Below are 72,089 nucleotides of genomic sequence, written 5' to 3' on the forward strand. Positions count from 1 at the left end.
AAAAAACCCACAAACCACCAGAAAAAATAACCCTCAGCAAAAAGCCCACAAGGCTAGAAAAGTATGTGTGCCCTTATATGAATTCTCTCTTACATAAGAGCTTTTCTGAAAGAAACTTCCATTAAAGGGTTAACTGTTAAAGAAAATGTTTGGATCTTTTTTTGTTGGTTTGTTTCTTTATGATGGCTTATGCAGCAGAGATATAAAAGTCTGCATAGATAGTCATTTTGATTTTAAATGGCATGGTTCAGATAACCTTAACTGCATGTCAAAGATTAGCTGAAGCAATGCTGAAATAATCAGGATCTGCACCACCAAACAACTGTTTCTGTGTGCAGTCAACTCCTGTTAAGAATTATGTAGGATTTTCTGTAGAAATTGTGTTCTTGAGGTACTTCTCTTTGTGAAAATTTTTTAACACTACAATAAGGACTGGAATAAATTTGCTGTAAGAAAGATTCCTTTCTTTCCAAGACAAAATCAGGCTCTGTCTACTGAAGGAAATAATTTACTCTTCTAGTGACAATCTTCTTGCACCCCATCGGTTTTTTAACATGCCTATATTACTGAATAATTTCCCTAATTTTTCTTCTGCAAACCCAGATATCTCTCGCTTTTTTCTTTTTTCCTTTTTTAATATAAACAGAATACAAAACCTTTTCCTGTTTTTTCCCCCTAATGTATAGCCCTGCTATAGTAATTTCAAGTCTTCTCTATGCAAGATTGCAAAACGTAAAGAGTTACAGACTCCTCCTGCAATTCACAACCCCTGTGCTGTTGTGGAGGGATTGATTTATATTTTTCTGACAAGCCATTATTAATCATTCAGTGTGGTTTTTCTATAACTGCAGGGATATGAACCTATCTGCTGCAGAATGTGTGTCACATTGCAGCCCACACCTGCATGGACTGGCAAAAAGTGTGCAGCTACACTCTCACCCAGGTCAAGCCCTTTGTTGCAAATATGTAGTTATTTTGAAACTAACACCAAATCTTAAAAGTATTTAGCAGCCTGAAGTTGTAAATTGGACATCCTTTTGGATTTTTCAAAAGAACACAGGCATAAATCTCCCACTAGATTCTTATCTGCATCATTAAGCCCTTAAATTACATTATAAACTTGTTGCTTATGCTTTTTTTTCCCTCAGCAAATTACTTAGAAACCAGATGTGCCTTTCCCCAAATGTATTATTTGCAAGTATATACCAAATACCTTGGCAGAATTATGTTCATGCTTCGAGCTATTTGGAAATGTTAATTTAATTTGCTCTCTTTTTGTTATTCATGTGGGCAGCCAGTCACCTAAATCACATGTTATCGTTTCTGCCTTCTTACTGGCTGCCTAAATGTTTTTACTAGGAGAATTATGAGTATCAAAGGCATTAAGAAGCAAAGCCCAGGTGATTTGCAGCTGATAGGAATTTGAGGATAATAGTTATTCCTGTTTAAATTCACTAAACTTGTAGGTGATCTAGGCATATTTGTGGCTTCCATCTCTTTACATCTAATATAAACTCTGTCACCACAAATCACAGTAACCACATGCTTATCCACAGGAGTGTTTGCCAGACACTTTTCTTTTACTGTTGGTTGCTTCATCTGACTGATGGTCCAATAAAGTCTGCATTGACAAATCTGGACTCTAAAAATTAGTGCCTTATCCTGTGCTTTGGAATTTAAAGAAATATTTAGATGTGATACCTACACTTAGGGGCTTAATGACAGACTTATGAGTGTACTAAGTAACTCAGTGTTGAAGACTAGTGTGAGCTGCCTGGACATATATGCCCATTAATTCATTTTTATTACCAAATTTAATTTGAAATTGTGGTCATTTCTTACTTTTTGAAATTGATCAAGATAATAAAAATGAACTACATTCCAGGTAACAGTTAGGCCCAAAGCAGTGTTGACACTTTGTGGTAAGAAAGGTAAATATTTACTTCATGAAAGACCTGCCAAGCCCACAAATTCTGTGAAAACATGAGATTTTAGTTAAGTAAGCAACAGGCTTTCTTTCACAAAAATAGCATTCTGGTAGAGTTGGTCTTTATGGGGACTTTTCACCAGAATTGCAGCATTCTATTTTATAGAGAAAAAGAATACTTTTAAAGAAGTGCTTGGAATGACTTGTCTCTTTTGACCAGATTGGAAGATAAGCACATATATTTTTGTCTGTTCTGTGGTTTTTCCAAAGATTACATCTATTTTTTAAATGTTCCAGGCTTGGTGCATCATTAAGATAACGAGTACTCAGCTTCCCCAGCATCACTCCCTGCCTCCTCTGGCCCATTTCCCTGTAAATGCATCTGTAGCCTTGTTTCTCTGGATAAAAAGGCTGGGACAAAGAGAGGTACTGCTCTCTTTACACGTGTCTGCTGTAAACAGTTGTGTATCATTCTGCTTTGTTTGTTCTTCACAGTAATAGGGGATGTGAATTCTCTGGGGACTTCTATGTTTTATGACTTTTACCTGCCAGATACAGAATGACTGAACTCCCTTACACCAGAGAATGGCCATATTTGAGCAGATGGGCTCAAGAAAGTGAAAAAAAAAACAAACCAGAATTCTGTTTTCTTGTTCATTTGTGGTTGCCTGGGGTAACATGCCATCTTTTTTTCTGACAGAATAACACCACTTGTAGAGAAAGCCAAGAGTGGTCATACAGAGGTAAAACAGAGCCATTAAGGCAACTCAAGGGAGCAGAGGGGAATTTCAGTTGCGCACATTCCTAATTTCCTGTTTCAAATATTTTTTAGTCCTTTAAAATTACCAGGCAGACCTGCTCTGCAGACTGGTCATTCCAGAGCCTCTCTGTAAATCAGTGCCTTTGCAACTACAGCATAAAAACCTCACTTCATCTTAATACAACAGAAGAAGGTTTGGCAAGTGCAGGTGCAGGCCCTTTGCCAAGGGTCTGTGGTCTTCATCAAATCAATCACTACCACTGCTGGAAATGCGAAGACACTCCTGCTTAAAAGAGGCTGTGTCTGAGTAATGCAAAATCTGGGCTGTATATTTAACCCCAACCAAGACTGGTCAGGAGGGAAGTGGAGTAGAAGAGCAGTGTGGCTTTCCACTGGTCCTTCTGCTGTGGTTTGGGGATTTAAAGAGGACTTTGATTTCTCACCCTTCCTGCCCCACATCACAAACTCTTATGTTACCACTAGGTAAGGAGAGGAAACATTTTATGATGGTGGAGAGAGAGCAGAAAGGGAAAAAGAAAGGCTGTAACCTTGTGTCTGTGCAAAATAGAGTATCTCTCAGTACTGGTACAAACCATGGTTATCTTCACCATCCCCACCAGCCCTGAGGAAGAAGACCTTCTTGTCTCTGTACAGTGGTGCTCTTGCCAGAGCAGCTAGGCACATGAAAAAGCTATATTCAGGCAAGCAGAAGTGCAAACTTTATGCTGCGCCAGCTGCTCCATGGTACTTTAGTAAAGGCTTACCAACTTGCCAGCCCCGTGGTAAATGTGAGGAACACAATCCCTTTTTGCCTGAGGAGTATAACACCCCAAATCACAGAGAGGTTAAACAGGTAGGAGGGCACTCAGTAGGCAGCTGTATTCATAAGCCTGAAAACTTGGCTGTATTTATCTGCTAATATTAGACCTCTTCAATGTGGCTGCACACTGCACTGTGAGACACAACGCAGCAGAAAAACTGAGCACTAGCAATGCATATAGAAAAGGTTTGGTTTGGTTTAATTTCCCTGTCTTTTCTTTACTTACCTAAATTCAAATTATATGATCTCTACAGCTATTGGCTTCATTCCATACCATACTACTGACCTGCTCCCTAGAGATATTTGCTTCCAAACCTCAAGTTATTTCCTTTAAATTTAACCTGAATTAAAGAGCCAGAAGAGGGGTGAGTGAGTGGCAGTCTCTTAGCAAAAAATCTGTCCATGTTCCAAATTTCCAAAGAGGCCATTTTTCAATTAAAGGACTGCAGTGCTGTAGAGGAGAGCAGAGATACATGATGAAAGGCCTTCCCAAAGCTGGTACCTTGTTTCTTTTTGCCACTTTATGCATCTGCAATTCTAGAAAAGCCTCTCTTGCATGCTAATTGTCTTGGCTGTAACATCTGCATAGTTAGGTTAATTTTTTTTCCCTAAAGCCTGACTTTTGCAAGTGACCAGGCCAGCTAAAAAGGACAAAGCAACACAGGAATACAATTTCACAGAAATCTTGGCAAAAAGGTAAGCACATTCCTGCCGGATTCCTCAAAGCTGGATGCTTGCAACAGATGCAGGGGTAGGCTGGAAAGACAGCCAACTCCCTCCTTTCAGCCCCTGGAGCTCTTCCCAGGCTTTCTGCCTACAGCCCTCACCCCATGGGAGGCCTTGAGAGTGGTCAGTGAAAGATGCACATCTTCCCTGCTGAAGGCCTGAGCAGCACCAATGTGGAGGCAACTGGAGCTGCCTAGCTCCTTCCTGCCATCACCATGCCAGGCAGGTCTCTGGCATCCCTTCCAGGGTGGGAGGAAGGAAGGCTCTTCCTTCCTTCCTTGCTCCCTGTGCTGTTGTTAAAGGACTGCTAAGCAGACAACTTCAGTGCCATTTTTTAGTTGCCCACTGAAGACTTTCCCCCATGCTTCTCACTAGCTTGTTTTGCCATCTGTAAATAAATACAGGCCTCAGAAGAAGGACAGCTTGCCAGGTACATGTATTTTAACTGCTGTTGTCATCTACAGAGCCCTTCCCCTGGTTTCATGTATTTCCATATTTCAGCCATTTAGTGACTACAGCCTTTATTTTCACTATGTTTCAATTCCACCCCATAGTACAAACATTTGAATACATGTAAATGTATCCCAACCACAATTTCCACTGCCCAATGCATACTGTGTAAATTTCCCCCTCCCCAGTATGTTTTAAGGTCACTTCCATCAGTTCAAATACTGATTATTCATTATATCAAGTATCCAAGCTGATAGTTGATGACAGCTAGGAAACCATAAGCTGCCTTGAGGCTTGTCTTCCTATCAGCCCCCATAGCTGGGCGATGAGGGACTTTTTTTCCTGCCATTGAAACTATTAGGTTGCTGCAGTTTGTTTGGTTTCAGCTTACCATAATTGCTGCCATTTCCACGGTTGATTTGGGCTGTGTTTGAAGTTGATGTACAACACAAAGTGTGCTGCACGTGTAGCTGCTCTCCATGTGCCAAGACATTAGAAAGAGAGAGAGTGTGTGTATATGTGCATGTGTGCATATATATAAACATCTGCCATGTAGCTGTCTTCTATTTACACATGTCTCTGAGGGGTTTACTCTACCCAGGGCAACTGAGTGTCTTAACTGCCCTCACAGTGATAATCATTCAGCTTCCTGCTACTGGGGAGATTAGTTTTGCTTGGGTGGGAGCAGCCACCACAAGAAGGGGAGAAGTGGTATGACTAGCAGAAAGTAATGCATATAGAGTTCCAGACCACAAATCTCATGAGCAGGGAGGTGTATGAGGATGTGAAGCCATCAGGATGGTGTTTTTTCATGGTCCTGGGACTGTTGTCTCTCTTTGAGGAACTGTAATTCAGTGCAGCCACAGAGCTCCTCTTATCGCAGGCAGCAAGACCAACACATATTTATGGCCCACAGACCGGGAGGGAACACTAGCCCAGGAAAGGACTGGCAACAGCTGGCATGGGAAGATAGGGCAGTCCTTCCTTGGAGCTGCTGACACAGGACCTCAGGACAATGAGGTAAAAACACTTTCTTGGGTGACTCTTGCTGTGTCTCAGGTTCTCATTTGTAGCTAAAGGATAACAAAGGTGCTGCCCACCACCTTCTCACACATTAGTGGTTCAAGCTCCTTCAACCTCAGCCTCCTGTCTCCTTCAGGACAGAATCATCTTCTAATAGATGTTGAAATATTATCCAGTCTGATGGCAAAAAGGCAGTGATCAAAAGTGTGTTACACAGGAACCTGAAGAGTATTACTGTCCCTGTCCTGGCTCTGCAGGGTCCCGTGTGCCCGCACAGAAGCACGGGTGGGTTCAGTATTACAGTCGGTAGCAAGGAGTCGAGAAGGGCATTTGTGTGCGTTCTGGCAGGAGCATTTATTGCTGCTGCACTGTCAAAGGTTGCAGAGGCAAATAAAAGCACAATGATGAAACTCGCAGTTTTATGCGGGGGCGGGGAAAAGGGGAGCAGGGACCAATGGGGAACTCTGGGGGAGTGACAAGGGGTAGAGGCTGACAGCCAACCAGGGAATTCAAACTGGGACAGATTAACATAACAGAACAAGCATCCTGAGAGAAGCCTCTTTCTCTCACCCTGACTCTAAGTCTCTGGCACCAGAGACTGTCTTAAGAAGAGCTCTCTCTGTCCCTTGTGCCACAGGCCAATCGGCCATCACAGAAGAGTACGTGATGAAGAGGAGAATAGTGAAACATATTAATGTACATTTTCATTACTAGAAATGAGACAAATAATTGCAAGGTGGATTAGGATTTTTATTATCCCTTAATAAAAATATATGCAGTCTTTCTGTGAGTCTTACGTGCCTTGTGCTGACCTATGCTGACAATCATCACTTTGTCTCTTTGAATTTCCAGGAAGTAATTCTATAAGGTAAAGAGGATGGAGGAAGCCACCACTGGAGGAGCTTTTTTGAAGCCATATGAGAACCCAAGGAGAAAGAAAGAGTGCTCATGGGTAGGAGGAAAACTCTTCACTGAATCTCATTCCTTTTTACATTGTTTGCAGCTTCCAGCACAGCTGGGAGACACAGCAGCATATCATCAGGCAAAGATAAATACAACTAGATCGGCGATAGAAGAGAGGTATACACACATGATAATGTTGAACTAGCTGTAGTGGGTGGACTAGAGGTGGTTTTTATGTGTGTCTGAAAGCCCTGCCCATGACAGTTAATGGGATGGAGGCTCCCATGTTTTGCTTCACACCTTGGTTTTCCTTGATGGTGTGGAGAAATACATATAGTGGAGATAGATCCATGTGCAGCTGCAGCACAAAGCTGCAGGTTGAGCCTGAGGCAAAAGCACTGAACTGCTGATGACTCTTTGTATATCCAAGGGCACAGGGACCCGTGGCACCCATCAGGTGACCAGACAGAAACACAGCAGGAGCTGAAGACTCAGGAGGAAGAGCTGACACTTTCCCATGCTTGGACTGTGAGGGTATAAAAGATCAGGGTTCCTTTTCTGTGGGTTGTCCTCCGAGGCACCAGCTTGAGCTGTTTCTGTGTTACCACGCTGTGAGTAAATGGCTTTGTGGAATGAGACATCTGAGACTCTGCCATGGGAAACCTGAGCTCAAACAGGTAAGGAAACCTGGTGTGACTGTGTAAGAGTGGGGTGTGCAGGGAGCCATGTGGGGCTCCTGTTGGGTCACTGGAGCTGCCTGCTCTGAATGGGCTCCAATCTCAGTGGTGACAGCCTGTGGTGGGGGGCCTGTGACTGCCAGAGATGCTCCTGGATGGTCAGACTGGTAAGTTCCCTTAACAGAGGGGAAGAAACAGTTACTTCATGGCAAATATCTTCCCAGAGATGGAGATTGCACTGAAAACAGGGGTTCCACTGTCCCAGTGTCACTGGTGGACATGCTGAGTGAGACTCCTTGTGCCTGGCACCCCTCAACCTCATGGAGTGCACCAGGGCAGGACTTTGGGAGATACACATGGCAAGCAGCAGACCTCCTTAAGCTGATGGCAGCTGTGCGTATATCTCCTCTATGACAGTACTGAAATCACTCTGAGTATGAAGACGCAAGGACAGAGCTCCTATCTATGTGCTGAACTAGCCCAACACTCTGCCTCCAGTTCTGTCCAAGAGCAAATGCTAGCAGAGGAGGGGAGGAACAAGAAATAAGTACAAGAATCAAGTGGTTACAGCTGTGAGGGCTGTTCCTGGGGTCCTCAGTGACCATGGCCACAGAGCTGTGCCTAGATGTGGCTCAGGCAGTGGGTGGCTGGAGTTAGCTCTGCTCCGGAGGTGAGCTGTTTAGCCTCCCGTCATCCTTTTTGGGTAATTGGACCTCAGTACCTCGTTCAAGGGCTTGCTTTGAGATCCATAGGTTAAATGCCACATTGGGATTGCAATGAGTGTATAGTATAGTGTAGCATTATACAAGGATGCGGAACTCAGGGCCCGGCTTCAGAACAGTTCAGGTCTCCCAGATGAATCCACATGCTGTGTGCTCTGCCATCCCGCATGTTCAGGCCTGCACCCCTTCTCCCACAGAGGCTGATCCACACCTCCTATCCCCTCTTGACCATCACGCCTCTAGTCCTGTGTCCCTTCCCATCTCCTTCCTGCTTACTGATGTCTGCTCCTCTTGAATGCCCCATCTCCCTCCTACATTAGCCAGCTCTGTCCCTTGCAGCCTGTCTGGTTGTGCTCGCCTGAGACACCCAGGTGAGTGGATTACAACCTGCTTTTTTGTGTGTGAAACCTGAACCATGGCTAAACAGCAGCTAATGTAACTGTGCAAGTTTATATTTGTTCCCACCTGTACTCTTAGGATCACTCTCAGGATCTCCATCACTGATGGAGATCTCTCACCAGAGAGATGTCTTTGGGAGAGCAAGGATTTAGATCCTAAACCCTCTGGGAAGAGACCAGTGCTCCCTTTTCTGCCTTCCCCATTCCCAGGTCTCTGCAGGGGATGAGGACTGGCACATCTACCTGCCTATTCAAAAAGCGCCATGGGAGCAAAATGCTGGAGACCGTTTCAGCTCTGCAAAAAATCCCAGTGGCTGTCTAACTTGAACTCGCCTTGACATCATCATCTTTACCAGAACCTCCTTTTCCCCCCACTCAGTGAATGGTTCATTTCAGCATCTCACAATACACCATCTGTAGCTCTCCTGACTATCACAACTTCAGGAAGCATTTTTGACCCATTAGTCCTCTGTCCAAGCTAACACATTTTTGGAAACTCTACAGACAGGCTGCAGACACTGTATTTGCTGACACTGACCATAATCAGAAACATTTCACATGAAAAACTGCTGGCAGCTGCAATGCTGACTGTGGAAAAGCTGTAAAGAAGTTGCAGTAACAAAAAATAAATTAAAACAACAGCGAACACCCCCCCACACATTTGGAATTGTTTTGCCATTCACAGGAGGCTCTACTTCAAGCAGCTCTTTTTCTCCATCATCCTTGCAGAGGTCCCTCCGAGCTCCCAAGCTTGGGGGTGACACCTCAGCTCAGGACCGGGTGCCCCAGCCAGACCTGCACTCAAATTAAAGAAGGTGAGGAGCGGCTACCAGTCTACCATGCAGATGTCCTGTAACAAGCCATATAACATTCCCCCGCACCACGAAGAAGTGGTGATCTCCAGAAGCCTGTCATGCGAGGTTTCTCTGCTTTTTTTGTTGCTGCTGTTGTTGGTTCTATGCTCATCCTTGTCCTGGTGTGGAGCACGCAGGCCTCATTCCTCTGGCAGAACAGTAGATGGTCCATAGTAGATACAGCAAGTCCAAGCTAAGCAGAGCAGCTACAGGAGTACAGTAATTTTGATTTCCTGTCAAAAACAAAACAAAACAAAGGAAATATTTTCTTTGTTAGGAAGGGAAAAGATACTTTCTTTGCCTTAGCAGGAATGAAGAATCTTCAAATGAAGATTATGGAGATTAAACTGGAGGGGATGTCAAGCCATGAAAAGGTGAAATGATGAAGAATGCCTTTGCAACGCTTTTTTCCAGAGAGAATAGAGGATAAGAAAGTCAGTTCCATGCATAAATTTATTTCACCATTTGTGACTTTAAAGACTCTTTATTCAGGGGACAAAAGAAGAAATAAAGAAGAGAAAACGACTACATAAAGTCCTACATCAGAATAAGCCAATACTGAATGAAGGATAAATCCTTTCTACAGTGATACAGTTGTTTGAGGGAAATCCTATACCTCTTCCTACATGCCCATACTGATAAGAACACTAGAACAGAACAGCATTTTATTCACTTGATAGTGATAGTAGAACAGAACAACATTTTACTCGTATCAAGGACAGTAGAACAGAACAGCACAGCCTTGGAGAAACAGATAAAGGAGGTAACTTAGGGAAACAGAAGTCAGGCGAAAAACAAGAAGGATGCCAGCTCAGCTCTGCAAGGCTGACAAAGCATAAGTTATGCAACGATACTGAGCTTTCTCAAAAGCAGGAACAGGCACCTAAAAAAGGACAGTGGACATTGAAGACAGACCCCAAAGAGCCATATAAGGACTTCCAACAAGGTGTGCAACTATGTCAAATAAAGTGAAGGAAGTGGGGTTAGCTATTGAATATGTAATCAGTGTGTATGATAAAACTCTGTTTATCTGATGCTTGGCACACTCAATTAGAGGAAGGATCCTCTAAGTGACCGGCATGCTGCAATAAAGAATGCCTGCTTTCTAATACTCAAAACTCTGTTAGAAAGTTTCTATCTGACCAATTTCAGTATCAATACATTCACAGATTGTTCTCTCTAACCACCAGAACTGATGCAAAATCCACCCAAGCATTAGGATTTTACAGCAAAAGGATCATTCAAATCAACAGTCCCACTGAGTCACCTCAGAGGTCAACATTTTTTGTTGATGAAGTAATGGGTTTTTTAATGAACATCATGTATTTTTGCATCTACCTTCATTAAGAAATGGGCATAAGAGGCCCAAATGAGTGTAAATATAAAGCAGAGCAGAGTTTCATGTTAGGAGCTAAAATGAAATCCAGGACTTACCTCAACCCAATTTAAACAGCAGTTAAAACTATGACTGCAACATCGATATTGAGATGTCATGCGATACAGGCAGACCAACCTTGAGCAGAGAGCTTTAAACAGAGTATGACAAGGGATAGTGGTGATGACACACAGTCAGCAGCAGAGTTCATAAATTAGGATTAGTCAATAAACCAATGTGTACAATATTCTGGTGATGTTGGCTGCTAACCCCTTGGTAATGAAAAGGCAGATGAGACCTTCTTTTGTCAACTGGAAGAAGCCTCTTGTCCTCAGACAATAATCCTCATGTGCCAGTGTTTGATCACTTAAAAAATTGTCTTGTCCAACCCCCTCTGCTGGCACAGGGGCAGCCTCAGCTTCTCCATGACTTTGTAACACAACTAAGTAAAGCTTTTGCATAGGGAGACAAGATCAGACTTCCTGGAAATCAAAAATTGCCCTAAATGGATCTGACCTAAATCACTTTAAACATAATTTGTTGAAAGAGTACACATGTGCAGTTTTGAAGGAGTGCAGGAATACAATCCTTACTCACTAAAAACCTCTAATGAATTCCCATAAACCAGCATGGAAAATTGCTTCTTAACAATGACAGAACTGTAAATGTCTGAAACAATAAGGTTCTCCTCGAGGTAGAATGGTTAAAAATTACTGATGGAGGGATCCCTTAATGGCTCCACTCCCAACCTCTTCCATTTGTATCAGGTTGCACATTCTCCCTTGAGTAATGTCTACTGGAATAGACTGGGCTGTGGAAAAAATATATATTTTTAGCATGAATGACTCAACATTAATAGAGTTAAGAGTTTCTGAATTCAGCATGAAAACACATTATGTCAGGAGTTAGTGACAAATCCTACTTCTCCAATGTCAGGTGGATTGAGTAATGTCTGGAAAGACTGTGATTCTAAAATAAGCATCTGGACATGTCAAAACAGTTTATATATCCTTTCCAGAGTGTGCAAAAATGAAGCTAACTATTCACTTCATTTAAAATATTCTTCATACCCCCATGAAACTATTACTTGCCATATTGTAAACATGTCCATTTTTTAATATGAATGCTCCCAGCAGCTAAAGCTAGTTTAGTACAACAATAACTTGTGGGAAGAGGTATGAAGTAGCACTTTTTTTTACCTACTTTCTTAGGGGGACAGACATGGGCTTTTAACATTGAAATCAGGACTCTTTCTTGATTTCCATCTGTTATATACTCACAAGAGCATTACTGAATATTGCATGGGTCAATAGAATCTGGACAACAAATATAGTTTGTCTCCCTCAGAGTATCCATACTTGGATGAAAGCAAAGCTGTCTTTGATCAAGTAGAGCCTAAGCTGAAATAAAGGCAATAAAAATGTGTGGAATTTTACTTCACACAAGTACAAACATGGAGAAAACCAGTTACAGGCTTCTAAAAGTGCAATTCAATTTCCAGATTTTAAATGTCCTTGTTTTTTTATATCAGATGATCAGCACCTTTAGAGATCTCTCTCTCCTGTTTCAAAAAGCAGCGTTGTCATATGCCTAGATGGCTTCACCATGCAGTCCAAGATGCAGCCAGTGCCCTTGGGAGTATGTATCATTCAAATTAACCTTAATAATCAGCAAAGTGTTAACAACAAAATTTTGATAGTTTGACTTCCCAAACATATGCAGATCCAGTCTAAACAGCTTGAGTTTTACTGAGCTGTTCGCATAACTAGAGAAAAGTATACAATAATTGACATGATTTCAAGAAAAATGTCAGATTAAAAAAAAAACTTATCTAATTTTTTATTTATTCTGTTCTGTCTTGTTGACTGCTTTTGTTTTGTTACTTTTCCTAGTTTCTCTGTTCTTCTCTTCACTGTTAAGGCATCCTGCCAAAAATAAAAATCTCCATCCTTCCTTCCTTCCTTCCCTCCCCCAGAAACAACAAAAACACATTTTCAAACCACAGGAGTTGTAAGCATTATAATTTAACTGTACGTGGCAGTGAGAATTCCTCCTACAGCTGTATTTTAAACATCTGGATGCTCTAGAAATAATCTGTAAGTATATCAAGAACACTTCTGCTATGTGAAAACTTCTACACCCATCTCATTCTTGCTTTGCTCTTTACCATTTCCTAAGCCATTTGGCTAAGACAGATTAAGCGACCTCCAAGTACATAAAAAGTATATGCACTGATTTTGCCTACCCCTCCTAAACTATTTTTTTGTTGTGAAAAAATGTGGAAGACCCAATACTAATATTCCTTTTAACAAAATATCAAACATCCTGGTCTGCAGCAGCTCTTCTCCCCTCCAAAATCAAATACTCTTCCATTTTTTACATATAAAGCAAGGCTGAAACAAAACATTATTGCTATCAAGTTTCAATCAACAAGATGTTTACTGCATTGTCAGATTCTCAAAAGGAAAAAAAATTCCAAGCCAAATGTGCATAATTTTATAAACTGCTACTGAGCAAAGACTCACAATTTTGTACTTCACTTTTACAGATTTAAGTTTTATTCTAAAAGAATACTTAAATACTTGTCTGCTTCAAATAGTTCAACCCAGTAAAAATATGAGCAATTTTTCCCTCCTGAATCTTTTTTTTTCTCTTCTAGTTTTAAGGTTCAGCATTTTCATCTCATAGCTGTGACAAAAAGCAGGGCAGTATAAAATGCACATAGAGCACTGGCTTGTAGGAAGAAATTATGTGAAGAGCTTCTGTTCTTTATCTTCCCTCACAAGAAGGTTTATATGAAACAGAATAATCAGAATTGTACAGAAAAAATGTTTCATGCAAGATGGAATTAAACTTGGGATTTGTTCCCATAGGCAGACTCTAAGGTCACCAGAAAAGGCTAGATGCTTGTGTAAACCTTGAAAATATCAAGGACAAGCATTTTGGAAGAGGTATTAAAACATAGCTTTAGCAAAACTGTAACTATCAGTAATCAAGACAATCCCACGTCTGCAAGTTTCTTCACTTTTGTCTGAGGCATCTGGCACTGACAGCTCTCAGATGTGGGATGCTAGACTAGATGGATGACGGATATAATCCAGTTTAACAGTCTCTACATTCCAGTTTCACTGTATAGAGGTTTTTCAAGTTTTTTTCTCCACCCTGTAGAACACAAGATTTTCCCTTACAACCTTCTGCACTGCCTTGTCCCAGAACAGATACAATACAAAGCAGATTTTTACAAGCATAATGTCAGGAAAGACAAAGGTGCTAGGCTATTTCTTAAGTCAGATATTTTGCCCTTTACACCCTTTTCTTCTTCAAAAGAGATTCTCATTACGAAGAGCAATTGTGAAAAGCAAATGATAATTAATCAAGTATTTTTGACTAATACTGTGTTAATAGAAAAATGAAACTATTTTCTAGAGATCTTACTCCTGGAATCTATGCATGAAGCAAAAGTTCTTTCACAAGCAATCTTTTTCTTCTATTCTCCTTTTTTTTTTTTTTTTCTAGTACCAAACATTTTAGAACATCATTTTAACCCAGTACCAATTTTTAAACTGTGGGCTCGGATTTTAACTGATGTGACTCAATGTGTCTGTATTTACCTCACTAGAGCCATCACAAACTCAAAGAGATAGTAGGAAACTCCAAGGTGACTGGACTCCCTGTCCCACTTGAATGGTAAGACTCACTAAGGACATAATTCCCAACATATGCTTGTCTACATTCTTTTTAAAGGTGAAATGCCAGCCTGCCATTTCACCCTTGCACTCCAGCTGTCATGGTGACTCTTCCATTGACAACTCCCCAAGTTACAGAAAAGGAGTGTCTTGGGCAGACCAAAAGTGGGTTTATCTGGGGCTGCAATGCTTTTTGACAGCCTAATAAATGTTTCCTTGCCTGTTTTAATGATGCCAATATTTTTTAATCCCTTAATAGAGCTCTGTAAAAAAACCCCAAACCCTTAAGTATTCAATTTGCTGAAGCACATCTGGTATGATCCTAAAACTGAAACACACACTTGGTGAACTTAATTGAAAGGCTTGCCTTCTCCAGCAATATGCACTTTCTGTTCTCACTATGCAGGAGAAGAAAAGGTGGAAGTCTCTCACAATGCAGTATTATACAGAGACATACAGATCTGACTTATCCTGTCCTCAGTAATATTAGACACATCAGGATGCAGACAGACTATAAAGCATTCCTTAGGACAATTGCTGAGACCAGCAGCTGCTTTTCAGATAGAATATTAAGGTTGTTCCAGACTTTCCCTCAGACATACAGTAACTAGTGGCTTAGCACTGCATGGCAGGGAGGCACAGAGTTATGTGAGATGCCTGGGAGAGCAATTGAGCAGGGTACAATGCTGGGAATTTAAAAAATGCCTCAGAGATAAGGAGGAGGCTGCACACATATAGAAACAGGCAGTTGTGAAATAAATGTCACTATTTTTTACCAGGGGCAAAACAGTTACCCACAGGGCTATGGGGATGGGCTCCGCAATATGTGAATGGTAGGATCTGATGGGGGACGGTGGTGCAGGGATTGCTGTGAGGCAGGGACCCCTCTGCCCTTGGAACCATATGCTCAACTCCCATCAAGCTGAACATTTTGGTGTCTTTTCCATCAGTGCTTTGGTTAAGGTCAGGAGAGCACTGCCACTTTCCACCTATTGATTCACCATGGCAAGAGCAGTCCCAGAGGTCACCAAGTGGTTCCTCCCAGCCACACAGTAAGTGGGCCTCTGCATCACCACTTTCACTATGCTGCTCTGCTCTTCCTATGTTGCACTACTTGCAGCTGCTGGAAGCTTGTCTCCCTCCAACAGCCCAGGAAGGTAACATGAATTTACAGACTTTGGGGGACAAAAGGCTAGTCCTCATTCACCATTATCAGCTCTAATTGCTACATTTTCAGTAGCATCAGTAACTGAGACACAAAAAATACGAGCAATGACTTATTTTTCCTAGTTATGCGTGGTCCATACCTGCCCACTGACTGACCTCCAAGGGAGGTTTGTGCTGCTTCACAGCCTGCAGTGCTGTGCTCTCAAAACCACTTTTAAGCCATCACCTTAAAATGCACCCTTTAGTTCTTGGAAATGAACAGTGCAATTGAAGCAGATGAATGTGGTGAGGACTGCTTTGAGCAGAGACTGTATTGTGTGATAACCTACAGTCTCTTTCCCCCTTCTGCAGGACAGTGTAGACAGTAAGTTTTACTTCTGTGTCTCCCCAGCATCATTTAAGTCTTGTGCAACAGCATGATATACTTGTTTTTCAAATTGCAGGGAGATGTTTCAATTTTAAAACCATGTGGTCACTTATGAAAAAACAATTCCTTTTATATTATGACACAGTATCTTTCACATTTTCTTTGACACATATGTTGCTTCAAAAACAGCTCAGTACCCAAGCATAAATCAACTGTCAGTATCCACTTAAAGATATCCTACTTGAGAATATCAGGATGTCTGTGGTGCAATATATTTAGACAAAAAATATTTCTATCCTTTAACAATAATCATTTTTGGTCCCTCTTTTTTTTTGCCTTTTCCTCTTCAATCACACAATATGGACCATGAGGTGCTTATCTTGTTACTCAGTGCTACATAAAGGTAAATTCTGCATTTCCTCTCCAAGCACCTGGAAGCTGGCTAGCCCAACCAGGGCTTCAGTTGAAATCAACTACGGAAAACCTGAATGAACTAATTACAGCAGAAAATAACAAAGAGGAAGACCACATCAGTGTTACTTGTACAGAGGCTATTTTAGGAGAGGAAGCTGATGAGCTGAATGAGGAGCAGCATGGCAGTGCAGGCAGCTGCCAAGGGCCTGGCCAGCAGCTGGCAAAGCCCTACAATGGGAAACAAAATACGAGGAAGGACAGGGATTCTGACTCCAGGTGCACACAATGCAGTGACTGATGGTGACACGCCTATCCTTTCCTGACTGTTAACACTGCAGCTCACCACCATCACTATATCCCCGTGGTTGGCATGTATACTCCTGGCTTTTATCAGTAAGGTGCCAACACACATCCTCCCTTCCAAGGTCTCCCCACTGAAGCAGAAAGAGTGCAGAAAGACCAGAAATAATCTCTTCCACACTTGAACTGATTTATATCTATCCTTTTCAAACTCGCAGTGATCCACAGGCATAGAGAGAGCCTTCTATAATGTTGTACTCTGCATCCTTCAGGAAACAGTGCCACAAGAGCCTGCACCAGTCCCGGTCTTGCTGCAAGATGGTCAGTCACCCAGCTTGCACAGGGCCACTGCCTGGCATGAGATGAGGGCAGCAGCAGGTCCATGGGACACCAAGGAAGTGGGCAGAGAGAAGCTATTCCAATACCAGCTGACCCAAGGCTGGCTGAAAAAGGACTATAATGAAAATGGGTTGAGACCCAGCCCAAATCACTGTCAGGGACAAACACAGACTAGATGGCACATCTTGCTGGGGCAGGACCCTAATGCTGCGCCATGTCTTCAGCAACGTGAAACCATTAAACCCAAAATAAGAAGAATCTTTACCCTGCTTTAATATGGCTGTGTTTCCATGGTTGCATCTTTTTAACCATAAACATTTCATACTTTAAAGACTCAAGGAATGATCGTGTTACACAGACAGTCTTCTTTTATGGAAAACCCATAAAATACCAATATGTTTAATTCTGCCTAGCTGTCCAGTTGCTACTTTGAAATACCCAGTAATCTCTACTAAACAGTCATCTTCTCCCCCACAGGGCCTAACATAAAAATGGGCTCATCAGAAAAATAAATTATATATTATCTTTGCAGAAAAAAAAAAGTTATGTTAGTTATGTACCCTTGCAATTGGCTCCATTAGGTTTTCATACTCCCTCTACCCCTTGCTTTCTCCCTGCCTCCCTCTCTCTTTTCAACAGCAATTTTTAAAGCAGAAATGGCAGGGTTCCAGGAGTTATGTTACTGCCAAAAAAATAATTTAAAAAACAAGTGGGAGGCTGTGAGCTGAAAAAAAGAAAATTAGTGGGAAATGCATTCCCTATGCATCTGGGACCTTAGATCTAGACAGTATAACTGATGGCATTTTACCTTGAAAATAGCTCCTCATCCTCTGTCTCTCCTGTCCACCAGACATGGCTGACTACACTGAGCTTTTCCTTTTTTTTTGCTACAAGAATAGATAAAACTTCACTTCTGCAACTGCAGCTTGCTGGTTTGTATGGAAGTGAGTACTCCTAGGTTTACATGTTCCCTGTTTATGGTTGTGAAATTGTGGCTGAGAAGTGATGTGGAAAACTAGATTTTAAGAAAAAGACTTGGAAAAAGAAAAGTGACTGGATGTGTTTACAGAAGGGTTGATTCTGCCACTATGTAGTGGAGCGGACACTTTCAACAAAATTACTTCTGTTTATTTTTACAGCCTTTTCCTCACATCCACTAAAAATTAGTGCCTTTTACAGCAGCTCTCTGGGACAAGTCTAAAACAAATAGACAGAAGTTATCCCAGCCATAGCCTCAGCTGAGCCTGGGAAAGACTCAGCACACCAGGGCAGATGCACTCCACTGACCTCACAGGGTGTCCCTGACATCGTTAGTGACAACTCATTAGGAAGACACTCTATACCCTTTCTGACCTCTTCTGTCTCTTTTCAGTTCTAAAACAATTAATTTCCAACTAAAACAACTGACAGATTTATGGATTTAAGTGAATGGAAAAATGATGCACTCTGGTTTTTTCTCCCACAATACCATACCATTTCATATGCTTCCTCAACCTGTCTTGAGCTGGTATCTTCTTGGATCTGTTGGTGTACCCACGATCTTAATCCTGAACTGTAATGGTTAGCTCAGAAACTGCCATCTAACAGGTTAATCTAAGACCATTTCCCCCCTATGATTATCATGTTATTTTTATCTACCTGGAATGATATCCAATAGGTCCTTCTACAACTCTTCACAGATGTCCCTCATCTTTTCTGGTTTCAGTAATTCAGTTTCATCAGCAATTTTTTTTATGTTGCTGCTCACTGAACATAATAGGTCCCACCACAGATCACCACTTAATCCACCTGCTGACATCACCCTGCTCCAAGAATTGATTTACTCATACATCCCATTTCTTACCCTTCATCAATTATTTATCCACTTAAGGATCTTCTCTCTCATGTTATGTTCCTTAAAGATTTTGGCAAAAAAAGTCTGTCAAAAATCTCTGGGAAAATTAGCAGTAATTGGCCAGTGAAACACCTTTTATCCATGTGCCTTCATGCCTCTTTCAAAAGTGCTATCATGTTTGTGTGGATGTGCTTCCTTTTACAAAGGCCATGTTGACTCTTCCTAGATTGAAGATTACTTAAAAATCTACCTGTTTTATTGAGGGTGCCCCACTGACAAATCTCTCTATGCTTTTGAAAGGCTAAGAAATCAAAAGGCCTTTGAACGCATTTAGGTTCAATAAATTAGTCTTTCAAATCCAGAGTTCAGTACAAGGACAAAGACTGGTATCCACATGGCAAGGTACTCTTCGTTTAACCTCTTTTGTACTTCCAGATAAGTCTTCAAATCCTTCCTACCTCTGCCATGGCATTCCAGCACAGAAAGAAGCAGTGGCTGGCCAAGAGACACAGGTCCCAGGCTGTCTAAAGGAAAACTCTATCCAGCAACCTAAAGTATGAACAGCAGTATTTACATCATGGGTTCCTTGAGAAATGTGTCCTGGAAAGAAAACCAAAACCAAGTTGCCAAATTCTCCATTGGTATTTTACAGATAAATCTAATATGCAGCCTCATATTGCATTACTGAAATAGTATTGCAACAGTCTAATCCCCAGTGACTCTTGCAAATCTTGCAGCACAATGCACCCATTGTAACTCCTTAGCAGTAATTAAACGCAGAACAGGGGACCTGGCTTTCCACTTGATCTTCTTGGAGCACAACCAGATGTCTAGATTGACCACAGATGGCCAGCAAACCTTCTCAGAAGTCAAATTTCTGTGTAATAGTTCTTCACATAGCAACAAGCAAATATTTTTCTGTCAATAGAAGAAAGATGAATACAAGATGCATACAAAATGAATGAAAGCTGAATCCTGAGTCCACCAACATTAGGATTTCTTCCATGAATCTACCTACTAACAAAAAAGTACCAGAGTAGTTTGCTGCCTACAAGGAGACAAATGGCCTCAAAAAATGTATTTGACACTGGCTGAGCTACAGAATTAGAGTAAGATTGAGGTTTTCCAAAGGGTGTGCCTGATGTTCAGTTTTTAATGTCTGAGGTCACTGTAGTGACGCAGACCTTTTAGCACTTCTGAAAAACAGATGCTTTTGTAGATAAGAAATACAGAGAAGGAACATAAATAGTAAACACCCATCTTCATAAACATTTAAATTCTCTCTATTTTCATGAATTCTCTATGCAACACTTCCTTTCACTTCTGTATCTCTCAGGCTGCTTCCCCTTCCCTTGGTCAGCTGAGTCTGTGAGCAAGGGATCTGTGCTACAGACTCCAAGGTCCTAGCATTTCCAACCTTCCCACCAGAGATCGAGGACATCTCAAAAGTTACAAAGGCCCCCCTCTTCAATTTATTTTCACCCTCAGACTCAAAAGTGACATCTTCATAGTTTCTGGGGAAAGCAGCTGTTGCAGGACATCATTCCCATGAGAGAGACACTGCCTTATCTGACTCTGCCAAGTCCTTTGAGGATTCTGGAGATTACCACCGAGACATTCAATACATATTCATATTTCACAAGGAGCCAACATAATGAGTAACAAATCACGATGACACTTACTTGGCAACCAGTGTCGCCCAAATGGAGGGCTGCTCCACACAGAGGCTTCCTCCATGCAGCAACACTTATTTCTAGGCATAATTCATATAGCTACCTATGGGCACAGCTGATGTACAGCACTGATCTCTGGGTAAAAGTGGGCACCAGCAAGCACAACTGGAGGACATCTTGGAGAATGTTCCTGCTGTTGCTGTCCTGAGTCGCTTAGTAGGAGATTTCTGGAGGTGACTGTGTCCCAAAGGCAGAAACTGAGGAAAAAAAAAGGAAATAAGGTCATAGCATCTAGGACGTCTTCACAGCATTCTCCTTTTTCCATCTGTATTAGCTTCCTTTCTTGCCCATTACTAACAGCCAGGTGCCAGTTCCAATTGTGTGAGAGGATCTGGTAGGAAGTAATGTGTCCTCTATTTTAAGAACATGGTTGGCTAGATACGGCAAAGCATCTTCCTAAATGGAGAACACTGGGGTTTAGCTAATTCCCCATTTGCTTTTGAGGAGCATTTGGGCTACATTCTGTGCTCCAACTACTGATTACTCAGTATTTTAAGGGGCAGTGATTACATTACACAGTCTGTTCTGTACACATGCCCAGACTGACAGTGAAAGGACCCTTTAAAATTACTTTCCTTACCACCCACCCCCTGAATTCTGCATCATTCTTCTTTAAAACAAGTCTATTTATCCATGGTCACACTAACACAGTGAGGATGGAAATTGGCTACAGCATAGCTGGTTTTCTTTGAAATTTATTTCAATGATACTTACAGTACTTGTACATCAGAAAGCTGGAAAATAGGGGATTCACAGGATCCCTAAAAAAATATTTCTAGTATATATCAAACTAGTATTGTGGGATGCTTACACTATTTTCTTTTAAGCCACAAGCCACCAAAAAAAAAAGTTACCCCTTGTAAATTAACAAAGGTAGGATGGATAACTATACAAAAAGGTGACAAAGAACATATGCAAATAATGATGTGACCCACATCCATGACACAAAAAATGCTGTCTGTAGCCCTGAAGAACAAATGCCAAGACTTTTGTTTTCAGAGCTGGTCTATTCCTGTATAGAGTGTGCAGAATCCTCGGAAACACAGAACCTAGAAGAAAAAGAGAGAGAAGACAGCCTAACAGTCCAAAAAAGCTGCAGCAGGACTAGCTCTCTATCCCAAGCACCATAAGACTGAAAGGGAGAAGTGAGTCGTCCTAAAGAGAAGATGACTTGGGATGACTCAAGTTTCATGTTATATGCCTTATTCCCCAGGCAGTTCAACTCAGGCACTGCCACCAGCATGTCTTTAATACTGTCAGCAATAGTTTTGCCTGCTTACTATTTGCTTTCATAGAAAATGAAGCATGTTAAAAATGCTCCTCTCCACTTTCACTCCCGTGAGTTTCATTTTTAATGCCGTAAGTGCCTCCTGCAGATCCATAGCATAAGATAGATAAGATTATTATCCATAGATAAGATTATTGCTATAAGGTGTGGTGTAAGTGCCTTAAAAGTGCTTTCTGTTTATACAGCTTTTTATTTTCCTCTGATATTTCCAACCAAGGATCAAAGACCAGAGAGAAAAACCTCTACTCCTTGAATTCCCAGCATATTCTTCCCTGCCTCATTACAGACACTGTTGAAGGACATGATAAAGCTGAGCTGACCTCCTTCAATCTCATCCATCAGCATAGGCACAACTGGAAACAAGCCCTCCTGGAGTAATGTCAGCACTTCCATTGACAGCAAACCTTAACTACACAAGGGCAGAAGGCAAAACACCAGAAAGCCCTATATGGTGTCCAAGAAACCCTATTGGTATCTAACAAACCCCTTTGTCTCTCTCTTTCTGCCCCCTTTACCACATGTGATGCAGTTGTTAGTAGCGACCACTGAAATCTCAGTACGCTCTGAAAACTGGGCGTATGACTTGCCCACACACCCATCACATTTCTGACATTGCAGGAAAGTTACTTTATGCACTGGTGGTGGAAACATGCAAAAGGTTTGAGAGCTGGGCTAGATCCTCAGGTGGCATTAGTGTTTGAGGGCACTGGGAAGGCACTGCTGAGCATCAGTTGAGCGCATGACACTGCAATACTTCTCAAACAAGAGATGCAAAGACCACTGATCTCTTTCCTACACACATGCAAACATACAGAAGCACTCATGCCTTTCATTTTCACCAGTTTAATACTCCTTCTTAAGAGCCATAGCATTCACAGCTTGGCTTCACAGCAAGCCAAGTCCCCAGGGAGGAAGGTCTATAGCAGCAGTTTTGACACCCCGCACAGGCTTTTCCAAGGTACAGAAAACCATGCAAAGACACAGAAGCTGGGATCCCAGAGGCATGGATCTGTAGACCAGCAATGAGGAGTAAGGCAGGAAGAAAGCAAAACTGAAGGATGCATTTGAGGCTTTGGAGGTTCAGGCCAGGTTTTGTCCCTGTAACCCATGGATCCTGGTACAGGATCAAACTCATAACAATTTCACTGCCCTTGCCCAGAAGAATTTGTGAGGGATCCAGGTGTGTAAGGGGTAGATAATGGTCTTTTCACCTATGCAGGCTTACTCCCCAGGTTAGCTGGGAACGCCATAGCACCAGAGTCAACCCTGTACCCAGATGAGGAAGAGGACACCACCATCCCATCAGACCCTCCTATGGAATGAGGCAGAAAACTACCGACTGTGAGGCAGATTTTCTTTGGTGTAAAATCTTGACTATGTTTTTCTTAATAGACACTATTTCATTACAGATGAGTTTTCCCCCTTTAGGCTTAATTGAGGTGATATGGTATGATCAACAGAAAGCAGCTGCCTAGATCTTCTTAGAACTCACCACCAGCACACACAATAATCAGCTAGGGCAAAGCTAGGTTGTTTTCACCTGATACTAACTGATAATTCTGCAAGTTTTTAGCATCAGCTTTGAGAGCCCGTAGAGAGCCTTGGTCAGATTTCCAAACACTATCATTTGGAAGCACACAGTGCATTTTACAGCTGGGTGAGGCCAACACTAATGCAAACGTAAGCAGAAATTATGACATGTTCATTTGCAACTGTGGCTGTGCTGAATAGTATCTGTATGTTGCAGCCAGGAAAATACATATAAAACCAGCATGCAAACACACAGAAAGTAAGTGAAAATGTCAAGGGTACATTTCAAAAGAGCATGCTCTTGGTAGGGAACCAGTGTAACCAATAACTGACTACTGTATTTGGTAAACAAAATGAACCACAAGTAATAAATGGGGAGAAATCTATAATGTTATTGAATCACACTCAAAAGTACTCAGTTTGCTAGTGTAATGCCATCCCTTTAAATTCTGATAGCCATGTTTTGTTTATTATAGGCACTGACTGCAAATCTGAGTCAGGGATTCCATTATGACAAATTATTTCTGACTTTGGGAGATCTAATGAGCTGCAACTGCTTCACTAAAGTCATAGCCACTTGTATGGCAATTCTAAGTCTAGGGAGAGTGGAGTACTTAAACCAGCATGTGCATACTTGTAAACAACCAATCCAGTGCAAATTATACAGTGAAGTTTGCAGACAGACATAATTTATTTCACAAGTCAACAAACAACATTTTGTTCTCTCTGTGGCTATCAGAGTTATTATGTAAGTCCAAAACCAATGGTAATGATTTTTATCATAAAATTACAAAGCAAGAAAAAGGGTTTAGAAACAGTATGGGTCTTAATGGTACAATCCTACAAGGAAGCTTTTCTTCATCTATAGCTTTAGTTTAAATATCACAGCTCGTACAAAGCCCATATTCTCTTTTCCCTTGTCTCCTTCCATTCCTCTGAAAGAGACATACCATCAGATAATGCTGTGCTTTCCAGAAGGGCTGAAACACATAGCAAAGTCTTATAAAAGCCATCACTCCACACTGAATTTCAACACTTGGATCATTTACTAGGATGATAATGTGTCAAATTGTCATGTCTATATCTGTCACAGCAATACTCCAGCACTGTCCTCATACAGTAATGAGATTTACAATCGTAGAGTTTCCTCAAACTTCTCTCTTAAGAAGGAGCATTAAAAAAGAGATATTGAAGGAGGTAATTTGGGTCAATAAAACAATGTATTGTAAATTCCACCTCATATATGGAAGTAATTTCTTCTAAAGATGTTTCTGCAATTGTTCATCTGTGGGTAACCCAATAGGTCTTCTTCACATTCTCAAGGCCACGCTGTCAGTTCAAAGGAAGATAAAACCTGTCTGGATCATTAAAAAAAAAAGGATCAAAAATTCCTTCTATTTGGCAGCTTGTATAAATATTATCAGTCCCTGTTCTCCGTTAACCTGCATTTCAGCTTGAGAAAACCTTCAATTTCTTTAAAACTTAAAATTTTATTTGTTTCAAATCCAACTTTAATGAACATCAGAAACTTCAGTGGACCCAGAAGTTGACCACCAATTGCTGAGTGTGCATGCTTATCTTCCATGTGTTTGCTGCACTGCAGCTAGATATTACAGGATATTTCCCTTGTAACACTTTTCAACTACATGGATTTTCATAAATCAAGCACCAAGACATTGGAGAGAGCAGTGACTAATGACAAATGAAAACATCTCTGCATGTGACCAGACTACAGGTGGTAGAAAATTGATGCTAGTTGATATTGGATGTCAATGTTTAGTTTGATTCAGGTTGTCTTCCAACATTCAGGTGAAAACAGGTAATATCAAATTTAGGAAAGTTCCACAACAGCAGCTTAGCAGAGATAAACATTTTTTCAATCTGCATGCTAAAAAAAAAATGAGGAAGAAAAAATAATTACTACACGTCATGGGGAAAAAGTAAGAGAGGAAAAATCAGAAGTGGGAATGGAAGACTCATCTTCACAGACAGATTAAATATCAGATCATGGCAGGAATTCTCTTATCCCATCAGGCATCACAAGTGTCTTTTTCTATAAACTAGGGGATGGTAAAGCTTCAAAGATTTGACAATGAGTCCCATATGTTTCTAGAAGGCTCATGTATATATTCTCAAGTAATATAGGAGAGTGACCAAAGTCATCACTGCAAGTCCACTCTAAGAGAAGTGACTATTCCTCACCTTAAGAGCAATGGCTCCTCAAGCAAAGTTTCTGGTTGGTATCCAGAATACTATGGTTTTTCTGCATGGTTGCAAAATGCTCTTTCAGAGCTTCCTGTCCTAGAAAGACTGGGAGATTCTCCTGAAAGTAAATGTCTTGCAACATAGGGTTAGTGAGCTTAAAAGTAAGCTACACGTGCAAATTTCATAGTCAAAGTATACTTCGAATTTGCATCAGTCTATAGGAATAGCCTGTCCCACCCATCTATAACTCTGAAATCTACCACTATCTCAGTGCCGCTCCTGGCTGCTCCCCATCTTGGTGTGAGGGAAGAACCAGCTCCTCTCCAATTACTCCTGGGTTTGGATTCAGGCTCCGGGTGCAGCCTTGGAGGGGCAAAGGGGCTGTGAGGGACAGATCTAGATCCAGGTTCTCATCTCACTTTCACAGACATTTATAACTACAAACACACACAGAGATACACATACACTCCCAAAAATCACATGGACAAATACAGTGGCACAACTGCCAAGAGCATCTCCTAATTATCATCTGTCAGTATGGTAGCATGTGCTTTTGTTATCAGTATGCCCAAAGCTTTGACTTAACCACTGGGAAATTTTGGGTCTCCATTCCTACAGGAGAGAAGACCACTTGAGCCAAGGAGGCCTCTGTTGCTAACCTCAGGACAACATTTTAAGCAAAACAAGTCAGTTCTTCACAAGCATAACTTTTTTCCTCCACTTCATGTAACCTCTGACCTCATGTCTGAAGGTGATAGATGAGATGAGACAGAGCCATGGGAGAAGACCTGAGGATAGTTGCCGGCATGCTACAGCTAGCAGTCATTAACAGGCAAGGTTTCCTCAGAGGGAAGTAAGAATTATTTAAAATCAAGAAAAATAAACACCAGAAGAACCAGTTGTGCAGAGTGGCTCACATAAAATATGAATGTGGCCAAGGTTTGCAAGTCCGAAGGGAATCCAATTTTGTGAGCTTACTGCAGAAGAATGCAGGCCCCAGCCCTAAGGTCTTATAAAAGCTCTGAAATGAAAGAGTAGAGCCCTTTCTGAACATACAGAGAGCACTGCATTAAGGACTGCAGCCCATTACCTTTCAGGCAGTCCTCCAGTACTGCAGTGCCCTCTTTATTTGTCCAGCACAGGCAGAAGACAGGAGGAGGAAAATGTTCCCTGGCAAGTGCTAAAGTGAGACTTTGGTAGATGGAAAAGAAATCTCTCCTGGTGTTTATTTTGGCAGGAATAGTTTTAGCAGACACTATTACAGTCCCATCTGCTTGCAGAGCAGGACTGCAGTTCACATATTATTAAAACTCCAGGGCTGATCGCTTTCCACAGAGCAGTGTTACTAGAGCTAGCAGAACACAGACAAAGTTGTTTGGTCAGCAAAGACTTTTTTCCTTAAAAAATACAATAACATTTGCTCTGAATAGAGCAAGTTGGTTGGCTTCAAGCAAGGGAGAGGACAAGGTCCTTCTAAATTACAGTGCTGGGCATTCAAAGTTGAAACCCTGTACCTTTCCTTCCCAGGCACTCGAGCTGCCAGCAGCTGCATTGTCTCATTGTCTGACCTTGCACAAGTGAACAGGGAGCCTGGGAGAGGCAGATGACCCTGGTCTACCATTAGAGCTGCACTTCATGATAAGGCTCCTTAAAAATGTTGCTGACCCATGGGCAGTTAATTCTCTGCACCTCAAAGAGAGCTACAGGGGTGAGAGTACTTTGTCTATATATTCTAGCCCTGTATTGTGCATATTAGAGTGAAGTGGTAACAGAGGCACATATTCCTGCAGCCTCCTGGTGACTGGGATCTCTGGGTATCCATCCTACTTTCAGTCCCAAGCAGAAGGTCATGGATGGTGATGTAGACTATGGATGCATCCCAAATGCAGGCCTGCCTAGTTCTTGACAAATCTCTCTGGGATCTCACCCTGGACCTCTAAGCTTCCCCATGGTCTGATGGAGATGGGGAAGAGAAGTTTCCAGGAATGGAGTAATACCATCCCTGTCCTGGCTCCCTGGGCTCCCGTGTGCCTCCACAGAAGCACGGGTGGGTTCAGTATTATAGTCGGTAGCGAGGAGTCGAGAAGGGCATTTGTGTTTCAAACAGTGATTGGCCAAACCAAACCTCAGCAGGTTTTCAAGCTCACATCATAAGCTGGTGAAAAATCTGCGATCCTTCTACTGATCACATGCAGCCATTGAGACTTGGAAACACTTGATATTTGTGTATCTTGCCTGACCACTGTCCTTCTATTTGCCACACTACAGTGAGTGAAGACTGCACTGAGCAGCGTGCTACCCAGCAGCTTGCTATGAAGGGATCAGATTCAGCAGTTTTTCAGACTGAATTACTGGAGAATTACTTGCTTCCAACTGATATTTTTCCCTTTCTAGTGCCTTGATAGCTGTCTCACTTCAGGAAATATTTTGCAGGTGTGCTTGAGAGCCAAGATCCTCTTGGCACAGAAAATCTGGGAGTAGGTGTATAAATCTGACAAAAATGTCTCTTTGCATTCAGTGGATGCTGATTTACTGTCACTTTCTTACCTATGAGAACTTTAAAAGACAAAGGTAAAAAAGGCCAACTGTTTGATATTAATCATTAAACAGAACCTAATCTTTCAAAAATCATACCACTACAAAACTATGAACATTTTTGTCAAATGAATGGAAAAGTTTGAAGAGCTACTGGTATTGATGGTTTACACTCAATACACCTCCCAGACTCCTATTAATAAAAAACCAAAACCCCAAGAAAATCAAACAGAATCCAAGCAGCAAGTCAAGTAGCTCCTCAGGCTGAGGAACAGGTACACAAAAACTTTTTGGCTTGTTAGACATAATCATATGAGTAGTACTACAGCCTATTATTTCTTTTTTCCAGCACAATTACAGAGTTTCCAAATGAATACAGCAATGGCAATATTTCCATGTATTGGGATTCACATAAGTAGTACAAATTTCCTGCTACTTACTCATAGGCATTAAAAATAAAACCAGACAATTTTTTTGCAGGTGGCAAATGAACTGGTTTATATTGTACAGTCCTGCTAAAATACACATTGTAAATATTTATTTAAAATCAATAATTTGCATTTTTTCATTATACCCTCCTGCTCCTATCAGTGTTTATGTAAAGGCATTTCTTCTGAAAAAACCTAAGAGTTTTTCTCTCCCATCAGAGTTTTTTCTATAATTTTTTTTTTTTTAACAAAAGACATGGCACCTGCACAACCTCACTTCAAACTACCTAGAATCATTTGGAAAGGTTTCTATCTTTAACTGTGCTGAGGTGTCTGGTTTGGCTGAGCAGATCCCACATGAGAGAAAGAATTCTTTTTAAAAATTTAAAATAAAAATTGTTTTGTACTTTAGAGAGCTAAAGAAAGCAGAGCTGTTAATTTCCATATTTCTTCCTTTAAAAAAACCCTTAAATGGATGACATATTTTACAGAGAAGCTGGTCTGATCATAAAGTGGCCAAACCTGCAGGAATATTTTCATAATACAATTAAAATAACCAGGTTGGAAGAATATAGAGCTTTCTCTGACCTAAAATTAAACTGGGTAACATCCAAGAATTTTTATTTTTCACTTCTGCATATGCCAAAGCAAATAACCAATAGGACACTTCTAATCCTTCTTGCTGAGCTGTTCTTGACTCTTGGAAGTGTCCCTATTCCAGTCCTTCAAAAAAACAAGCAATTAACCTGTGTTTAATAATAACCCTTCCCACGGATAGCTCCCAGGATAGCCAATGCTGTTGTTCAGTGGTATGGGGAATGAAGTTACCAGAGGCACTTTCTGGGTAAATCACAGCATATCCTGGCCCCTGCACGGGCACTCCTTACATAGAGACCCTCCGAGATCAGCATACCAGAAAGATGACCTGGTGTAGGCGCGTTTGCCTCTCCTAGAGGGCTTCCCAGTGTTTTGATTTCTTCTTGATACGTCTTCAGCCCTGCAAAGTGCCACTCATCCACACTGCGCACCTGTGTCAAGACCCTCTAAATGAAATCACAATCCACAAGGAGGGTGGCGACTGCTGTCACAGTGTAGGAGTTTTGAGCCTTGTGCCATTATAGCACCACAGTTTGTCTTTTTCATTCTCTTCACCTTTGAAAACCAACCAACTAAACAGTGTGCTGTAGTCTTCTTGTGTTGAGTACAAGTGATAAACCCCTCCTCTTTCACCCCTCGGCCATGCCTCCCCATGGCCACATTTGTCCAGCAGTTATCTGTCTACCATGGGACTTGGGGGCTGCCCTGCAAAAGCCAAGTCCTCTATTTCCAGAGCCTTGTCCAGACCTTTGCAGCCTGCATTTACCTCTGGCTTCAAGAGCCCTGTCATGCTCCATGCACTTATCTCTGGCATACAAATCAAAGCCTGACTGCTGAGCCTGAATAACTCCCCCACTTCCATGTCTTAGTATTGCTTATCAATATTTCCCCCGTGTTCTTGGTGAAATCTCTGCCTGTGAGGGAAGATCTCACCTTCCTACCTTGGTTGTAACCACTGGACTCTGCCTAGCAGGCTGCTGGGGCCCAAAAGCTCAGCAAGGGTTTCCTAGGACCATGCGATTAATCGCGTCCCGGAGTCCATTTGGGACAGCCCTGTGATCTGGCTCCAGCAGCCAGCAGCGTTACAATGCAGCGGATGGTAAAGAAGGTACAGAAGGGTCTCTCATGAGGGTTTGAGATGGCTTTAATCACATCTTGTCCCCAGAGGTAGAGACACCACGTGGTCTGAGTGTGGGATGGTTTTATCTGGGGCCCAGGGGCAGTCCCTGGGCGGGGTTGGGATACAGGAACAAATAGGGAGAAACCGAGGGAGTGGCCAAGGCTAGGGAGGGAACAGGGGGAACATACAGGATCAGGGGATTAACAGGCCACCACAGACCCCCTTTCAAAATGGATTTCTTCCGACTACAAAGCTCTTTGCATTTCATCTGATTAATCATATCGGAAAACAGCATGCAGTGTCCCCTAGAGTATAATCCCTATGGCACAACTCTTGCTTCCTGCTGTGTCTGTCTCCTTACTGACGCTCATGCTGGCAACAATTTAGGAGAAATAATGAACCTCAGACAAGCAGAAAAAAAATTAGAGCACAAAACCAGCGATGATCCCACTTAGCAGCCTGTTTGTTATCTCATGCTTAACTGTGCCAGGAATAGCAGAGAACTGGGGAAACGTAAAAACCAAAAAAAAAAGATGTGGTGCCAGACAAAAAGCTTATTCTACCCAAACACTTGTTGCCAGAATTGTTCCTTGCGAGCAGAAGAAGCTGGGAGAGAAGGGAACCTTCAGTTAGAAGGTTAAGAACAATAGCATTAAAAAATCTTACCTAAAAAAAAAAAAAAATTCTTCCTACTTGATGTTCTAAAAAAGTACACAAATTCTACTGTAAATAAGAAGGACAATGATATGTAGGAAACTAAGTTAAAAGCCAGGCTTATAGAAATTTTGTAGCATGACAGAAGGACATAAATCAGTGGCATGGAGAGTTCAAGACAGTAAGAAGAGTGCTGGGAGTGAAAGGAATCCCAGTAACAGAGGCATTCCAGACCCAGAAAAAAATTCTTCTGGGTATGTACTATATGTAACATCCAACACTAAAAGCAATTTGAGCCTCCTTTATAGACATAAAAAGGCAAACAAACTTAGGGAATTTGACACAAAATGAATACAGGCTCAGGCCCCTAATTTTCAGACACTGAAAACATATGGTCCTATCTGCAGAGCTTTTAAATTGACAGTGATCTTTCAGTATATGACAGTAGAAAGGTGTTTTTGGATAATGAAAAAATAACTAAAGAAAAAAAGTGTGAAAGGAAAAGTTGAACTTCTTATCAGGAGAAAAGAAACAAATCTTTTTCAAGCAGTGAAAGTCATTAAATTGGGTTACACATGGAGCACATGAAAAAGATACTTAAAACCAGACAACTAGAAATACATGGTGATAAAGTCAGAAGTTACCAGAAAAAATAAAGGGAGTATGACGCCCTCCCTCTCCCACAACTTCTCTATCATGTGATCCTACAAATCATTAGGTCAGATGTAAATGTCAGTTATGTATACTACACATTAGGGATAGATATATAGACCAAGACCCACACTTCCTGTAGGGACAACTGAAATTTTAGGAATAAGTTTCCAGGCAAGTAGAAACCCATACAAATTACAATTGGACTGGAAAAGAAGAAATTAAATGGCAAAAGTTTACTATGGAAAGAAAATGTAGAAATTACAGCTGCCAAGAAAAGAAGGCAGGAGGAGGGAGAAAGACCAGAGGTCAGATAACTTCATGTACCAAGCACATTCAAGATAACGAAGTGAATAATACCCGAGGTGATAAGAAGAGTATATAAACATCACATGAAAACCAAGTCTGCTGACTCTAGACTTCCAGAAAGTAGTGGTGTAACCTGAAAATAATATTTGAGAGAAGCAACTGTCAGGCACAATACTTCAGGGAACAGAGAGAGCTAAGCAGATGGAATTGTCTATCTTCTGAGGGAAAGCTTCCTGTCATCCCTGCCACCCTAGAAGCTGCCTGTGTGCTCAGCAAAGTTCCCTTCTCAAGGGCTCTCCAGTGGCCTTGCTGAAAAGCTCAAGGCTGCTGAGCCTTTGCACAAGTAGGGTTGTTGAGTCGGGAGCGGAGTCCCTTTGGGACACCAGCACTTAAGTACTGAGCAGCCTGCAGCAAATTGACTGAAGGTTGATCCCTCAGTGCTAGGTGCTTTTAAGGCCTCACATGCAGGAAGAGGAAGACTTTTTTACTCAACTGAATCCTCCTTGTTCTCCAGAAGGCAGTATTTCATTGTCATGTGTACAGTTTTTGCGGGATGAGAACAGGGAGAAGCTCTAATGATGTACCACCTGTACTAGGTAAAAGGGACAGAGCAGGAGGAAGACCCTTCTCTCTGAAGCTTGGGAAGTGACCACAGAGCAGACACTGATAGTCACAGCACCGTGACAGTCATCTCGTGTACTGTAGATTCTGAGTCCACATCAAGATGCGGCCTTACAGTATAGAAGTTGACATGTCTGCATGACCATGGCCTCTCTAAAGTCCCTGGGAAATTTGCTGTGAGGGTCAAGAAATTACTGTGTCATTTCCAAATGCCCAGATTGCCTTTTTGCTGTCAGGGAATGATGAATGTAGAATAATCATTCTCCTTACCAATGTGGTCCATAGGCTATAAATGAAGCACAACAGAAGCCAAGTGGAGTCATCAGCCACGAAACAGTACAAAAGTTTGCACAAAACCTACTCACTGGGGCTGTGGTGTCTCAAATAGTTCCGGGCTGAGCCACAGCAGACATCTCTGAATCATCATTTTTCTTAATGGTTTCTGACATAGCTTTTCTACATGTTCTGCAAAATTACATCTATTTCACAAGTTTTTCCAAATCTTACTACCCTCAGTTCAGAGAGCAGAACCCAGCTGCTCTGCTGATAAAACAAATCAAAAGCTGCAAACCACCCTTAAAAAAGGCAGAAAACTTGGGCCAATTTCTGCTGTCAAAGATTTTTATTGACCATTGTCCAGCTATGCAAGCATTCCCAAAAATAATGTCAAAGGCAAGATGTTCAAAAGCATTCAGTTCTCTTTGAAGTCAATGGTCAATCTTCTAATCCTACAGATACCAGAGATTCACTTCCCTGTATTCACTTCCCTGTAATATATGTAATCTTCTTATTTACAGATTATGTGGAAAGAAAAGACTCACAGAACATACTGTATGTATTTTTGTAATTAACATCTCCCCATCAGCATTAAATGGCCGAAACTGGTCAAATCTGGTCCAAAACCTCTTTAATTAGAAACCCAGTACTCCCAAGTCTGCACTTCAAACAGTGGAGCTACTTATATCTTTGCAGAGAAATAACTAAATAATACCCATGATGGATGATCAGTCCAGAAGGAATATAAAAGCAGACTTTCTCCCACAGACCATGTGTCATTTATGTTACTTAGTTTACTCCCTGTGCAACACACAGAAAAAGTACGAACTTAAATTTTCAGTTAAAAATATGAAGTAATCACACATAACTTTTGTGATATTAAATAATTCTAGCACATCTTGCAGGATTAATCACTGAACTTCAAACAAAAAAAATAGGAGTTTGTCAATACAATTATAAAGTAAACTGAAGAATATAAATAGCCAGTGAAAGAGAAAATGAGCATGCTTGAAATGGCTGCTTTTGCAGGGCATCTATTAACTCCACAAGAACTTTCAGAGCCATTACAGACTATCTGCAAAATGAGCAACAGATGGCTGACAGCTTTAATATTTTCTAGTTTTCACAAGTAAATAAGATCAATAAAAAGGGCAAAGCAACACACAGAGAGAATGAAGCAGAGCAATATTAAAGCACACCAAATGAGATGCTGGAACTTAGAAGAAAGACGGAGAAACCTAATAAGAGAGAGAGAAACAGTTGTCCCAATGCTATCTGAGCAAGATAATTAGGGAAGAAAGAAGTAAGAATACTGGTCTGGAATGAGAAATTTCGGAAAAGACAAAATATCCATAGCCCTATATGAAGAAATGCCTCAAAAAATGTATCATCCCCAACATAAAAAAAAAAAAAAAAAAGTAATGAGCTCAGAATGCTGAACAAGCCCAAAACAAGCCATGGGACCAAATACAATAATAACAAAATCCTCTCCACTATAGCAAATCTACAATTTGTATAAGGAGTCTTCCATCAAAAAATGCTATAGGTCTGTTCCTACAGATTTCATGAAAGAATGCCTTCCTTCCCTAGGAATAACTAAACACAGGTTCAATGTCTTGAACTAAAGTAGAAACACCACTCATGCAAGTCAAACAGCTGTTTAACATTGAGTTTTAACAGAAAAGAAGGCAGAACAAAGACCAAAGCCATAGTAAAATTATTCAGTTCTGTTGTGTGAAACTGAAAAATAATTCATACCACAGTCTCCATATCTCTTAGATTATTTTCAAGGCAGGAAGCAGAAAAGCAAAATTCCAGCTAAAAAATTTTATTCACAAAATAACAAAAAAATACCCACAGGGACAGTTAAGGGCACATCAGAGTTATATGGCACTGACATTCCTGCAATTACCTTGCACTTCCTGTATTACCTTGATTTCTACACACATAAAAAAAACCTCCTTTAGCTGATTGGTCTTTTTCACTGGGCAAGAAATTAATTTCAATGAGTACTAATACATTTTAAAGGGTCTCATTGTTTAAGCTGTTTGGTTTTTTTTTTTTTGGAACACAGGAAATATTTCTGTGAAAAAGAGAGCTGTTTCTCTTTTACTTGAAGTCCTCATGGATGAGAAGGAGATGCAGGCAATATGTAATGCCTGTGAAGATTTCATCAAAAAGGACAAGAACCTGAAAGTCTTCACTTTCATTAAGAAGACATGAAGTAGAGAAGCCTGAAGACTTGAAGATTTCAGGGAAGAAAAGGATGGATAAAAGAAGGCAGTTGCCTCTACCGTAAAGACTCTCAGTATAATATCATGCTTATGAATATAGTCATGCTACTATGGGGAACAGGAATTTGACAGTCTTTCATTAATCAAATCACTGGCATGAGCAACCTTATTACAGACTTTATTCTCTAGGCTGTAATCCCAGAAAAATTCCAGGGGAGAAAGTAGAAAAAGGAGTGTTACCCCCAGAGCTCTAGGAAGCATCTCAGGGAACCAAAGGATTTTATTTTAAACAAACCACATTTAGTAAGGCCAGATTTTCTTTAGAAAGACTATATCTGAGAACCAAAATACATAGCCTGTTTTTTGACAGGGTTAAGAGTCCTCTGGTAGGAATTTACATAAAAGTGGATATATTGGCTGTTCAGCTCTTCAGAAATTTGATCCATGTTGGATATCCAACTGACCCTACAGGCTGACAATAGTACTTATTCTGTTTAATAATGATGATATTTCTTTCCTGTTTCTGTATCACAATGCCAAAATAGGCAGGTTGGGTTAACTCCAAATGCACAAGCACAGTTTGGAGCTTGCACCAGAACGTGCTGTTTATGCTTGGAAGTGCTCTGTGAACAACCAAGCAATAGGACAATGGCAAAAGCAGCTCTTGTCTTCCTTTGAAGTCTTCTAGTTTGTGCATTTGAACATGAGAAAAAGGGACCTATCATGGCTCATAAAGTTATGATGATTGCAAAAACCAGCAGTCACAAGGCTGCTACCTCTTTATATACAGGAGGACATGAAGCAGAGAAAAGATCCTCAAATTACAAACACCATGGCCAGCAGCACTGCTGGTACATTGGGGAAGTTGATCGTATTGAGCCTGACTGGGGATGTATCACTCTTGACTAAATTACACATATACACAGTGGCATTCCCAGGCACAGAATGGGAACAGAACAGCCCACTTCTGAACAGTCAGGCACATATGAACAGCCTGTTTGGAATTATGCCCGGGCCTTTTGTTCTGCCAGGTTGTGTCAGGAACAGCTCAAGGAGAACCATAGTTGGAGTGGGCCAAATCCATGTCAAGAAAGGCTATAAAACCTTCTGATCACAAACAACACCCCAGTATCTGATGCTCCAGCTAAATTTCATAGCATAGCTACAACTACAGGGTAATTCTAGGCTGCTCTTTGAGCAGGGCAATTTGGTAACAGCAGGTGTAAATGGACTCAAAAGTGCATATAGGCTGTAAAGGCAGTCTGTGGCTTGGGAACAGCAACAGAAGTTCATTTGGAATCAGACAGAATGACAATCCTTGTTGAACTTTACCAGTAGTAAGAGAAACTTGCTTTAGAACTTCAGTCATCTCCCTGCACTGAAAATTCAGGATCTTCTCTCTTTTAGCCTTATCCTTAATGAATCTTCTTAATATTTTTGAGAAAAAAATTTCTAGTGTTATAGCCAAGCAAAAGACTCTCCAGAAGGAAATCTCTTTTGATGACAATCTGTGGCACAAGACCAGTCTGAACATATTATTCATATCAATCACAGTACAAACACATCATTAAAACTAGAAATAAGTATCAATGAAGTGTTCCCATTTGCTGCTGATCAAAAATGTGTGTTACATGGGAGCAAGAAAACAGAGAGTAACAATGATTAAAAATAAAAAGGATTCAAACTTATGCAAATGGACTTTGACTGGAAAATCCTAGTTTCATAGCTCTCCACGGATATTCCTCAGGAGAATGAATAGTAGACATGGCACCACTTTTTCCTGCTCAGGTTCTTTGCATCTATGACATGTGGTTTACTTTTTTCAAAGTCAGGTAAGAGATTTGTTTGATAGCGAATAGATGGATCAAGCAGACCTGTGAAGATGATACACTTTCAAATGCTAACCCGACTTAAAAAGAGAGAAATAACTCTCACAAATACATTTCTTCTGCCTGAAATTTGTAAATAACATCTTAGCCCTGGTGTTTTGTGAATATACATACACATGCACAAATATGCTCAATACTGTCATCACAGCCATGTCATCACTGTGAGAGGAGCCAGGTAGTTCAATCTCAATATTTATCAGCATTTATGTAATTCCGAATTATTTAGTTTAAGCATTCATAAAGCAGGCAGAAAGAACACAACAGGCTCTCTGGAAGTCTGCTTGAGTGGGCAGGGCTGCCAGTACAGGAGAAACTATTCTTGAGTTGTTGAGAAAATCTGTAACCCAGCCATTGCTGGAGATTCCAGTTTTTCAGTCCCATGCCAAAGGCTTTCAAAGCTTTAAATATGTTCTAAGAGTTGCTGTCAAACATTGGTGCTGAAAGAGTCTTGCTTTGTACTACACGGCCTCCTCCATTAAAAAAAATAACTAAGCAACAAACTAAAAACCTTAGCTTCTTCACACAGAGGGAGCCATTCTAACCCCTTTGAATCTAAGCCTGGGCCTCAAAACACAAACCTCACTCTTTATTGTACAACCAAATACACAAGCCTCTTAAGAAGACAAGCCTTGGTAATCACTATGGAGTTAGAGGTAAGTTGGAGGTTACTTCCAAAATAAACCAGACTTTGTTCCCTGTCTGGATAGAAAAAGTCAATTCCTGAGTTACTGTTTGACATTTCCAGAATCTGAAGCATATCCTGTGTGCCCATGCAGTTGGGCAATGGCATTCAGTGGTGACTATAGAAGCACACTGTAAAACAGGCAAAGATTATCTGAATTTAGAGATAATCTCTTTTATCATACCTACTTCAATAAAGGGTCATCAAATAGAAGGGAGCAAAAGCCTCAGATTATAATCATGACTACTGAAGCCAGACATGCTGAGTTTTTCTGTCTTTCTAACACCTTTCATCTGCTTAAGCAGTTACTTAATTGCCTACCTAAAAGAAAAGTTTGTGCACAGCCACTAGAATGTGGCATGCATGAGTCTGGCCTGATTCATAATGAAAAAGAAAAGTGCTTTTTTAGCAAATAGATAAATGTTTTGGACATTGAGATTGGTAAAACCTACATAAAGATCTTTAACTATAAGTACATTTGGCATACTGCAGCTATATCCCACTTAAAAGGTGCTTAAAGATTACTTCAAAGAGATGAGAATCAAAAATGACGAGGAGGACAAGGGCAATGGTTACTTAATTGCATACCCTTTGCCCATAAGCTGCCCTCCCCTGCATGTTGGAGATGACACAGGTGCAGTACTGGAATGTGAAAAGGACCATCTACTTGTGATATGTACTCCTTATGTTAAAAAACCTTCTCTCCTCTGACAGCCTGCTGGAAGATGACTTCTCATTGATCCACACTGAGTGTAGAACTGGTTGCCGACTATTCAGTGGCTTTTCTCCAGTTGCAGCTTTTGCCTTGCTCTTTATCTTCTCTCTCAGAGCCTTTCTACTTTCAAGAATCCACTCTCTGGATTTGACTGGATTATTGACAAATTATTCATCATAGAGGGAAGAGCTGATGAATGAATAATAACATTCACTCAGATGTATAAGATCTTATGAGTGAAGAAACACTACTCAAAATCTGTGTACTAGTTTGAAAACAAACCAGTGGGAGGCACCAAGTCAGAATAACAATTTAATGGGGAAATTAAAGAAAAGGGAAAAAAGAAAGACTAAAAAAAAAACACTGGTTCAAACTGACAGAGTCAAGATACAACCTGAGTCCCTGTTAGGCAGGGTGGTGGTAGCAGTCTGGTAGAATAGTGGTTGCAGTCCTCTGAAGCAGTGATCCTGTAGAAAAAAAAAAAAAAAAAAGGCCTGCTCTTCCTCAGAAGGTCCAGTGGTGGCTGTGTAGCTCCTGTCCTCTGGAGATCCAGTGGAGAAGGGTTGTCTCTGGTCCTCAGTCTCAGATTATATGCACGATGGGATGCTTGGTTCCTCCCTCTGGGTGGAGCATCTCACAATGGGGTAATGAGTCATGAGGCCAAGTGTTGATTAGGCTCGTTAACAGAAGATAGTCCGGAGGGAGTTATCTCTGAGTCATGCGGCAGGACAATGATGGGCCATTAACAGCAAGATAGTCTGGGGGGAGGAGGCAAGGAAACACTGCCCCACCTGATTTCCACAGCTCATGAGGATGGTAATAGAATACACTGCAACCCAGGACAATCTGTATCTTAAATTGTCCTGGAATTGACTTACATTCTTAATTGAGTTTAGCATTTACACACACACACAAAAGACTGACATGCGCCATGGTAAGGACCTCAAGAGTAAATGACTACATGCACAATTCCACAAGGTCTTTGCTCTGCTTGATCTAGTAATGATGCCATGAAGATTTTTTGCCTTTTCTTTTATACCCCTGTTATACCTTTTTTACAACTTCTGCATTCTTAGTGCTTTTTCCCTACATTCTTGGACTTGTTTGTCAAGCTGAGAGACTAAACATTTTAGAAGCTTCGTAGGTAGGGATCAGTGTGCCCCAGACCCCAAGGTCCTCTCCAGAACACATTCTGTAAACTAAGATAGAACCATCCAGGGGAAGGCTCCTTGGGGAGGGAGGCTCATTCAAGCCTCTCATTGGAGAATTTTTGATAGATATGCTAATTAGAAAACCCTATAATGTTATACCCGATCTTTTGGGGCCATTATTCGGCGGGGTGCATTTCGGTGCATTTGACCTGGACATGTGCACCTAAGGATCCTTAAAATAAATACCAAGGTAAAATCCCTTTTCCCCTTCTAACCGTGTATGACTTGATTTTAAGACCAGGAAAAACCATCAGTAAAATAACCAGCTTTGGATCTTTGCCTGTGCAGAATCCAGAGATAAATGCTCTACTATCATGTTTGTCACCAAGGCACAGCTGTCAGGGATTCAACCTCTAAATAACTTCATCTGGGAAAATGCATCTATACACCCACTGTTGGCATAAGCACCCCGTTTGACCTTTCCTGTGCAGAATTTAGCATTTTATATATGAATGATTTTAGTGAACAGCTGGTCAATGGGTTAGAACGGGGATTCATTTACTCACCTCTTAGACTTTTTGCCCATTGAGCTAGAAATTAGCAAATGCCTATGTCCTTAGCATTTTTATCTCTGAAAAAGCCAAGCAATTACAGTATTTTTCTTATTTCTGTCAACACAAAACATTTCCTTAGAACTCCAAATGGATATGGTACATCACAGTCCTTAGAGAAAGACATGTTCCCTGCTCAGGGAGAGTTGAAAACTGAAGTCATGCGTGACACACACACAAAACATTTTGGCCAGTATTGGACAACTTCTCAGAGCACTCCGGAAACACTGTTTATCACTCCTCCAGTTACTGCTTTAAATATCTTCTCAGGCAACAACAAGACTTAATTCAAGACCTAGAAACTACATTCTGCTCTGCAGCAGTGTCTTCCAATATCTGTGGCTTTTAGTCACCAGAACAAAGTCACACATCCTCTGGTCATGAAATAGTTGTTTTAGGATCACATGAGTACACCCTAACCCACTGCACTGGAACACCCATCTCAGTCATAGCACCCCTTTAGAGCTTAAGATTCTTCTGCGTTCTACCCTTTTGATACAAGAAAACAAGCTATAAGATGAAAGAGAAAAAATTGGGCTATTTCTTTCCTATTTATTTTGAGATTCTAAGTTTTTTGTTTTGACTTAGAGGACAGATTATTCAGACTATGAAATAGCTGCCAAATTTATCATGCATGGCATTTAGCTGGCAAAGGGTGTATTACTGCCAAATGCCTAACACACTGGGCATATTGTATTTGTACCATCTGGGAGAGTAAACAGTGACAGGAAATAACCACAAACAGGTGTTAATGTTAGCCCCTTAAGGGTCATTAATGAAGTATGGCATTGAAAGAGCCCACACACAAGTCCTGGCAACTGGAGAAGGTGGGATTCCAGAGAGTGTAAGAGAATATTAATTTGTCACACACAAAAAATCTGTTCTTGATTGTATCTCCTTGACATGTCCTTTTTCCTCTTGCCATACCACATCCTTCAGCTGTGCTCCTCTTGAATACTCCTTCCTTTTCCCTTTTAGGCAACAAGATCTATCCTTACCCCAGCCAGCCAAGATAAACACAGTCCTGAACTACTCATCTTTTTCAGAAAGCCTATCAGCCTCTAAAGACAACTCCATGCTTTCATGCATTCTTCAGAAAAGAAATACTATCTCAATTCCCCTTTAGACATTTTCAGAGACATTTCCACCTTCACTACAATAAAAGGCCTCTAGCTTCTACAAAGTGTGATCCATATCACACTACATCCCAGTTTCCCCAAGGTTGCTTCCCCTGTCCCAGAAGAGACCTAAAACGGGTGTGTGACCGTGACACTGCCTGCTTTTACAACAGTGGCACACAAATCCAGAATAGAGAAGGTCCAGATTACCACATGGAAATGCATGGGTACTGTGAGACAGTCTCATAGGTGAATCTATCCTGATAAATAACTAGTCACATCCTTTTGAAAACATCAAAGCAGAACATATGGAGTATTGCCCTTTATCTTCACAGAAGGTTACTAGATTTCCAAAGCAAATGCTAATACTTACACAAAGTCATTAAAAAAAAAAATTAACATTTTGGGTTAAAGTATAAAGGAAAACAAACTAATCTCCAGCTACTTCCCTACTCTCTGTCTCATCCTATGCAAAACCATAAATTTTCCCAAAAGGACCCTGTTTTCAGACAAACGTCACCTGGCTAATGTGTAGCGTTAATAATGCCTCAAAAGAACCTGAGAGACAGAAAAGACATACAAGGAAGAAGAGGCCATGGAGCCTTTTTCTTTAGGAGGCAGACCCTAAAACATGAGTTTCACACTGCAAAACTTCAGACTCTCTCTAATTCAGGCTATTAGTGTTACAAAGAATACTGGTGGGCATGTGAATTTAGCCATTCACTAATAACAAAGCCTAACTGCTGACTAGATTAAGTGTTTCCAAAGATACTCTCATTGATTCTGGCTAGTGTTTAAGAGTGGGAAAGGAGAATATTTTAAAGGCCAGAAAATAGTTCCCTTTGTTTATTTCTTTGTTTAAAGAGTACATGAAACACAGTCATAGATACACTTACCCAATTCAGGAGTTGACCACGAAATTAGAATGTGTAACAACTGCTAGCAGAGAATTGCTGTCACTGTTTAACTCTGCATGGTTATGTACAACACTCCCCACCTGCAGTCCTTGGGCTTTGCACCCAGTATGTGTCAGAGCACCACAGGATCAGAGACACAGCCATGCCAAATTCCATTTTGAGAGAAAAGAAAGTAAAAACAGTTGGAGAGTGTTTGGGCTTATTCAGAGGAGTCAATGGAGCTATGCCTGCAAAGTCCACAGCCCCAAACTTCCAGGAACTGGCAAGTGCCAAATGCCTTGTTGTTACTTGAATTGAAACAGATGCACACTTTTTCACACTGGTCATTTTCTAAACTAAGTATTTAAAAAAATTAAGTCCTTGCCTTTCTGTAAAATTGCAGCTCACCAGTTCTTCATTAATTATAACCATCATGGAAAGGAAACAAAATGGAATTTAAAGGAAATTGAATAAACATTTAAAGGGAGAAATATGTTTACATCACACCATTCCCCCAGTTCTGATACCTGGTTTATTTCCACTTCAAACAGTGTAAGATTATTCCTGCATCTATATTTTGGTTTTCTTCAGCTAATCGTACAACCTCTTCTCCATCTATGAAGTTACATTAAACTAAGGAAAATCAAACACACTGCAGAGTAAAATCTTCACAGACACTAAGAACACTTAGGTTTTGGAACTTGGCCCCTTTGCGCACATGCTACTCTGCTGTTTTTAAGCATGTGAGTATAGTCTGTTTTTCCAAACAGCCTCTGCAAAATTCTGGGTTTTGTTCTAGAGAACAGATGGTTTGGGAATGTTAGGAAAGCTATCCAGTAAATAAGGCTGCTGTCTCCAGAATCTCTGAATTATTTGTTGTAGGATCTGGAAGACTCAGAAAATTCGGCAAGAGGGGAATGACTGCACATCACAAATCTGGGAGAGTGGAGTGCCTAACTTTGGAGTGTTAAATTTCTTGCAATGTTATTAACTTTGCTCTTTTGCTTCAAAAATATAAATTCCAGACCATATGGATTCTCGTTTGGGGCTAAAAGAGCCCTTGCTTATGCATGTAAATTATTGACCCTTAACTAGATAAGCCAGTGCAGGAAAATATGAAACATATTTTGCCAGTGTATTTCAAAGTCCTTTTCTAGCCATGGAGGAAAGAATAGATTGGAAATCCCACATTCAACTTTCAAATTCTGGCAGAAAGAATTTTTTACCTGGGGGAATGTTTTTTCAACAAGCTCCTTATGCTGCTTTGCCCTGATAGTAGTGAGAGCTATCACAACTATCTGTTCTAGCATCTAATCTGGAAGAGGCACTCTACATACTCAGTGAGGGCAAGTACTGAAACATGCTCATCGTGGAAGTATGCTCTTGCTGATCTGTGGGCCTCACACTGGTATACAGGGCAGCCGGAAAGGTGTGACAGCGAATACAGAACCTTCAGTGCAAACTGAGATCTCTAGGCAAAATTTAGCTCAGGGCTCCAAAAAAGATTTTATTGAGCAAGCACAAATCAAGTTTTTAAAAAGGTACAACCTCACCAGATGGAGGCTAGAGAAAGCACCATCTGGCAAAAGAGCAATCTCCCTGCCACAGCAAGAACTTTTTCTACAAAGTATGCAGGTCTTCTCAATAACAACAAAGAATGTTTATTCCCCTGTACATATTCCCAGAAAAGGCAGAACTACTTGAGCTTAAACTTTAGATACATATCAGCCCCAAACAGATACATAACACAGAATATTTCTCCTCCTAAAGATGTGAACTTTCCGGCAACTGAGAACAGCATCTCAGAGAACAGTGGAGGTCATATTGGAAGTATGATGTAGCTGAAGAAACTATTCTTTCAAATAAAGCTTTTTCACAAATTGCCACTGGCAAAGTTTGTGTATTTTAATGAAATTTGTGATACACAATTTAAAATATGTAAGTAAAACAGTTAAAAGTTAGATACTGGAGTATATCTTAAAATAAGTTTAAGCAAAGAAAAAATGACAGTCGGCTTTTATGAAATTAGACCTTGTATATGCTGATGCAGAGATAAGAAATCACCAGCCTCATGGTGCATATTAATCAAGTGTTCCATTGGCAATGTGTTCTCTTTTTATCAATGTTTTGCAGTATTCTCTGCGCAGCCTTAATACAAAATAGTCTTTCACACAGACTTAAAATAAGCATTTTTCCTGTAAAGTAATATAGACTCTCTGCACAGAATTTGCTCCAAATTTCTCAAACAAGGATTAACTTTGTCCTCAGGAGATCTAGTCTTCTTGTTTCAACTGGCATAATTTTTTTAAGCCATTAGAAATCTTTTATCCATTCTAGAATAGCAATTAATTTTTTATGATAAAATATATCAAGTGTCCCTCAGAACACATTCACAAAAATATCTTGTAAATATTTTAAGCCAGCTGGGAGAGCACTAATTAAAAACCAGGTCAGAGTGATTCTCATAGAATTGGCCACATCAACTGAGATCTCAAACCCAAACTGTCTGAAATCCTACTTTATAGTTACGACAAAAAGCCTGGACTTACACAGTTATTGTGTAACTAGGGGAGATTCAAGCCAGACTAAGCAGTGACACCCAAGAAAAATCAAGACATACTGTTTTGTGAAGCAGCAGTTACTTCCCTCCTTTTGAAACTGACAGTCAAGGAGTCCAACTACACAGAAAAGAGAATGTGGGAAAAGGCAGAAAGGCCTGTGAGGGCTGATTTATCTGACAAGGTAAAATTCTTGTGTACATTCTTGTGTACTTGCAGCTGGTAAGTCAGCAATTCAGGTAAAGGTAGCCTAATTCTCCACAGTAACCAATACAGCAGTAAATTTTAAAGGAGCAAGAGTAATTTACTGTGGTACAGAATGGTATGAACAGGATTCACTGGTAATTGCCTCAGTTTATGGGCATCAGAACCAAGATACTCTCTTCTTCGCAGAGAGTTAAACTGTCATGGCAAAATTTAGACAAGAGCATGTGATGGCACAATGTAGAGAAATTTGAGCCAGTACTGTTTCTGCACAGTCATGAAGTAGAAAACACCAGTAACTATCATACACACCACTTGGTGAGCAAGAGGGGTTACCCTAGCTCTTACACTTGGCTCCCCTGTATGCAGAACCTCACACTGACAGAAGCCTTTCCAGACGGCAGAGTCCACTGCTAAAATCCTTAGGCCACACGACCTCATACACTGAAGACAAAAGATGTGACAAGGACAGACAGTCCTCTCCAGTCCTCCACTGGGTCAAAGAATACTAATTTTCACTTACAAACAACAATAACATGACATGAACCCGGCTGAAAACACGAAAACTAATCTGGATACATGGAATTGCAATTAGAACAGAACCCTTATTGTTCAGAAAGGCTGAATGCCTAGAAAAGAAACGTATTTTTGTTTAAATTCTGTCCTTAGTTACAATGCCACCTGGACAAAAGTTTAGCTAAATTAAACAGCCTAAGGAAACATCTGTATTCTGCTGCAGTACATCCAGAATACGCCAACAGCACCACTCTGTGGATTAACAGTGAATGTTCTGTAAACTCAGAAGTTGTGTTCCTAAGCCTTAGATCAATCACACTAAAGAAAAATGCAAATACATTTATATGTATACATATACACTGAGTATTTTGGTGGTATAAACCTGGCACCACTAGAATGTAATGAGTTATCTTACTTTTACAGCAGTGTAATTGTGAATATGAACTGGCTTGCTCAGGTCATGTACGTGGCATGCCTTCTACTCATTTCACATAATTTCTTAGAGTATCAGTGAGAGAGGCTGCATGTGCTGAATCCGTAACAGATGCCTTACACTGTACCAAAATGAGAACTTGACTCTGAATCCCATCCTAGATTTACACCTATAGCTTCTCTTCAGTAGTAGCTGCAGCAGAATCCATGAAAGGCTGATGAAAGTACTGTAGGAAATCAGTAAGTTTAAATAGTTAAGCCAATCTTCCCTGGGTCTGAAAAAAAAATGGGCTAAAAGGAGCTTTGCTTCCAGGTCCGGGAAGAAATCAGGGCTGAGACTGGGGGATGAAACTGTGGGGGACCCATAGAGCTTCATCCTGGGCCCTGTGCTCTTCAACATCTTGGACACAGGAGTGGAAGGGATACTAAGCTCACAGACGATACAAAACAGGGAGGAGCTGTTGACTCCTTTGAGGGCAGGGAGGCCCTGCAGAGAGACCTCAACAAATTAGAGGACCTGGGCAATCCCCCACCATATGAAGTACCTGGGACAGGGCAACCCTGGATGTATGGACAGACTGGGGAACAAGATGCTGGCAAGCAGTGCCATGGAAAGGGACCTGGGGGTCCTGGCAAGCTGAACCTGAGTCAGCAGTGCCCTGGCAGCCAGGAGGGCCAACCCTGTCCTGGGGTGCATCAGGCACAGCATCGCCAGCCGGGCAAGGGAGGGGATTGTCCCACTCTGCTCTGCACTGGGGCAGCCTCACCTCCAGTGCTGGGGGCAGCTTTGGGTGCCACAATATAAAAAAAGATATTAAACTATTACAGAGCATCCAAAGGAGGGCAACAAAGATGATGAAGGGCCTTAAGGGGAAGCTGTATGAGGAGCAGCTGAGGTCACTTGGTCTGCTCAGCCTGGAGGAGACTGAGGACAGACCTCATTGCAGACTTAAACTTTCTTGTGGGGGGAGGAGGATGGACAGGCACTGATCTCTGTGGTGACAGTGACTGGACCTAAAGGAATGGTCTGAAGTTGTGTCAGGGGAGGTTCAGGTTGAACATTAGAAAAAGGTTCTTCACCCAAAGGGTGGTTGGGCACTGGAACAGAATCCACCAGGGAAGTGGTCACAGCACGAAGTGGTCTCAGGCAAAGGGTGTGACTCTTGGGGCTGGTCCTTTGCAGGGCCATTTGGATTCAATGATCCCTGGGGGCCCCTTCCAGTTTATTCTGTGGTTCTGTGAACGTGAGCAACTACAAAATTTTATGTGCAGACTGACTGTCTCCCACATCGGACACTTCAGCCTGACAGCCAGCTGTCTGGACTCAAGATTGAGTTGAACAGATGTCAGCCAGTAATCCCACCTGATGGAGTTCAGTGGAATATAAGAAGTATTTCCTACTTCTCCATCTCTAGCTACAGCAGTTTTAAGCAGTGAGTCCACCAGAAATGAGTGCAGGGCTGTGTGCTGTCTTGATACAGTCTCTGTGCACCTCAGGGTGCACTTCGCACCAAAAACAGAAGGGGTGGCTACAGTTGTTACAAGGTTGTACTTTTCTGAACAAATCTTACCACCTGTGCCATGCACAACCTGAGTTCACAGAATTGTAGAATATGCTGAGTTGGAAAGGACCCACAAGTATCATCAATTTTAACCCCTGACCCTGCACAGCACCATCCCCAGAGTCACACCATGTGCCCGAGGGCATTGTTCAAATGCTTCTTGAACTCTGTCAGCCTCAGTGCTGTGACCTGGGGAGCCTGTTCCAGTGCCCAACCACCCTCTGGGTGAAAAATTCTTTCCTAATATCCAACCTAAACCTTGCTAACACAGCTTCAGGCCATTCCCTCAGGTCCTGTCACTGGTCATCAAACGGGCTCGAGCACCTTGAGAAACCAGTGCAGAAATAATTCTTGAGCACGTCTAAATTCTGGGTGTCTATCAAGTGCAGAGTCTACTCATGTATCATTTAAGGGGTGATTATATCTTGGGGTCCCAAGATCACAGGCAAAAATGACAGGAAGGAGAAGCCATTGTACCATTAATCATACACAGCATATTAGTTTCTGTCTGTAAGTGTGAAGGAAACAGGCGCAAAAAACAAACAAAACCAACCAACCAAACAAAAAAAACACCACTAGTACTTTGTTTAAATTGTTAATTTCTATTCTCTCGGCTGAGCTTTTCCCCGCCACAAACGAGTCTCCCCAGCTGGCTCTGGCACGCGCTGGTCCGGGCGGCGCGGAGCGAAGGGGGAAGAGGGAGGGCTGCAAGTGCGGCATGTCCCCCCTCTTCCCCCTTCGCTCTCCGCCGCCCGAAGCGCCCTTCGCCTGGGGCAGGTGCTTGGTAGCTACACAGCACTCCCTCAGCTCCCAGCGCACGGCAGCGCAGCCTAAGCCCCTGTCAGGAGGGTCTGCGGGCGCCCACGCCGGCACTCCTCCCTCCCCCTTCGCAGCTCGCCCGCCGCCATTTTAAGGCCTGTGAGGAGAGCCGAGGAAGCCGCTGCCGCCCTCGCTTTGTCCTCACAGGCGGAGCGGACGCGTCACCGGCTTGGCGGCTCCGATGGCCGGCTTTTTGTTTCTGAGTTCTGTCTTGGTTGTTAAAATTAAATAGTGTTATTTCTTGTAGTGGCGCCCGTCCTGCGTTAGTATCTGGTCTAAAGGCAGCAGTGAGCTCCTCACTGCAGCTTGCCTGAGGAGGGCAGCACGTTCTCCATGTGCTGATGTCATCTTTGGCGTTCCCTCCAGGTTTTGCAGTTTCTTAATAAGACGGGAAGAAGGGGGGGGAGCCACGGGGACGTACCAGCTTTCTGGATTTCTCTGTGTCAATCAGTCTTCAGGTTCTTTTTTGGATTTCCTCTGAACTCCTTCCTATTCAGTATGAGAACAAGATTAATCCTGTTCAGGATCAAGACACAAGAAACTTCCGCAAACTCTTACTACAGTAAGAGGCTATTTCCCTCTTCCATCCATGAAATGGACAACTCAAAACGGAGTAATTTTTGTTTCTGCAGATTTTTTGTAATACAACAATACGTTCAGTTGAGATTTGGAGAGGAATGTGAAGCACAATGAGGGAGAAGACCTCTCCCTCAGAGAAGCAACTCCTGAAATAAACGGATTTTCATATTGGGCTTCCTCATGTAGACAAGAAATTTTTCATTAACCAGGCCAACTGTAATTACTTTAAATGCAATGGCTAGTTGTTCTTAGGTATCTAAGGAAGGAGGACTAGTAAGTCAGTGAAACCCACCTTGTCTCCCCAGGGAGTTTCGGACCATTCAGTCTGTACAACGTATGTGTATGCAGAAGCCATGTGACCAACCAAATGTGAAAATTTATGGTAAGGTCTTAGACATTGTCGCAGTTACAGACTTACTGAACCTATTGCTATTAAAGTTCAGCCACTCTTAGCCATTTATAAAGCATCTGTTGTGCATAACAAATACCTGCAAGTGGCAAGGCAGACCAGAAAACAATTTCCTGTTAGCATACAACGTGAAATGTCTGGGCTAGAAATCTCAAGCAGGCTGTATAAAGATCGATTTCAGTGAATGGCTCAAGCAAGTCATCTTGCAAACTCATCTGTAATTTCCAACCCATACCCCTCCTCTGTTATCTTGCCATACTGTTCAAGTTCCTACTTTGCTTTCAGTATTATAACCCCAAGTGTATTCTGTGCTACTTGCAACACCACCATTTCTTTACAGCCTCTAATTAAAGATCCCTCTGAATAAAGCCTTCTGCTTGAACAGTTAAGAGTGCCCCTTTGAAAGGCCTCTTTTGTGGGTGACCATCTTGTGGATCACAACAAAGACAAGGCACAGCAGAAAAGACACTGTTTTACTTTGTAGCCACTTCACTTGTTTCTGTCTCAAATTAATTAGCACTGCTCTGTTTTCAAGCGTAATAACACTCTGGTGAGGTGAATGGAGCTTTTGGGGAGTAAAACTACAGCATACCCTCCCACCAGCCTTGAGCAACAAAGCAGACTACAAATAGTGGTAATTAGAGGTGGTAGGTGATTGGGGGTGAGGTGGAACTCAGGTGAATAGGACTGTAATTCACAGACACAACCCCCAGCCTCCTGAAGTACTGGCATTTATATTATACATTATTAAGAAGGAGGTTCAGAATGATCCTCACATTGGTAAATTGTGAGTGAAATACCACTTACAGTTATTTTGTCTGAAAAACCCCCACATTCTAATCCATGTGGGTTTTTCACTTGATAATTGTTTCCTGATGACTGTTTCTTTTTCTTCCTATGCTTAAAATTTCCCCTGTATCCCTGAGCACCTTAGCATACGAATATCTGCATCAGTGGAGAAGAAGCTACATCAACCTGAGTGCATATGCTGGTGTTCATATTAGAGCTGCTGAGTTTTCTCCATGAATTAACTGCTCTTGAAAACAGTGCTACAGCAATGTACAGGCAGAGACTATATTGAAAGACTGCCGAAATCCAAGGCCTACATCTATAGGGTTGTACGGGTCAATACCTTATGCTTGTGGCATGAGCGTCATAGAAACAAGTTGCCCTGGAGATACCCCAGCTTCTCTGACGAGCGTTCACCCGTGGAGCAGCTCTTTTGGAACCCTCCTGAGAACAATTCTCTTCTTTCTGTTGCCATTATTCTTCATGTCTTGCTCACAGAAGCTAATGTGGGTATAGCACAGTGAGTACTGCAGCTTTCATTCATCCCAAAGGCAATCATCTCTGTATTCTCTTTGAGTAAATCTCCAGGGATGCATAAGTTCACCATAATTTGCATTTACTCATGAACAGCATCCCTGTAGGGTTATTGAAATTGCATGCTATATTATTTGAGTCATCATAGCTGTAGCTGAAGGCCACAAAACTCAAAAGGTTGCTTGATATTGGCTCTTGGCCCTCTTGCCTTGTGTCAAATTTAGCTGTAAAATATATAAATGTGCAACAACTTTAGGCTACAAATTAATTACACTTCTCCTTTTCAGATATAAATAAGAACAGGAATCGACCTATGCATTTTATTGTCCTGTCCTCCATGTGTAAGTAACCTTCTGGGCAGGAAAATGTATGTGAAGTATAAGCTTCTCTCTGAGGCTTTGTTTTTATTTTCAGTGTGAGTACCTGTGTTGCACTGATTCGACTTGAGAATATGACTGCAGGATGTTTCATATCAAGTTAAAGGGAATCCTGGAGTAAATTTAGTTGTAGCAGGACAAGGTTTTGAAGAATGTCAAAACTCTCTGTGCAAGGAGACAGAAAATAGTCATGTTTGTATGGTCAAAAGCAACCAGTGCAACTGATCAGTCTGCATACTGAGTGCTCCCTCTGTCCCCACTGATGGCAAACAACAGAAATCAAGATGGATCTTTTTTTCTCTCAGAAAATTAAAAGGAAAATAATGACCCTGCTGACAGACAGTTTGTGAAGAATGAGAATAGTGAAGCACAACATATTAATTATTCAAGATAAACTGCTCACTCTGCTCTTTCAGCAGGCACTGTCTTCTCCTACTCCTACTCTTTTTTGCTCTGCCTGCATCTGCCTGAAGTCCTGACTGGACAATGGTGCAACTGACCCCACTGAAACATTTTCCATCCACCTGTGCTTGTTGCATTCGTGGTTTAATACGCAGCATGTTCATCATTCAGCATTTTTTGTGCTTGCCTGGTGTCTACAAAGGCAAGATGCTGAGAAATGTGGAAAATAGAAGAGCACAACTGCAGGGAGTGGGGGGTGGTGTGGAGCAGGATCACCTCTGTCAAGATGCAGCTGGCAAAATCTTGTGGAGCCTGATCAAGCCGTACATTTAAACCCATACATGTGTCTCAAGAACTTCAGGGGGATAACCTGTGTGATTATGTTTATTCATATAATTAAGGGTGTATTAGGTTCTTTAACTTCTTTATAATCCAATAAAGAAATTTAAATATTTGGTAAATCTTTGGCTGTAGAAAAAATCCTACAACCTAGCTGTTTGTCTCAAAAAGCAGTGACTGATGCTTATGTTCTGTAGTTGCTCCCTAAAGGCCGTTATCCATCAGCACAGAGTTCAGCACAGTCAAATGAGAGACTCGCAGTTTGGAACTGTTTCTGAAAAACCATGCATGATCATCTCTTCCCTTGACCAGCTAATATAACTGACCCCAGCCATCTCTCTGTTGCTGCCTGTCCTTGCCACGTGGCCTGTCAGCCGTGCATGATATGAAACAGTATATGAGCTGACACCCAGTCTGGGTGTGTGTCTCTTCAGCAGCATCACTTGAAGGAGCTACTCTGGCCATAAGACTTCTGTTTATCTTCCAGGTACAGATACCTCTGTGGTCATGCTGCACGTTGCGCTGCAATTTCACTGTTTGTGCCTACAAATAATTTGCTTTCATTTCTCCCTGTGAAGCCAGTCAGCTCTAAGTTTGCATGTTACAAGATAAACTCTGGCTTGAATGTGATTATTACTTGCACCAGGAGAGATACCAGTGTACACTACAATTATGAAAGTAACAGATCGCTATGTGCTGAACAAAGACTTAACCTCCAAATTGCTAGTTGCACCAGATGTATTTAAGATTACTACAAGTTGTTTTATTTGTTTGCTAGTGGTTTTTGTTTTTAATCTCAGAGGTTCTAAATCTCTGAATAAAACCAAAGTGGCCATATTGATTTCTCAAGTGTTACCACACTTTCAGAAAAGGATTTCACAGACTGTTTCCGTGTTTCCAGGCAACCTTGCTGAGAAGAAAGATAAATTGAACATTGTGCTAACAGATTGACATAAACTTTGACAGCTATTTTTAACAAATGTGAATCTAAAATACTGCGCCAAACAGCTTCATTCAAAATCTGTGATCTTGGCTACTATAATACCTCTAATTTTTTCTTTTCACTTTTTCCTGATGCACACAAATTCAGAAAGCCATCCAGATCTACAATGATTGGCAGAGTGATATGGGCAGGCACGGTGCTTGTTAAAAAAATACCTCTGACGGCTTCTTCCCCAAGTTGAGAATAGTCTGAGCTAAAAAGACAAATTGACTGTGGACCTGAAGATAGGTAAGAGAAAGCATGTCTGGAGAGAACAGAAATACTGAAATTTAGTTATTTTTGTCTTTTAAAGACACTCTGGAGCTCAGTGCCTACACAAGTGTGATCAGTCACAGATAGAGATAGGGGAACAACTGTTAGCCCATTGTCAAGATCAAACAAAAGTCCTGCTTCCCTCCAATGCACAAGAACAAACATCAGTAGGTGATTCACTACACCCATGTGATTGTGCCCAAAGAGACCCAAAGAGCAATTGTTTGTGGGTAACTGACTGCAAGCCTAGTCACCACTTCTTGACCTGTCCAATGGACCTGGCAGGGCAAAACGGGGATCAGGATTCTCAGTTGAGGCTAAGCTTCTCTGAGTTTTGTGACAACTAGAGCATTGTCTCATATGAAAGTATGAGCTAGTACAGTATACTATCCTATATTCAAAACAGAATAATGAAACATAGTACAATATTTTATTCTGCTGAACATTTGATTCAAAAAGGTCGGTGGAATACTACATATGGTACCTTAGTGTGACTCTGGTGGAGCAAGAATTTCAGCTCAGGTAATCACCACCAAAACAAGTGAGTCTGATTCTATTCCTTCTCTACTGAAGGCAAACTTCCCATTAAGTAAACTTAATTAGCACCCAATGAAATTTTGTATCTTCTCTATGCTGCTTTACTTAACTTTTAAGTCTAGCTAGGGAACAGTAAGATAAACACTGAAGGCAAATGAGCTAATAAGGGTTCTGCTTGGGATCAGGAGTCAGTGAAGATAAACTTCACAAATTTGCCAATATGTTTCTCTTAATGTCTGATATATTTTCTCCCTGGTTTTGGTTTGTTGTAGTAAAATCCCTGAACTTCAATATTTCAGTGTCTTACCTTTACCTCAGATGTGTTGGCAGAAATCTGCCTTTGGCCTATTGAAAAGCAGTTGTGCCCTATTATGTGTGTCATGTTTTGGTAGACATTATCTACAAGGCTTACATGCTGAATAATACTTCAGAAACTAAGGTTCTTGTTTCTGAATTGCTGTGTGCTCTGAACAATGACACTGGATGGTGTACAGGTCTCCTCTTCCTTCTCCTGATGCAGCAATTCTCAGCTGCAGGTCCTGGCACTCGGATGGGCCTGTGCTTCTAGTGTGCAATGATTCTCCACCAAGCTCCCTCAGCTGGGGGGTAGTGGAAGCTGCTCCTAGGGTCCCATCACTGTTAATACATTTTAATTGAGAATTGGTTTTTTTTCCCACCTCCTTTTTTTCCATGTTCAGCAGTAGTTTGCTCATAGTATCAGAGTGTTACATCTTGATCTTTTTCTTCTCTTCCCCCCCTATTTCATGGAAACTAATTTAATGTAATTGCTTCCAAGTAACAGTGATTGAGCGAATGTCTAATATGACCATCATTAAAAGGAACATGTTCTTCATTATTACAAGAGGAAAACACAAGGCTATCTTTTAGCCCTGGAGAATTTAAACCACTTAAAATAAGGGTCAATTTGGTGGCTATGGAAACTGTAACTATTCTGCTCTCTAATAGCAGGGTTGTACCAGGCTGTCAAGTTGGCTGGATAACTGCATCCTAATGCTTACCATGCTTCATTAATGAAAGCAGAACAGAAGTGTAAGCCAGATGTGGGGGCATGTACTTTGGCAGTCCCTTCAAATGATAGCTATCTAAGAAGATAAGAGCAGCAACACTTTTGATGCTATTTAAGAGTACTGTTCTTACAATGATCAATACATGAATTCAGGAATGAGCACTCTTGTTTAAGTGGTAGGGCAGTATGAGCATCTATATCCATGAGTTGTCTGCATGTGTGCTACAGAAAGGGGTTTCATTAATCTTAGCAGAATATTGGATGTCATTTACAAAAAGCTGTGCTCTCATGTGAACGTGGAAATATGGGGTAGCATATTTATGCCTTATATTAAGTAAAAGTGAGTATCATGTTCTTTCACAGGTCAAAATAGAAACTGACAATCTGTTAGTTGTTTTTAATACTGGGGGGAGGTTTTACTTTTTTCTGTAAAATTTTAAAAGCTTTCGAAAACATTCTAAATGCAAAATAGTTCTTTTCAGTAGTATAATTTTAATTTTCAAAACATAAAAATAACTTGTGAGGAGTTGGAAGTGCAAAAATAAGCTTTATTCTTCAATGTTAGTGCCCCCATGGACAAGACGACATGGTCTTTAACATGCAAAGCGTAGCCATTAGACAATAGCAGGGAAATTGCAAAGGCAAGGGAGACCTTTCCAGTCTGTGGGAACTCCTCTTCCCATATTTGGTATTAACTCATACATGCAGGTAAGTAGAACCCAAGGCCTCCCAACTCTACATTTTGATTTTAGAATATGCAGCCTCACTTTAGACATCTATGTGTTCAATCCACAATTAAATACATACTGGTCTTAGCCTTCCGTGGCATGGGTTGTTCATAGCTCACTTTTAATGCCTGCGGAAGTTACTCATGGCTCTTAAATAAAAATCAAAGTGCATGGAAAGTTCAGCAGCCCAGTGGTACCCAGGACAGGTGACCCAGGTGCGCTGGAGTGCTGGATGGCCTATGTCCCACCCCTTAGCAACACTTCATTAAGACAGACTTCTTCATTTTAGAGAATTACAAGTGCCACATTGATGCTTCAATGCTTCATTTGCTGTAAAGATGCTTCAAGTGGGCCTATTTCAAATAATCGATTTGATGTATGTAGGAAAACCATTTTTTTCTTGCACTATACTGTCCCTGTCAGGAATAAAGAGGCCAGTGGGTGGCAGAGCAGCACATCAAAGGGCAGGAATCAAGTAGCACTGGTGGAGAATGGGGGAGCTCAGGCTGTAGCAGAAAGTCTCACATGAAACGTGATGCTTAAATGCATCTATGTGTCCGGGATTCAGAGAAAATGGTACTTTGCACTGAGCATCCAGGTTGTTTCTTCATTATTCTAAAGACAGCTGCCTAATTTTTACAGAAATTGGAATTTTTTAAGTATAACTCATGGTTTTAAGAGAATTTTCTTCTTTCCATGGTTTACCTGCTAATGTGAGAAAGAGACAGGCGTAATAGTAAGTTTCCTAACAATCTAAGGCAGAAAAATATTGTGAGATACTGTTTAAGCTACTGATGAGTTGTTGTATTCAGCATAGCGTGAAGACCCCTCTCCATAAGACTGTACAGACAGTCTTGGATTTCTTTGTGCTGGGCAGAGTGGATTAAAGGTTTTCAGAAATATTGTCACTGGAGCATTAGATGTTAAATTAAGTACTGATTTCCATGAAATTAATTCAATTTTTGTGTTAAACTCTGAAAATACTAATTTTTAGACACTCTCATCTATATAGCTGCAGAAGGGATATTTTTGGTGGAAATAATGTTTTTCACTGGTTAAAAAAATAACAAACCCCTGCTCTAGCTTCAAAGCTTAAAATATAAGCATTTCTTTCATATCTTTACCACAGGCAAAGACTTCCTTCACCTCCCTAGTTCCATGGAAAATAATACCTTAAGTCACAGTTTGTCTTTTTCTTTCTTCCTCTTGCTTAAATACTTTTAGTTCTTCTTCCTACTGTTCTTTACCCTGAAATATGTGATACCTGGCAGTGTGTTTAGTAGCAGAAAGGAAGAAGTTCAGTAGAAAGACTGAACTGGATGCATGTACCAGTCCGAAATGCTTTTTAAGGGAATGAGAAAAAGCACCTTTTCTTCCACAAGATCATTTAACAGAGGAGTCTATTCTGGTTTGGAGGAAAATCAGTACTTAAGGAAGTAACAGAGCTACCTTTCTGCGAGGTGGAACACTGACATTGTCCTGAACTTTTCTGTGCAAAAAGTGAAGAACAGTATCTTTACCTTACCCTATACCTCTAGACAATTGCAGTACATAGGGTACAGCTGCAGTACACAGGGTGCAGTTCTCAAAGCAAGACTGTCCAGGTGCAAGTGGAAAATGCTACAAAAATTCCATTTGTAAACTAAATCATCCGTGAAAGCATGTCTTAGTAAAACAATTTCAGTAATGCTAAGGTGATTCTTACCCAAGATTTGTTTCTCAAGGTTGTTTCAGAACATGGAGGATACTAATTTTTTAATTTCCAGTGTCAGAACATGTCTGTTTTCAGTAATCCATGCATTGAGAAATCCACTTACAGAGATCATTGTGACTAAAATACACAAGTGTTCTTGGAAAGCAGCTGTGCCATGCAAGTGTCTGTGCTATATATTTAAACTGCAACAGGAATTCCTAATTTCTCTGAAGTTCTTCTAAGGAATAGTTATGAAATATGGAAACAGATTTTTCTGGTTTGAGATAAACAAGAATTATATATCAGATAGGAATCAGCAAAATAATAAAAAATACTATTAAAACCCTAAGGATAATAATAAAAGATCTGTAGGTAGAACATCACATATTTTATCATATCATATTTATTATATTAATTTTCTGAAGGAAGACTGGATTGTATGACCTTGTCTGTTTCACACAGTTAGAGGTGCAATGACAGCTCTGAGGGCAGAATTGCTGTGGAAGACCCTTAACAGAACAATGCATATTGATGACAAAAAAAACGGGGACAGTCTAAAACACATATATTGATATTTTTGCCTGGGCAGAAGTCTCCTTGTCACTCTTGACTGACAAACCAAGTGCACTAAGGCATGGCTGATTCATATCCAGTGGAAGGATGCTGTTTTAGAATAAGCAGGTCCCCCAAAGTCCTATGAGAAGGGAGACACAATTTGCTGGTTAAAAACCTACAGGGTCTGATCTGCAGTTCAGCTAAAGAATTTTATGCCAACTGCTTTCACACTCTTAACACAGTTAGCATACCTTACAATGAAGCACGTAAAGAAAGAAAGTGTGCAACCTGAAGCCAGAAAACAATACTATCTCAAAATACATGTTTATTTAGTAGTGCAATCACATTGAAAAGATTGACATAATAGAAATGTCCCCTGTAGTATACTGTGACTTAAAAATTATTTGTATATCATCAGCTGCTATTGCCATTGGCAAAAATATGTTGTCATGACACTTCAGTTGTCCTTTTTCATTATCTTACTGCTTTTTGGTCATTTAAAGAACCTTCAATAAAAAAATAAACAAAAACAAGCTCTGTACCATAATAGCACACTACACTTCATAAATTTTGCACAGATATTCTTTGATTAACCCATACAGCAATTTCAAAGACAAGTAATTACTTGTATCATTTGTTGTTCCAGAATGTGTAGAATCTGAGCAGAACATTTTAATTACTATCTGAGGCCTTCAGTCTCCAGTTTGCAATATGTCCACTGCTTGTATATCCAGTTTATCAAGACTGGAGATGCTCATAAAAAGAATTCTACACATTATATATTGGAAACTTAAGAAGTTTTGTATGTAATGCACCAAATGAGTGTGGAAGGCTGCCTATGATTTGTTTTAACTCTAGGTTATGAAAGCCAAGATATGAGCCCCATAATTCCTATAGCATTCTTGTGTGTATTTTGTCATCTTTCTGAGGACTAGCATTTTAACCTGTATTTTGTAAACTGAAAAAAAGAGCTCTCTTTCCAAAAGCAGAACAATAGCAGCTATAAAAAGTCTAAAATGTTCTTCACCTTAAATTATAACCCTTAATAATCAGCACATACAGCTCTTCATTTAACCTTTCCTGTACTCTGTCATGTGAAATGCAGAGGATAAACAGAATTGCCTTTATGTTTCAGTAAACTTACAGTAAGTTTCCCCAAGGCTGTTGACTAGCCAGTCTGGAATATTAAAAACAAACTGCTGTGTGACACAGAAAACAGATTCAATAGCTTTTGTCAGCTAACAGTCTGCAACTAAAGTCTACTGCAGTGATCCTGTTGAAGGACTTGCAGAAAATTGTCACTTGGATCTGGGCAGCAGTATTAAAAGGGACAACCGTGGAAAGAGCAATCTACAATTTTGGTAGCTGTTTCAAGAGCTGGGTTTTGTATGTCAAACCAAGCCTAGTTTACATCTACAGTAGTACATAAAATTGGCCAGGGACCATTCTCTGGCATTGAGGACAACAGGCATGGCTTGCCTTAAATCCTTACAGCTAAGCTCTTTTATCCTATGGAGTAGTTTATCTTCATCTATCGAGTCCCTCTAGAGAAGTTAATGTCCTAATATATTCTTTGCCAAAATATTGCTTTGGAAAGGACTAGCTGGTGGCAGACAGCTCATGCCACTACCCAGACACACCTGCCCCAGCCTTGTCCTTTCTACTAAATTTGGGGCAGCTTTTCCACTCCAGTCCCACTCTGTATGTGAATATAGTGTATAGAGTGGTTGCAACATAGGATAGTGAATATAATATAGTGTTCCTTTGTTTTTCTTTTACTTTTTTTTAAAAGTGTAAGCTAAAAGACTTAGTGTGAAAAGGAGCAACACCTACTAATCTTTCAATTTCTAACCTTTATAGTCAGACTGAATGTCACAAAAATGGCAACAAGAGCTTTTCAAAACATTTCCCCAGGGTAGGAGCTACTTGACTTTAAAGAGCGAGAGTGGATATCTTTTCCTATTAAAAAAACTCAAGGCAATCTTGTGTTACAGTGGGGATTCTGTAACACAATGCACCAAACCAGGAGTCCCGTGGAAAGGAAATATCTATGGACAGATTCTTGGTAGATGTTTCAGAGATGTTTATTTCTCCAGCCGCATGGCCGGGATCTGCTGAGGAACTGCTACAGTCACAGGACCCGAGGGTCCTTGCCCGCGCAGGGAAACACAAACCAACCAATGGGAAACGAGGCTGACCAGGGGCAGGGAAACCCCGTGACTCCCCTCAGGGCCCCTCTCCCAGGGCTACATGGCAGGGGGAGGAGACCCCGACATTTCACCCATTTATTTTTAACAAAAAGAGATTTAAAACTTAGCATTGAAAACAACTGGATAAACATAATAAGAACAGTTTCAAAACAAAACAAGCCACCCACTTGAGTCTTTAAATGTCCAAACAGATTCTGTGGAACATCTTAGGGCTGACAGAAGGGAGACAGAACTCTCTGAGCATGCTTTGTGGGGAAACTGAGGCAGGAGAGGGTTTAATTTCTTCCCTCCCCCTTTTCATCCCCCCCTCAGCATTGGAGAGGAATTGTAGGGAAAGGGAGTTGTATAGGGAAGACATGGAGTGAAAAACAGAATAGGAATAAACTGGGGATGGGGTAAACTTAGGAAAGGGTTCATATTGGGTATAGGGTAAAAGGGGAAAGTAGGCTGTGAGTAGGGAAGTTTCTGGGATGGATATTGTTTATAATTTTGTGCATAACGGCTGCCTTTGACTGGAATACCTCCAGGCCCAGTAACGTTTCCTGCTTGTAAACCCTTCTTTCCTTGTACTCTATCAAATTGCACAACTTCCCCATCTCCTACACTTTGCAAGTAATTTTTAGGGTTATTCCTTTTAATGGCAGTTAAATGGATGAATAAATCTTCCCCTGTATCATCTCGTGTTATAAATCCATAGTTGTTTTTTACATTGTACCATTTCACAGTTCCTGTGATTTTCGTTGCTACAACTTCTCCTATGACGTGTTTGTTGTGGCTGCTGGTCCCGCGTGACTGCTGGTCGCCGACTCCGATGTCTCGGCCGGGCCCCAGCGTTGCGGCTGCTCCGCGCCCTCTGAGCGGCGCTGCTCTGCCGCGTGTCTGGGCTCTGTGCGGCCCCGAGTTGCCATCGCCGCCGGCCCTGTGCCCTGTGAGTGGTTCTGCTCCACCAACTCCACGCTGCTTTGAGAGCGGCCTCGTTTCGGCTCGGCGCTGCGCAGCTTCTCGTGTCGCTGTGGAAATCGCTGCATCTCGCTCTACGGGGCTCTCCGAGCCGTGTGCCCAGAGCGGCCTGCCACGCCGAGCCCCGGTTCCTGGCCGCTCATGGCCCACGACACCCGCAGCGCCTGCAGCATCGCTCCCTCACTCGCGGTCGCGCGGCCAGGGACCCCGAGACAGAAATGGGGTCCGATGAGCGCGTGCTCCCGAGGGGGCTGGGCGCATCCAGCACAGGCACCTCCACCAGCACGGCTGCAGTCATGCGCTCTTGGGATGGCGGCCGTGCGGCCTCAGCCACAGGACTATGGCCATCCTTTGCTTTAGGGGTAATGGGACCGTATAAATGCTCCTGAATAGCTTCACTGACCCCGAGGGATCCACGCAAGGGTTCAATCACTAATGCATGTTTTGTTTGATCCTTCATCTCCAACAAGATCTCATGCCAAAAACTCTCGTGATAAGCTCCAGGATTTTCAGGAGGATTAATATCAAAAAGTAAGTCTCAAGAAATATAGAAGAAATTTTTGAAAAGCCAGTTAAAAAAATGTTCTGGATCTCCCAGAACAAATACTTTCTTCTTTTGCTGTTCAAGGATTCCTTTAACTTCTAGATACATTTCTTTCTGTGACTCAGAGAGCCACATTTCCCAAGATTCTTCCATAGTCCAGAGAGAATATCCAAACCAAGGTGAGAAGAGAGAGATTTAGAGTGGTTTTTTACTCACAAATTTTTTGTCCTTAGGGATCAGTGTCTTGCCAGCAATTCTCTACCATTTGTTACAGCGGGGATACTGTAACACACAAACCAGGAGTCCCGTGGAAAAGAAATATATATGTGGACAGATTCTTGGTAGATGTTTCAGAGATGCTTATTTCTCCAACCACATGGCCGGGGCTCTGCCAAGGAACTCTCTCAGTCTGGACTGAGGGTCCTTCCCCGCCCAGGGGAACACAAACCAACCAATGGGGAACGAGGCTGACCATGGGCTCAGGAAACCCCGTGCCTCCCTTCAGGGCCCCTCTCCCAGGGCTACATGGCAGGGGAAGGAGACCCTGACAATCTTGCACAATTTTAATATATTAAATCAGAATCTTGTGAACATGTAGACGATTTCAGATGGGGATAGGGGGTCCTGTGTACTAAATTCCAGCCCTCTGACTGTAGACGTATTTCCCTCACCTCTTCAGATCCTTAGAAATAGTCCCTAAATCTGCAAGACTAAAATACTGATAATAGAATAGAATAGAATAGAATAGAATAGAAAATTATATTTCAGGTGGAATGGACCTAAACCAATCATCTAGTTCTACTGCTGACCAATTCAGGGCTGAACAAAAGTTAAGCAAATTATGAAGGGCCTTTTGTAAATGCCTTCTAAACACTGGCAGGTTTGGGATATTAGCCACTTCCTAAGGAAGCCTGTTCCAGTGTTTGACCACCTTCTTGGTAAAGAAATGGCTCCTGATGTCTAGTCTGAACCTCCCCTGATGCAGTTTGAACCATTCCCACATCTCCTGTTGCTGGATGCCAGGAAAATGCAAGCACTTCCTTCTGCATGTCCCCTCCTCAGGAAGCTGTACAGAGCAATGAGGTCACCATTTCAGCTCAGCCTCCTTCTCTCCAAACTAGACAAACCCAGAGCCCTCAGCTGCTCCTCACAGGATCTTCCTTCCAGCCCTTCCACCAGCTCTGCCGTCCTTCTCTGCACCATTCAAGGACCTTCCCGTCCTTCTCAAACTGTGGGGCCCTGCACAGCACACAGGACTCAGGGTGAGGCCGCACCACGGCTGCATCCAGCAGGATGATCCCGATCCCAGCTGGTGCTGCCGTGTCTGATGCAGCCGGGATGGGGTTTGCCCTCCTGGCTGCCCGGGCACACACTGCTGGCTCACACTGAGCTGCTGCCCACCAGCACCCCCAGATCCCTTGCTGCAGGGCTGCTCTCCCCACACTCCTCTCCCAGCTTATAGTTGTGCCCAGCTTTCCTGCATCCCAGGGGCAGAATCTGTAATTGTTCTTGGTAACCTTCATGCCACTGATAATTACCCAGTGCTCCAATCTATTTGCATCCCTCTGGAAGGTCTCTTGTCTCTGCAGTCAAAGAGCATCTCCTAGTTTAGTGTTGTCAGTAAACGGTGCATTCCACTCCTGCAGCCAGATCATTGATAAACTTGTGCAACAGAACTGGTCCAGAATGAAGCCCTGAGGAATACCATTGATGACGGCTCACCAGGCAGATGTAGCCCCACACACTACAGCCCCTGAAGTTCTGACATTCAGCCTTCTTCATCCAGTACACTGTATACCTGATCATCTCACAGCTGGACAACTTGTCCAGAAGGATGCTGTGAGGGACAATATCTAAGGCTTTACAATGATCTAGAAAAATTACATCCACTAATGATGATGAAATACAGTCAAATCATCTAGAGGCTTAGGAATGTATGACTACATTGTACTGACTTTTCAAAATTTTTTGAATTAGGAAAACAAAGAAATCCTCATTAATTCATTACTCGTCATGTTTTGTTGGGTTTTTTTCTGATGTGCTGCAAGGAGTGCCTGGCAATATTTTTACCTAGGTGCCTATCTTTCATGTGTTTTTTTCTCCAGGAGCTATTTACTATCTGACTGTCCTTTCTTGGTTTTCACCTGTCTTACTGAGCAAACAGATGCTCTCAGCCAATGTAAACACTCAGAGCAAAATTTTTTTGTTGGTGTTGGTGCTGAGAGGGGAGATTGTCTATACCTGTATAATTCAAGTGCTTCCCTTTCATTTCTGACCAAGCTGTCAGAAACCTGCAGGTTTCTTTCATATTTGCTCTTCAGATAAGACTCCTGTTCTCCTATGTACTCCTCATTTGTAAAATAAATTCCCTGAGTAAAAGTAGGAGGTGATTAAGGTACTGATGAAAGAACGGCTTCAAAGTATAAATAGAAGCTTTTGTTATGTTACTCTGACCAACACACTAGAAACTTCTGGCAATATACATTTCAATAACATACCATAGCATCTGGTATATTCCTTTATATTTAAAGGAGCCATCATTCTCCACATGAAGCAGTCATATGAAAATTTGTGTCAGAAAATAAATTCAAGGCATTTTTCAATGCTTTTGGGATCTGCTCCAGAGCCCTGTTGCAAGGATTATGCTAAATAGGCCCAATAAAATGCTATATTGGAGTACTTGTTTAGAGCAAGACAAAAGACTGTGGGTAAAGGGTATGGGGTCTGAGAGTAAAGTCTTATTTTGGGAAGATGCTGTATACATAGCTAGGGCTGATAAGGTAGTGTTTGCTTTTTTTCACAAGTATTAGTGCAAGTTACATGGCTTAGCAGCGAGGTTTGCTTGTCAGCAAGGAGGTAGCTCTTGAAAGGATTTTTCTTCTGTGAGGTTTTGTCTAACCTTCTTCCTATTGTTGTAATGCAAATCAGGAGGAGAGATGATGAGCCCTGCAGCCTGAAGCCCTGTAAAATCACAGCTGCTTTGTGAGAAAGTTATTTATGAAAAAGTTGTTTATGAAATGCAAAAATAGAACAGGGACAGTACAAGTAGAAAGTAATGCTGTGTCCTTTAATTTCTATGAATATGCCTTCATGCTCAATCTACATTTTCAACAGAAAGAGCAATTAGTACCATGTAGAGCAGAAGCACTTGTAATGAAAGCAAATTATTTGTATGGCTTTCATGTCTCTACAACATTAGACCTTTCTTCAACTTACATAACCTTACTCTTCCGAATTGCTTTCTGTCCAGGAGGTTTTTTCCATAGCAGATCTGCCATGATAACATTTTCTATTTATGTGTACAAAGAATTTAGTTTTTCTGATAATATCTCTTGAAGGCAAAGCACACACAGTGCTGGGATATTTTTTTTCCATTTGCCTGTGTTTTTTAGCAATTAATAAGGTGCAGAGGGAAGTATGAAAATGGTAGGTCTTTAAGGAAGAAATCCCTCACCCAGTGAACATCTTAGTCTTTGCATATGTCTAGTAAATAACTAATTACAATATGAGTGGTAAGTTATGGTTGCAATTATATGCAGAAGAAAACTCCTTGTAGAATATTACAGAGAAACATCCAGGTAAAAGAGGAACCTGTAACCCATAAATAATTTTTTTAAGCAACCAAGCCAAGAGATGAGCAAATATGTGTCCGTGCCATGTGGTCACTCTAGACTTGGAAAAGTTAAAATTGGGCAAGAATACAAAGTTAAATGTTAATAAGGCACAACCATAGTTACTGTTGCCATGGTTTCTGCTCAAGTCTCATGGCAAAGGCTTACAAGGCTTTCTCACCTCAAGGCATGCTGTGTCAGGATGGTCAGAGAACTGCTACAACTCTTGGGATGCTGCCAGCCAGAAGCCTCTGCCACTTTGGTCCGTGTCACCCATCTTGTGAAATTACACATTTCCATAAGGCCTGCTGCTGGTGTTGATATTGTTAGGGCAAAAAACCCACTATCTTCAGAAGTTCAGCGTGATAGTTGACAAAGTGATTCACCTTCTGTCATTGTTTTTTGTGCATCTTCTGTGCTTTACAAAACTAAATGTTTCCAACAGAAGTTTGCAGTTACCCCTGCCAGTGTACAACAGCCTCTAAAGTAAGGACAGGATTAAAAAACAAGAGCAGACCTCATCTAGTCTTTCAGGATGAAAAGACACAGATCAGGCTTTAATTACCAAGGTAATTACTTAACCCCTGCTTTGTGAGCTGGGTGAATGGGGACAGAGCCTAGTGTGCTAGCAGAGATCCATGCAAGGACACCCAGCTAGCCAAGAACTTTTAACTGGCTTGAGAAGCACATTGCAGAAGCTGTTATGTCTGCCAGTGTTTCCAGCATGACACACTGGAAACTGGACATCCAGCCTAGTTTGTAGACAGTCTGCTCAGATCTCTGCACTGCCCTTCCCATGGCTTCTCGTGGGGAGGTGGAAGCAGGTTGTGGCTTCTCTGTGGTACTCCCCCACAACCTGATACATGCACAAACTTTTTTTTACTGGGCTGTATTCTAGCTTTGTGTCTTTGTAATTTTGGCTTTCTGGCCTTCCAGGAAAAAATAAAGGCTGGAAGGTCTAAGGTGTTGCAAAGTTATTTAATCCATTTGTGTTTATAAAAGAGTATTTTTACCTGCTAGTTGTTTTGTTGGGGTCTTCTTTGTGGAGTCAGTACTCTCTGTCAATATTAATAAAGTGAATATGCTCCTCCTCCCACATGTTACCAACGTCTGACTTTGAAATACAACCTTGCTGTAGACAGGTGCAAACATACATTAATCAATCAGGCCAGTTTTTAGAGCCAGTATTTCCAGACTTTGATTCATGTGGGACTGCTTCCTGGCTACTCTGGAGACTGGGCACTACATAACAGAATTAATTTGTAGCACAGCACCTTTTATTTAATGGTACACTTCAATGAAAATGTTCATGAGCAAGCCACATGTAAATGTTTATTTGGATGCAAGTGAAAAGCTGAGAATTTTATGAGGAGAATTCAGGTATGTAGCATGATGGAGTTTCCCTATTTAGATCATGGAATCATAGAATACCAGGTTTGGGAGGGACCTCAAGGTCCAACTTTTGGCAAATGCACAGTCTAGACAGGAGAGCCCAGCAACTTGCCCAGCTGAAAACTGTTCAGTGTTGGGGAATCCAACACTTCCCTGGGGAGATTTTGTCAATGGCTGGGTATTTTCATTGTGAAATTTTTTCCTCTTGTGTCATGTGTTGAAATCTCCCCAGGAGTAACTTGTACATATTACACCTTGCCTGTTCGGTGTGACTCCTTGTAAAAAGGAAGTCTCCGTTTTCTTTGTAGCCATTCCCTAATGCTGATGCATCTCTGGGAACAGATAGAACTGCAGTGCCTCTTTCACTACTAATTATAAAGCATGTCAGAAAACAAGGGATCTTCTTCTCTTACAATATTAGCATGTGAGATTAAATAGGCACATTGCAAGGCAACTTTGGTTTTTATAATCACATCACAACTTTGGTTTTTATAATCACATCACACTTTCTTACAATTTTCCATTTTTTCTTTTTCTTTTTTTTTTTACTCAGCATCCTGGGTGTAAAATAAATTTACCCAGCATCTTGTGTGACAAAACAGATACTCCATTATAAGTTGAGATATGGAAAGGAAGTGTTCCTCTACGTTCTTGTTGCCACAAATACTGTTCTCAGTATGGTGGTTACTCTGGTCACCATCTTCTCTCTTAAAGAAAAGGAAAGTTAGTTAAAGAATACATTACTCAATATCCTCTGATAACTCTGCAGGCTGCGGGACAATGGCTGAGGAAGCAAGACATGGGACAGTGCAAATACAGCAAGAATTCTTAGAAGAGAAGGATTGCAAAGGCAGGAGTTCTGGTTCTGTCCTATGCAATAACATGCTACATTTGTCAGCACTCATGCTGAACCACTGCTGTCTGCATAGCTGCTGACATACTTCTCGTCATGAGCTTGCATAGAGAGCAAACTTGCCTCTTGAACTTCTCTGGGAGTAAGAAAATTGTCTCTGCATTAATTGTGTATCTCAAAATAAGCTGATCAGCCCTTTGATGATGGTACAGGATATTGTTTCCAGGAGGAAGAAAATACAGTGTCTTGCCTACTTAAAAACTGAAGATCTGTGGTAATAAGGGAATACAAATAACTCTAAATCAGCCCTAGTGTACTATCACTTTTCTGAAAAAACAATATTATAGGAAATTCACCATCATTCTAATTGAGGGAGACTGTTTTTCCTGAGAACAGCTGCACTATGTGCACTTATAGATCAAAAGTACCCATATTCTATAGTTAAAAGATGCTACCAGCTTCATTCTTCATGAAAAGTGAACTTAACTGAACAGAGAAAAAAGTATATTTTTGTCTCGGTTTGAGAGACAGGTGTCTGCTAAGGAAGGCAGAAGCCTCCCTTGGAGTGGCAGATATAACCCCTTTCCCTCTGAGTTATTATAATTTTGAAATCAAGGGTCTTTAGGCAAAAATGTGGGAAATAGGAATAACAGTTCTTTACTATATATATATAGATATATATATATAACTAGTCAAACAAAACAACAACAACTATGACAGTAACAGCAAACACAAACCCAGTCCCGGCCTTCTCGGCTGTCAGGCTATTTCCCCTCGGGTGCAGTTCTGCTCGCAGCCGACAGGGATCGCTGGCAGCTCCCGGTGAGCAGGGCAGGTGCGATGGTTCCCCCGCAGCTGCAGGGGGCGCTCCGGAGCGAGCTCGGGGAGCACACGGCTGCTCTGGTGCCCTGGGATCCCGGGGAAGGATGGAACAAAGGAGCTCCACAAACCGGTGGGCAGCTGGTCCCGGGTTCCCGGAAACAGCAGGCTGGACTGGTAGGCTGGAGCGGCAGGCACAAACACAAATCCCCGGTGGCAGACGAGATGTATCCAAAAGGGGAACCCCCCGGGGCTCCAGGCAGGCAGGGTGAGCACGGCTACAGCGTAACGAAGGCTCGAAGCAGCAGCGGGGTAGGGCGGCCGCAGCCCAGGCTCCAGCAGGGCAGGGAAAGCAGCTTTGGGATCCCCGGTGTTGTTTCCAGCAGAAAGGAAAGACGTCGAAAACGGGAACCAGCAGCTCCTTTCTCTGCACCTTCTCCCTCCAGACGCTGAGAACGAACTGAACTGCCCGCCAGGTGAGAACAAAAAGCTTGGACAGGCCCTTTTGTCTTTCTTAAGTACAGTCATTTGTGCCCTAGCAACGTGCATATGGGAGAAAATTCCTCTAACAGAAAAAAAACCTAGGACTAAACTAAAACCCCAACAATTTTCTCTCAAGTATTTCCCTTTTTGCTATCAAAGAGTACTGAAAAATCTCAGTGAACAATACTTGAACCTGTGTAAAATGCCCCTACTAACAAATTTTTTAAAATTGTAGCTTGTGTTTTCCTGTATTTATGTATTTGTGTGCTACTCATCTTTTCCAAAAAACAGAAATAATTAAGTTAGCTAAATACTAGCTCACACACAGTACTATTCTGTTTCAAGTGTAACATTAGAAGGCCAGAATTAGAGCATTTACTTAATTTGATAGGAGTGTTGACTATCAACGTAGAATGCGTAACATAGGAAACAAAAACAGCATTTGGCCGAGTAACTTACTCCTTCTGAAATATTTGTCTGGATAAAAGGATTGAACAATAAGTCAGAAGAGTATATAAATTGTTTAAATGTAAATTTACTCAGCCTTAGTCTCTTTTAGTTCTAGAAACAAGTTTGACACAATTGATTGAATATTCACACTCCAAAGCAAGGATATTGAAGAGAGTTGGTAGTAATGCATCTCAATGAACAATAATGGAATTCAAAGCATTTTCTGTGATATGAACTGATAATCCTGCTGTCTTTAACAGCAGAGTTACATACAGAGACAGAGTTGCACAGCTGGTACCTTGGAATTTATAAGGTCCAAACTGAATGGCAGGAAATCAGATAACTTCCATCTGCAGGAGAGAGGCCTGAAAGTGAAGAGGAGTGCAAAGCTGCCTGGTGTCTTTCTCAAAGAGCCACCTTAAGGCTGATGGTTGCACAGGCCTCTTTGGACCCCAAAAGAGAATGAGCTGAGGGTTGATGCTCCACGTTATTTGCTTTCATTCAACAAACAGACAATGCCCACAAGACAGATGGAGATCAAAGGGCTCCTTCCATTCAAGCAGCAAGAACTGTTTATTGTGAGCAGAGAGAAGGAGGCAGAGTAAGTAGAAAATACAGTAGGTCTGGATAGAAATAACTCTTCCTGTGTTGACAGAGTACTATAAAGAATGGGATTAGGAGTGTTGCAGTCCCCTAGTCTTTTTGCATCCTTTTTATTGTTTAATACATGAGGTCAGAGTGATGCCTTGAAGTGGCTACTTGAAAACAGAGACTAGACAAGATTAAGGGAATAAGGTAGGTATTTATTTGAAGGGCCTTCAAAGGTACCCCCTGGGGAGCCAGAGGCTATTGCCAAAATGGACCTCAAGATGGACGACAGGTCATGAGTTCTTCACACTTTTATAGGTTTGGTTTATTTCCATATCAGGGTTAATTCTCCAATTAAAGCTTCAGTCAATGATGTAATTTCCCCAAGCTTGCCCCCCCTTTAGAGGCTTTTGGTGTATAGTTTTTGGGCCTAGGACAGTCAGAGTGTCCTTGGAGAACAGGCCTGGAGAGGCTTTGTTATGTCTGCCTAGCATGAGAGAGCAGATGTTAACAGCCTACAAGAAACTTCAGAGTTACACACTAGGCAGTACAGGATTTGAAAAATATGAAAGTTAAAACCTAAGGCATCAAGAGCATTGGTTTTATAAAAGCAAAACCTCCATCTCCAGTGAGCTCTGATTCAGGTTTAATGTCAGAATCTTACTAATGAAAGAAATTTCTGAATTCAAAGAACATAAAATGAATGAGCACATATATAAGAGTTTTCCAGTTTTACACTAGGCTTATTAATGAAATGCTGTATTTACCAAATGTAGCAATTATAGGGCAATAATCCACTACTTAGTAGGGATCAATCTGCCTTTGTCCTTATGTTTCCTTTCTATTCATTTGCTCTGGCTTCCACTCAGGAAAAAGTGTGAAGACTATGTTATTTTATGTACCCCTTTTCTTCAAATTAAATATTTATATAATGAAATTCATAGATGCTGTATTTGAAAATTCAGCTACTAACACTCTTTAGGAAGAGTCCAGGTAGCACATAGTAACAACTGATAATAGCTGTCTAGATGATTACTTTAATCTACAAAACAGTCATTTTATCCTGACAGTAGGCAGAATATTGTATAAATTTATTTTCAGTGGGTAAAAGTATGACTGAAATCACCTGAATCGAATCCTATTTCATTTTGAATTAATTCTGTCCCTTTTGTAGACCCTTGCTTTAGATTTTGGAAATAAATATTCAGAATGAAATTATAGATTAAATAGTCACACAATAGTTGCCTCTTCATAATAGTCCAATGAATGTTTTCTGACCTGTATCAACAGTACTGCAGGAAGTGTTTTGGACTTAGATTCACTTTTCATGTATTTTTTATACTTTAAGAACAGCTGAACAGTGTTAGCATTATCTTCTCATAATTCTGCACATCAAGTCAGAGAAGAAAATAATAGCTCTGAATCTCCAAGATAAATCCTCACTCAAGAACATCTGGGACTTGTCCTGGACAGTTTGTCTGTGTACTGTGCTATCCAGGTATGCTTTTATCTGCATGTTGCTTCTACAGTGGGATCCATAGCTACCTTGCACAGCAGAGATCACTTGCTAAAAGACCTGAAGCTTTCTGACACCTGTTCAGATAGCCTGTAAACCACTGTTAGATTTGGACTCAGGAAAGATTTTCTCTCTTGACACTGGCAGGACCTATGAGGAAGAGGAGAATTAGCTACACTGATGTGCTTTACTTCTTGGGCATGTTTGGGATAGCAAATGCCTCCTTACCACGCAACTGACTGTAGGGCAGGGCAGCAGCCTTGCAGTTTGAGGTAGACACTCCCATCCCTTCCTTCCAGAGACATTCAGAAGTGCCTTTTTGTGAGGAAACACACAGGCCAGACTTTTCACTGGAGAATTGACTGACCTAGGAGTGCTGCTTTTATGGCCAGCATTAACTATAGATGATCAAATGCATAATAATTTGCAAAATGCAAGTCTTGTTCCACCCTACTTTGTGTCCTGAGCTGCTAAACAAGAACTCACGCAGAGTTCTTTTAGAAACAGAGAACAGTTTTTCATAAAAGGCATGCCTCAATTTGTCGGAAGATCTTAGAAAACAGTAAGTGAACAGTGTATTTTTGCCTGCCTGCATAAAAGAGCTGCGTTTGGTACTATGTTTTATGTTCTTTAAAACCCATACAAGCACAGTGGGGTGGGTTTTTTTCGTATCAAAAGAAGCACAAATTCAACACAGGCGTTAAGCTGTGGGCTTTAAGCCATGACAATTTTTGAAACATACTGTGAATTGTAAAAATAAAAAAGATAATGTCTGTCGCTCCTGCAAACCTGAGTTCAGATCTCTCCCTAGGCTACAAGCAAACACAAACATGTGGCTCTGATCCTGTTTTTCCTCTTTTGCATACATTACAGAGCTGTTGCAAACCAGCATGACTTGCAACTTCTATTAAGGGCACCGAATGCTAGTGAAGAAGGGCAGTTTGTAAAGGGCAGGATGCAGCTGTAGTGAAATGCCCTGGGGATGGGAAGGAAGTGCTCAAGGAGCATGAAGGTACAGAGGGAGTGATGTAGAAAGTAAGTGCATGTTTTGTGCCTTCTGTTGTAAACATTTAGTCGTCTTCACCAGTTGATGACCAGTTTCACAGGGCATGTTTTTTTAATCCTTCAGTCAGCCTCCAAACCTGAACATTCTGTGCTGGCAGCTACTGCAAACTGTTATGAATTGCAAAAATTATAGAGAATTTCCTTTCAATTTCTGCCTCATAGCATTTAACTCCTGCAGACATGAAGTCACGTGACCTTTCTGTATCTAGACACTAAAACTTGTGAACAATTTTCCTGAGAGCACCAGTGTTTTACCTTATAACTTGGGCAAACTGCAGGATTAGGAGTTGTCTGTCCA

This window comes from Aphelocoma coerulescens, assembly GCF_041296385.1.
Source record: "Aphelocoma coerulescens isolate FSJ_1873_10779 chromosome Z unlocalized genomic scaffold, UR_Acoe_1.0 ChrZ, whole genome shotgun sequence".
In the NCBI taxonomy this organism is placed as follows: domain Eukaryota; kingdom Metazoa; phylum Chordata; class Aves; order Passeriformes; family Corvidae; genus Aphelocoma; species Aphelocoma coerulescens.